Source organism: Eleutherodactylus coqui, chromosome 1 (genome assembly GCF_035609145.1).
Source record: "Eleutherodactylus coqui strain aEleCoq1 chromosome 1, aEleCoq1.hap1, whole genome shotgun sequence".
Lineage (NCBI taxonomy): Eukaryota > Metazoa > Chordata > Amphibia > Anura > Eleutherodactylidae > Eleutherodactylus > Eleutherodactylus coqui.
This window is the reverse complement of record NC_089837.1, coordinates 93,049,850-93,121,938: the sequence shown is the minus strand read 5'-3', so window position 1 is coordinate 93,121,938 and position 72,089 is coordinate 93,049,850. Positions and strand designations below refer to the sequence as shown.

Sequence of the window (72,089 nt, the reverse complement as noted above, 5' to 3'; positions counted from 1 at the left end):
GTATTGTGATCATCACTTCATTTAACAGAGGTTTTCATGATTTTCTTGGAAAAATGCCCACCAACAGATCAACAAAATGAGCAGATGTAGTAAATTGACCTTGATGGACTTTGTTCTGCCTTATTATATAACTGTTTTGCAGAAATGGTATGTATGCCAAGGCAGATTATTGCACATGATGAGCTGGTACTCATCTGTTAGGCCTTGTCTAGCCAAGTTTTAGTTGAAGCTATGACTCGATGCAGAGGTGACCTCCAACCTGTGGCTCTCCAGTTATTGCAAAACTACAACACCCAACATGGCCTGATGTCTAAGTGCTGTCAGGGCATCCGAGGTGTTGTAGCTTTGAAGTGCCTGGAGAGCTGCAGGTTGTAGATCACTGGAATGGGATATACACCTTATGGGTCACTGTACCTACTTTGCTTCAAACATGCCTAACTATTAGAGATGAGCGAGCGTACTCGGAAAAGCACTACTCGCTCGAGTAATGTGCTTTATCCGAGTATCGCTGTGCTCGGGTCTGAAGATTCGGGTGCCGCTGCTGCTGACAGGTGAGTCGCAGCGGGGAGCAGGGGAGAGCGGGCGGGAGAGAGGGAGAGAAAGATCTTACCTCCGTTCCTCCCCGCTCTCCCCTGCAGCTCCCCGCTCCGTGCCGGCACCCGAATCTTCAGACCCGAGCACAGCGATACTCGGATAAAGCAAATTACTCGAGCGAGTAGTGCTTTTCCGAGTACGCTCGCTCATCTCTACTAACTATGCACCATAATTTTAAGAAATCCATAGCTAGGCAGATAACTCATGTACAGTTGGTAACATATTTGCTTATTTTCCTTGGAAGAACTGCATGCCTGCATTTCCAACATGTAAGATCTCTGGGAGAGCTCTACCTAGATATGGTCTACTAAGCTTTATCAAGTCTACAAGAATGAGGAATAGGTCCTTGGCTGACCAGCACAAGACCTCATTCAAACTGCCAAACTCTGGCCACAGCACTTGTCTAATGGCCCAAAATAATGAGATCATAGATCTCCAAGATGCAGTTACTTTGCGTTATTAGACCTGCGATCAGACCGGGACTTCTGGTTGTAACATAGGTGCTAAAACGCTTCTGAATTATGGCTGTCTTAATGAGACTTAAAGAAGTTGTACCAAGATTACAAAGTTATCCCATATTTACTGCTAAAACCCCCACCAATCTCAAAAAACGGGGTCTCATATACTTCTCTGCCTGTGACTGAGTGAGTCACTTCTCTCCCGGCAGTGACATCAGAATGAATGGAGTGTTGACCGAGCATGTGCAGGGGTGCAGTAAGCCCGCAGTGAGCAAGAGGGAGGACACAGAACTCCTGTTATTGAGATCAGCGGGGTCACAGTGATCAGCAAGTTGTAATCTTGGTGTAACTCCTTTAAGAGGAATGTTACAAATACCATCTCTATATGACAAATGTACCTGCAGAGACCAGAACTTCAAAAGAGGATTGTTGTTAGAGTATACCTAATTTTTCAACCATAGTATAAAAACCATTGTTCTCCCGCTCTGGCAATCTTCTTTCCCTCCTATGAATTTATTCTATTCATTGCCTCGTAAAGGAATGTTCATGAGTTACTGGCGTTCTATACTGTAGCTTCAGGCCTCTGCCATGTCACGGCTGACAATTCTGTTAAATTACCTTCAAGGAAGGAACTGTCTTTTCTTAGGAAAGCATTTAACGTTCAGAAACAATAGTAACCAGCAAAGTAAAAATAAACTGCAAGTAGTAACATTTGCCTTGCATACTTAGTGATGCTCAGAGCATAAATGCCGTATGGGTAACAAGACATTGCTATGGTTAGGTATAAAATGCATAAACTCAGGGTGGTTTCACACTTGCACTCAGGATTCTGCTTTCCTGCTCCGTTCGGGATGCAGGAAAGGGGAAACCTGTGTTCGAACAGCTCCATATCACAACGGAACTGAACAGTGCTGAACGGACCCGATTGACTATAATGGAGTCCGTTCAGATGGAAGAAAAGGCGCCGCATGGTTCTCTTTGAAGAAACTCTTTTTGTTTAAAGAATCCCCTAGCAATCAAACCTCCAACATTCAGCTGCAATCTAAGGGGAGCCTGGAAGTGTTCACGTCCCCTGCAGCTCCATCACAGGGGCATGTAAAGCACTACATCATGTCTATTGAAATCACGGACTTATCTGTGTAATGAGAGGATATGATGGGTGCTCCAGAGCGACAGATGCTCTACGTAGCTGCTGTTCACTCTGGATGATAGTTAAGGGATTGTAATTTGGGCAAGCGTCCCAAGTGCTGAGTGCCACGGTTTGCCAACAAACCACTTTGGCTTGTTCAGGTTATTTAGATACAGGCCTAGGGCAGCAAACTGAACCTTTGCCCCAGGTGAACGCCAGCCTTGCTATCAGTCTTTTGTAAGCGATTTCTCATTCAGATTCCTCCTCTATCTATTAACTTCAATTCTATCCGTTCAGTAGAACGGCTGTCGGACTCTTGAATACTCTGTAGGCCGGTCCTCTTCATGCTTCTCTATTTTCTATGGCTGCTTTTAATTGCCTGATGTCTATTCCCATGTCCTTCTTAATGGTGTCCAGCCAATGTGCTTTTTGTCTTCTCTGTTTCCTTTTACCACTGACCATTTCAAGTAGCATCTCTTTTTCCAGCGAATTCGCTCTCATCACGTGTCCAAAGTCATTCTCTGTCTCATGATCTTGCCTTCCAGGGACACCTCTGTGTTGATACAGTCCAGGACAGCTTTGTTGGTGATTTTAGCTGTCCTGGGGATTCGCAAAAGTTTTTTCCAACACCACAGCTCGAAAGTGTCAATTTTTTCTGTCTGCTATCCTCAATGTCCATGTCTCATGGCCATATGTTGAAATCGGGAAGATGGTGGCTGTGATTAACCTTCGTTTGATTATCCTTGCACTTCCATAGTGGGTCCATGCTCACCCTAGCCGTACGCCCCAGTGGCAATCGACGCTTTATCTCACCAACCAAGCTGCCACTATGATTGATGAGGGACCCAAGGAATACGAAACTATTAACCACTTCGATTTCCTCATTGCTGACCTTTAGTTGGATTTCCTTGTTGGCAGTGGTCATGATCCTTATCTTCTTGATGTACAGGTGAAGTCTTATCTTTCTATTAAATCAGAATGCCCTAGTAGGGTATTTGCAAATAAATAAGACAACCTCATTAAGGGTGAATTCACACATTGCAGATTTGCTGAGGAATTTTGGCTGCAGATTTCATACTGAAATTCTACATCATCTGTACCATGTAAGTGAATGAGGTTTTAATAAACTCCATTCACTTACAGTGGAAAAGTGCACTGCAGAAGAAAGTCATGTTGTGGATTTTCAAATCCACAGCATGCTCAATTTGTTATGCAAATGGCTTAGATTTTTACTGCAATGCAGTAAGTGCATTCCATGGTCAAAATATGCACCAAAATCCCTGTGCGGAATTTCTCTGTGATGTGTACACATACTCTTTTACTCCCCCATATTCAACCTATTTTGTTGTGATAACAGTTTAAGAGAAAAGGAAATCAGAGCTCACATTGTACTCTCCCTGGGTGGCTGCATATAGGTCTGCAGTGGACAGTTTAGCTCCTCTGGTTTATAGTCTGGCTTGCTGCATATTGGTAGGTTCTATGGCCATTGTGCCGGTCTTATGGCGATTGTGCCTGCTTAGCGGCTATAGTGCCTGCTCTGCATCTTATCAGGTATTGCATTTTTGGCTCTTTTCCAGTGAAATATGTTTTTGTGTTCCCCCTCACCTCTGTGATTTTAATTTACTTTACAGTGAAATAGCGTAGGTTCTGACGGACGTGGTGTGGCCTTGCCATTCGGCCCATCAGCTTATGCATCTTGGCCAAAATGCTAGCTAACACCCGCATTTTATTAGTGTGTATTAATAGTTCCTTTATGCAGTTTGCTATAGACTTCTGGGGGAGCCCAATATGTCATCCAGTGCGGCCCACTGTTGAGATACAGGGCAACCCACTGCCATGTCAGTGTTTGTTTTAATCCTGTATTGTGGGACGCACCCATCTATTGGCTGGCTTCTGTGGTATCTTTCACATTGCAGATTTTGTTGCATGCAGTCGCTCCTCCCCAATCTGGGCTGGGTTGAGTGGGCGGCTGCATATAAGTCTGCAGTGGACAGTTTAGCTCCTCTGGTTTATAGACTGGCTTGATGCATATTGATAGGTTCTACGGCCATTGTGCCGACCCTACAGCCATTGTGCCGGTCTTATGGCGATCGTACCTGTTCTACATCTTATCAGGTATTGCATTTTTGGCTCTTTTCCAGTGAAATATGTTTTTGTGTTTTTCCTCATCGAGAACTTGCTATAACATCATAGATTTTTGTTGGCCATTAAAAGGTATCATATCTACAAGATTACTTGGTTTCTCTTGCTGAGAACAAATGCCAAAAAAGTTCTGGCATGTTCCATCAGATGTCATTTTACTCGTATAGAAAAAAACCTTTGTAACATGGCTCTGTATGGAGGAACTGTATTAGGCAACATTTTCATGGAGTTTGTATGTTCTCCCCGTGTTTTGTAGGTTTCCTACAACACTCTAAAAACATGCTGATAGGTGAATTAAAAGAATGTCAGTTCCAATAATAGTGTTGAGCAAACCAAAACAGTCAAACTTTGTTTCGGCTAAACCTTGCCAAAACGTTGGTTCAGCTCATACCCAAACCTCAGGTGGTTTGTCTTGATGGAATACACTAAAATTCTTCTATTTCCTCATTTTCCTTCTTCTTTTTTTTCTTCATTTTCCTTCTTATTTTCTTCACTTTTATCTTCCTTCACTCCTTTTTCCCTTCTTCTCCTTATTCAATTGTTTCTTCTTCTTTCTCCTTCTTTTTTATCTTTTTTTTGTCTTTTTCCTCATTAACGTTGCCTTAAAAATAACTCAAATGTATGTAGATTTATATCTAGGTGACCTAAGAATGTTATATAGGGCTTGTGTAGCTCTTAGGCCTCCTTCACATGAGTGCTTTACTCACATTAGTCATTGACCAGTCCTCCAAAATATCACCGACTGTCTGTCCGCTGTCTCTAATACCATGTCCTCCCTTTTTCTCAAACTAAACCTCTCTAAAACTGACCTCCTTGTCTTTCCACCTTCTAACCGACCTCCCCTCAACATCTCCATTCCAGTGTCTGGCACCATCATAACCCCCAGACGGCATGCCCGATGCCTTGGGGGTCACACTGGACTCTGACCTCTCATTTGCCCCCCATATCCAATCTCTGGCCCAAACATGCCACATGCACCTCAGAAATATTGCTAAAATACGTCCATTTCTAACCACGGACACGCTAAAGACGCTAGTGGTTGCCCTCATCCACTCCCGGCTTGACTACTGCAACTCGCTACTCATTGGCCTCCCCCCGCACTAGACTCGCTCCACTCCAATCCATACTAAATGCAGCAGCTAGACTCATTTTTCTATCCAGTCGTTATTCAGACGCCTCTGCATTATGCCAGTCGCTGCATTGGCTGCCCATCCACTGCAGAACTAAATTTAAACTCCTCTACTTCACTCACAAAGCTCTGCATGGCGCTGCGCCACCATACATAGCCTCCCTACTGTCAGTACACCACCCAGCCTGCTCACTCCGATCCTGTAACACACTCAGACTAAACACCCCTGTAATACGAACCTCACATGCTCGCCTACAGGACTTCACCAGAGCAGCACCCATCCTCTGGAATGCTCTACCCCAAGGCATCCGGACAATTCCGATGCACGAAATTTCAGACGTGCCTTAAAAACACACCTCTTCAGGGAAGCATACCAAATCTCCTGACCTAGACCCTCGCCCCTCCCTATGGTGCCCCACCCTGTTTGCCTTCTAATAAAGGATCTGTACATGAAATTTCCTATTGCCTGTGTTCCCCACCCCCTGCACCTCCTGTACCACCCTCAACCCATTTGTGTCTAACCCAATGTATCTCACATTGTAATTATTGCAATTGTTCTATTGTTTTGCATTTATCCATGCCTATAAGCGATGCGGAATAAGGGCACCTACCTACTGGCGATTTTTTTTCCTGCGATGTTTCGCGTTTTTTCTCAAGAGCAATTAGTATAGAATGTGTTCTTGTCCATCTGGGTTTTTTTATACGTTTCATGGGGTTTTTTCACACTGTCAGTTGCATATGTCTTCTTATTTTTCTCTTAATGCACCCATGATTGTCAATGGAGGGCTGCAAAAAACGCCGCAAAAAAACGCGCAAAAAAACGCATGAAAACACCACGTTTTTCACGCGCGAAAATCGGCAACGCAAGTGGGTAGGCGCCCTAAGTTGGTGCTATACAAATAAAGATTATTATTATTTTACTGCACACATTTTCACCGCTGGCGAAAATATGCAACATGCTCTATTTTTGCCTGCATTTTGCACACCCAAGGCTTCATAGGAATCTATAGGGGTGCGAAAATCTAATGTGCATGAAATCGCACTTGTAACTGCACGATTTTGTGGTGTTAACTACTAAAGGTCCATTTACATGGAGCAATGATCGCTCAAACGACAGTTTGAGTGATAGCTTTGAGCGATCATTTTCCATAAACTATTAAGTAACTACACAGCTACTTAATAGCTATTTCATGTGCAAATGAAGCCTTTAGCTAAAAGCAGTTAAAAGCTCGAGGGCTCTTATCTGCTTTCAGTCCCTTTGTTCTCCAACGGGAAACAATGCTATCAGCACTACCCGTGGAGAACTGTTGATAAGGCTGAGCGACGATTTTAGGTTGACCTGAATTCGATGATCAGCTAGCAGTGCACGAAAAGTGCACGATAGCAACGCGTTTAGACACAATGATGATTGCTCAAAGAATAGCTTTTCAGTGATTTTTGAGCGATCATCACTTTGTGTAAATGGGCATTAACACCGGATACTAATTAGGCTGGCCAGTCTACTCATGATACTGCTTCGCCTGTAAAAACATGGCACGGTTGTGCCCTGCACCAATGTGAACAGGGCTGGCAGCGCCAAGAAGGATACTTACGTGCACAGGAATGCTCACAAGAAGTAGCGATTGGGCTTCATTACGCTCATGTGAAGGAGGTCTTACACAGTTTTTAGACTAGTTTTAGGGGTAAAAGGTGAAGTTCTGCTTTGGTTCGAACTAATTTGAACCAAACTGAACTTTTCGCCAAAAGTCAGCAAACTGGCCGAGTGGAACTTTTCAAAGGTTTGCTCATCTCTACCCACTGGGGACAGAACCCATAAAATCAAGTGATGTAGAATATGTATGCACTATATAAATAAAGGTGATTATTGTTACAGAACCCTACGGACTCTGGGTACCATCATATTTTGCTGAGTATATGACAACACTCATTCACTTCATGACCATGTGACTAGAATAGTTGACTACTATTGGAGTATTATTGCCATGTGGAATTGTTATATCATACAGCTGGAATTTTTTATGCTTCTTTGTCTAATTACATATCCATTTCTGCAGTTGTTGTGTAGCCTGGGCATAATTTACAAAATACTCAACGTTTTAGTAATGGTGCAATATACACAAGTGTACAATCTAAGGATCCGAGAACAATGCACTAACAGTTGGGGTTCTGACATAAGGCAGGTGAGTGTCAGTGGTCAAGTATGCTTATTCCTGCAACCACTAATGATATTGCATATTACGGCATCTAACGTTGGGTTTAACAGTCAAGTCTTGTTTGTTTGTTATACCTTTTACCTGATGGCGCGATAGTGGCCGAAATTCCAGGAATGTTTAGCTAGTTTGGGGTTTGGTATTTTAATTGCGTTAGCTGTGGAATGTAGACAAACAAGGAGAATAAATACCTGCATAGCTATAAAGATAAAGCCTTCCTTCTTACACCACCTGCTCTGTTTTTGTATGCTCTGTGCCATTTACTACAGTGACAAAATCCCCGTTCTCCTTTTATTATTATATGAAGGTGTGATTAGTGCAGGAAGAATGCAGCGTACAGCGTCCGCCGTTCATTGTGCAACTAAACAATCCACCACTAAAATGCCTTCTTGACCTCAAATACATCCTACTTAATAAGAATCATGTTTAAATAACATGGTACAGCGATTGCTCAACATTGAAACGTTGGTCCCTGAATTATGCTATTCGGCCCAGCAGTTCCATACAGGGAATGTCTAATCACATGCATTTATGAGTATAGCGACATGTTCAGAATGGTGGAGGGGCGCAGGCTGTGGTTCTCCTCTCCCCAGTGATGATCTCTTCAGAGCCTGGACTACTCATACTCGGAGCTCTTAAAGCGACACCATAGTTTCTGGGTAGGAGGTACTATTTCCCAGTAGGGAGTCCTGCCCCGGTTCAGGCCGTACCGGTGCATTGGAGGGTCTGAACCAGAAGTAGGCCCACGGGCGACATGCATCTGCCAAGGAAAGCTCTGAAATCCATCAAACTCCATGATGATACATAGAACTATTTAATAAATGTAGTAACAACTTTGAACAACAACAAGAGCCCATTATTGGGCAGAATGCCAACAGTGTCTTGATTGAACAGTCCCTACCTGTCTTCCCATATATTGGGTACATTTCATGCAAAGTCCAGTACAGAGGCAACAGAACCCGAGGTGCATGTCTGCTCATCTCCACTTACCGCCCCCTCTGCTTATCTTCCAGTTTCTGGTCCATAATTTTCTGTCTGGCACTCCCTGCTTTTCCACCCCCTGCCTTAACAAATCAGCCCGTAACCACAGGTTTGGGGATAATTCGCTGATCAGTAAGGGTGTCAATTCTTAGATCCCCACCAATTTTAAAAGCAGGACTAAGTTATAGTGCCTAAGTTTTAGTGCTTATAGGAGAGGGGCCAAGGAGTCCAGGGGTGTACTTTTTATATGTACTGGGCCACTGTTTCCACACTGTAAGCCCTGGAAGTTGATGCTTAGTCTATCATCTTGACTCTTTTCTCCAGTCAGTGCGTGCACATGCCTATACAAAACAGTGGGAGTGCATGCATATTGACTGAAGAAAAGCATCCCGTTGAGAGACTAGGTACCAAATTCCTAGGGTGATAGCACTGAAACAGGGAGCCCGATGAGTATAAAAAGTATACCCTAGGACTCCTCAGCCCCTTGTTCTATAAGCTTTATTGTAGAACATGACAGGTTCCCCTTAAATCCAGTGACTCACAAGGGATGTCTTGTGTTATTCACTTTTTTCATCTTCTTCATCTGGCCAGGCCCCCATGATGACTTTTTTCAGCCATGACTTGCCTCTGCAGAATTTGCTGCCCAGGCATCTTTGGCTCTATACTTTTCCAGCACATCCTTACCCTCTTCACAAAACCCCATCCTGATCATCCCTTTAATGGCAGCATCCTGCTGTTACTCCTAATAACGTGTCGCATCTGCTACTCAGTGCCCCCCCAAAACTATACTGCCGTAAAAGATAGAGTCTCATAATACAGTACCATACACTTACTGCCCCCCAAACTGCCCTTCTGTAAATGGCACTATACATATACCATGTTTCCCAGAAAATAAGACGCAGTCTTATATTAATTTTTGCCTCAAAAGAGGCGTAGTGTTTTATTTTTGGAGGGGCCTTAAACTCACCTGGTCCGCGGCATCCCGATGGTCCCAGGCGGCGCTGCGGCAAACTTCAGATTCCTCCCTGTCTGCCCTCTCAGCTTTTCCTGAGATGGGGCTTTGAATACCCTGCCTCCAGCAAAGCGAGCACTGTGATTGGTGCATCGAGTGCCAGCAGCCAATCACAGCCGGCGCTCGATGAGCCAATCACAGGCACTCAGTGAATGACATCACTGAGTGGCTGTGATTGGCTCATCGAGCGCTGGATGAGCCAATCACAGCGCTCGCTTTGCTGGAGGAAGGGTATTCAAAGCCCCGTCACCAGCAAAGCTGTGATGGCAGACGGAAGGACTCTGAAGTTTGCCGCAGCACTGCCGGGGACCATCGGTGAGTATTGATTTTTTTTGGGGGGGTGGTCATGTTAGCTAGGTCCTATTTTCAGGGGAGGCATTATATTTCAAGCCTCTCCCGAAACCCAGGTCGGCCTTACTTTCGGAGTAGGACCTACTTTCGGGGAAAGGCTGTAGTAACCCCTATAAAGCTTCTTCAAAAGAGCTTGAACAGCATGCAGTATAGCTATCTTGTGTTTTGTTGCTGTGCTCAGTATTGCCATTGTGTATGATCTGTGAGATGAAACTGTCTTCCACAACCTTTCCTTTTGTAGCAGAGTTTGGCTGCTCCTCACCCAGTTTTAAGTCTCCTACACAGCTCTTTCTGTTTCAGTTAATGACTGTGTTTCAACCTACATATGAAAATGATGATCATTATTACCTCTTTGGTGAAATTAGTTAATCATACACCTTACTATAATCTTACAAAATCCATGATTTTATGCAATTGTACCTAGAAGAATTGATTCTGTTTTAAAAGCAAAGGACGGTCGCACCAAATATTGATTTGATTTAAGCTGCCTGCACACGAACAGGTCGGATTCCAGCTGTAGGATCGCACAGCGGAATCCAACCCTGTGCTCGGCTGGTGACCCCTGCGTACCTGTCAGTTGTATTCGTGTGCAGATAGCCTTCTGTACTGCAGATGTGTCGGCAGTTGCGCGGGAGCACATGCGCAGTACAGATTCTTGCATGCCATTGCTAGGCGATGACGCGGATCCCGCGACTTTTCTGCACTGCTCATTGCGGAAGGGCCGCGGGACGGACGTTTTCCATGCTGCGATTTTCCCCCTGCAAGTGAAAAATTGCAATCGATTTCCACTCAAAAAAGCGCTTTTCCATTGCATGACAGGTATTTGCTGTGGAATCTAGGGGCGGAAATCAACCCCAGATTCTGCAATGCAAATCCGGCTGTGTGCAGGTGGCCTTAGATTTCTCTTTTGTTCTCTCACTTTGCCTCTTGTTAATTAACCAAAAAAAACCATTATGGGTGGTTTCACACCTGCGCCCGGGGTTCCGCTTTTCTTCTGGTATTATGAGCTGGATCTACAGTAGAACCTCCAACCAGAAGTTCCAACGCAGACGTGAAAATGCCCTAACACTTCTATTTTAAAGCATTCTTACTTTGCAGCATTTGTTCCTCACCTACCTAAAACTTTTGCATAGTACTATACTACAGAATAGTATAAAAGGTAGCAAAACCCAAAGTAGCATTGTACAAGGGACAGCAAGACTCATGGCAATTAGAACACAATGAAGAAGCCTGATAGGGATGCATTGGATGCTGATCATATATATATATATATATATATATATATATATATATATATATATATTCATGAGTCTTGCTGTCTCTTGGATATATATATATATAGTCATGAGTCTATGCTTCTTTGGGTTTTGCTACCTTTTATATTATTCTGTAATATATATACGTATATATATTACCGAATAGTATAAATATTCTCTCTCTCTCTCTCTCTCTATATATATACTGTTGTAGGTGACCGTATCAGTAAAGGTACACACTATTTGTAGCGGCATTTACTGTACAATATTTAGTGCACAGCTCTTAGGAGAGTCCCTAGACAGTAATGCTGTTGCCAGCTATGGAGGAGAAACTCTTCCTTAACGATTGTACTGATGGAAGTGTTTCTCGAATACTATGTGGTATGAAAAATTGTTTTGTGTAAATGGTACGTTACAATTAGGGATGAGCGAACGTGTCCGTTACGGACACATCCGCACCCGGACACCGGCTTTGCCGAACACTGCAGTGTTCGCGCGTAAGTGTCCGGGTGCCGCCGGGGGGCGGGGAGATGCGCGGCGGCGCGGGCGGCAGTAGCGGGGAACAGGGGGGAGCCCTCTCTCCCTCTCCCCCCCACTCCCCGCCGCACCCCCCCGCGCTGCCACGGCGGCCCCCGAACTTTTTCGCCCGAACACTGAAGTGTTCGCAAAGTTCGGTGTTCGGGCGAAAAAGGGGCGGAGCCGAACGTGTTCGCTCATCTCTAGTTACAATAATGTTATGTGAGACTACAAGTCCCAGCAGTTAACTTATTAGTTAATTACAAGTGACAAAGTGCCAGTAGAGATGCAAGAGAAGAGTGGCCCTGATGCTAATAGGAGTGTTTCCCTTTTGGGAAGTTGCACATACTTTGCAGGCACCAGACTGAATGCACGTGGAATGTTGGGAGTGAGGACAAGATTGCCATTTGCTTGGTGTTGGGAGAAAAATATGTCAAGAGGGAGCTGCAATGGATATTCCTGGCAGATTCTCCAAAATTTAAGCGTTGGGGGGCCAAGAATTTACAAGGGGCTAAATAATTCATGGTGCACGAAAAAAACCCACATGCCAGTTATACATATACATTCAAGTAAAATGGGCTCTTCTTTTCACTTTCCTTTTCTCGCTGCACCATGGATGATTACTCAATGTCCTCAATAAAAGACATGAACCGTACAACTGTGTATTGTTAGTTTAGCTACATTGTGTCTATCTGTAATTGTAACTTAGATGACAATCAGACCACATTTCATTGGAAATCAATGCTGAAATCCTTGCAAAAACTACATATACTTTTACTTGCAAATATGTACATTCTGTATGTGCAGCGAAAACATGATTGTGCATCGGAGGGTGGCTTTAGTACAGTATTTTATGATCAGTCAAGGAATTACTGAATGTTGATGTCGAGGATTGACGCTTACCAAGGAGTCAGGTGAGCATGACCTCATACGGAAAAATTTGGTTGCTTTGTGGTAAAAGCACTGATTCAGAGCAGAGAAGGTAAGACAAAAATAAAGTGGGAGCTGTAGTAGGGAGGAAGAGAGGCAGACAAGATGGTGAATAAAGACTTGGCAGACGGGGAAGGGCACTGGAACAGGAATGTGTAAACACATCTCGGCATATTTGCTCACTAATAGCTCCTCTGATTATGAAAGATTGGAATTTTTGCTTCGTTTCTTCCATTCAGCTGTTAAAACTAGGAGTGGAGATGTCGTATCACGTTTTTTCTCTCTCCCTAAATAGCGTGCTAGGAATCTTCTTGAGCCGTTAACGTTCAAACATAAAAGTTGAAGCACCCTATTTTTGAATTATGATGTCACATATCGGAAATATTTTGGTATTTTTGTATAAAGTTCATCTGTTGCCTACACACATGTTGTATGCGTATTTTGAGGATGAAGACAGTCAGTTTATTTGAATACAACAAGCTGACTAAAGGCCCATTTATATGAGCTGATGATCGCTAAAAAATCGCTAAAAGGCGATTGTTTTAGCGATAATCGTTGCATCTAAATGTGCGCCAATTATTCACTTTTCAGGCACTGCTAGCTGATCGTTAAATTCAGTCCAACCTAAAAATCGTTGTTCAGCCTTATCAGCAGTTCTCCAGGGGAGTACTGAAAGCATTGTTTCCCATCGGAGAACAAAGGAACTGAAAGCAGATAAGAGCCCTCGGGCTATTAACTGCTTTCAGCTAAGGCTTCATTTGCACACTTAATTACTGAGTAGCTACTTAAAAGTTTATGCAAAATGATCACTCAAAGCTGTCATTCAAACTGTCATTTGAGCGATCTTTGAGCGATCATCGGCTGATGTAAACCAACCTTTAAAGGGGTTGTCCAGTTGTAAACTATTGTTGGCCTCTCTTTAGGATAGGTTATCAATAGTAGATCAGTGGACGCCTGTCGCCCAAGACTCTTGCTCATCAGCTCTCCTCTGAACCTTTGCGCTTATATACTGATCTAATTTCTGCTGGAAGCAGACAGCTCCGTTCCCACTGCAATGGCCAGACTTGCTATTGTAGGCCAAGTTTCCATTGAAATTAATTGGAACTCTGCCGCAATACCAAGTCTGGCCACTGCAGTAGGAATGGAGATGTGTGCTTCCTGCACAAATTAGTTCAGTGCATGAGTGCTTCAGTGTGGCAAACAGCTGATTGGTGGGGGTTCCTAATAACGGATCCCCGCCAAACTATTATAAATGATCTATCCTGAGAATAGGCCATCAATATGTCACAACTGGACAACCCCTTGAAAGTGGTTTTTGGGATGTTCAGTCTCATTTTTAGTGGCTCAGAAATGTATAGAATGAAGAATATTGTAAGAATATGAAAAGTGACAAAAAAATCAAACATGCACACCAATAAATCAAAATCAATCCATTAATTTTTTTAGCACTTAATTTTTATTAAATAACACAACAGAATTTTTCCCAACAACCTCAAACCCTCCCCCATTGTAGGCTGCACCCAAACAATCCATAAATGTATCATATCAAAGGACAATTAAAAAACGCCTAAAAAAAGCTTTATAACTTGAATCCAGAATCGCCAATTAAATAAAAGGCAAAACACCCTGCAGCACAATAATGCTATAAGCAATGATATGCAATGACGTTATATTCCAAAAAGGCTCCTCAATATAAGGGCTTATTTACACAAGCGTGTATCGGCCACTGTTTTCCCGTGTCTGGAAAAAAATGTAGAAAACCATTTTTCTCTGATTTCATACAATCCTTTTAAGGAAAAGCTGACAATCAGCATGATTGTCAATACACTTTCCCCCAGGCTTGTTACCCAGATTTTTCAGAAAAAAGCTTCTGACCCATAAATTTTCTTACTTACATCATAATATAGGAGCAGGGAATGTATCACTGCAAAACTTGGCATATTTGCCATAAAGTTGCAAGTTTGAAGGCACCGCCCAATGGTAAGGGGACAGGGTCACTGACGGGAAAGGAGATACACCAGGGTACATTTTTGTGCTGTAACAAGTCTTTCCTGTAAGCAACAGCATACCACAGGTGTTAAAGAGGTTTTCACCACTTCTAGCTGTTTTATTGCAGGAAGCAGACAGCTCCAAGCATTGTGAAGTAGGCTGTTACTGCAGACTGAGTCCCATTCACTTCAGTAGGACTCAGTCTGCAGTACCAAACAGGAGCACTACAGAATGTATGGAGCCATCTGCTTCCTGCAGCAAAACAACTAGAATTAGGAAGACCCTTTTAAGTCTTTTGGAGACAATAACGATAATTAATTTTGTCAGGCAGTGGTAGACAGTTCACTTAGGCCTAGGCAATAATTTGGTAGCCATCTATCTAGGTGCTTGTAGCTTCAGCTTCCCCCAGACTTCCTTGCCGGCTGGACACTCACAACTTACCATCACAGTTGGCAGTCCACAGGGCAACCATATTGCCCCTGATACTTCTCATTGCATCTCAACACCACTCATTTGTCTCGCAACTCTCCACTTTTTTACAGCTAAAGTAATGAATGAGTCAATAAAGGTGCCCATAGGTGTTCAACAACTATATGTTAAACAATAGAGCTGAGCGAGCACCAAAATGCTCGGGTGCTCGTTACTCGGGACGAAATTATCGCGATGCTCGAGGGTTCGTTTCGAGTAACGAACCCCATTGAAGTCAATGGGCGACCCGAGCATTTTTGTATATCGCCGATGCTCGCTAAGGTTTTCATTTGTCAAAATCTGGGCAATTCAAGAAAGTGATGGGAACGACACAGAAACGGATAGGGCAGGCGAGGGGCTACATGTTGGGCTGCATCTCAAGTTTCCAGGTCCCACTATTAAGCCACAATAGCGGCAAGAGGTGCCCCCCCCCCCTCCCAACAATTTTTACTTCTGAAAAACCCTCATTAGCAATGCATACCTTAGCTAAGCACCACACTAGCTACAACAAAGCACAATCACTGCCTGCATGACACCACGCTGCCACTTCTCCTGAGCCAATCAGAGGCAGGTCTGACTCACACCCCCTTCACACCCACTGCCGGCCGCGCTGAACTTCGTCTGCCGGGACAAGGTAAGTATATATATTTTTTTTATTTTAACACATTTCTGGATGAATTGCAGGGAAGGGCTTTTATATTTAAGCCCTTCCCGACAATTCATCCCGCACACACCGGCAGCCCATTGCTTTCAATGGAGCCGGCTGTATTGCCGGCTCCATTGAATTCAATGGGCAAACATCGTTCTTCTCTGTCACAGCTGTTACAGCTGTGGCAGAGAAGAATGATTTGTCTTCTATATGTTCTCAATGGGGTCGGCGCTGCTGCCGCCGACCCCATTGATCGCATATAGAGAAGAGAACAGGAATCGCAGATCGCAGATAGGTGCGATCTGCAATTTCTGACTATGGCCTAAGGAGGACCGTTGGGGTTCTTGAAGCCTAAAATAACTCCTAACGCTCTCCCTATAGCAGCTCCGGCACCAGCAGCACTGTCCCTGATCTCTGTCAGAATACATCTGTGGCGAGCCGCGGGCGGGCAGATTTTAATACTCGGGTGACACCTGATCTCCCCAGCCACTCACAGCAGGGGGGTGGTATAGGGCTGGAACATCACAGGAGGAAGTTGTAATGCCTTCCCTGTCTTTCTATTGTCCAGAAAAGCGCGCAAATTTCTCAGGGAAGAAAATGACAGTGACTCGAACACCGCGTGGTACTCATCTCGAGTAACGAGCATCTCGAACACCCTAATACTCGAACAAGTATCAAGCTAGGACGAGTACGCTCGCTCATCTCTATTAAACAAGCCTTCAGCCAACAGCAATTTTTCCTGGCTCCCACTACATAAAAATTTTGGCTGAGGTCTATTCAGGAGGTAAGCTACAGCAAGATAGCTCTGGCACCGGCTTCTCATTTGAAGCATTAAAGGACTGGGAATTGAAATTCAACATTCCTAGTGCTTCTTATTATCAGGTTTAGAAGACTAAAGGCCCATTTAACGATTATCGCTCAAAATTTGTTCGAACGGCCGAAAATAAGCGATAATCATTACATGTAAACGCAGGCATCGTGCACTTTTCGTTTGAACAATAATTTTAAGCGGAATTTAAAATCTATCGTTCAGCTAGTGAGAGATAAAGCATCTCTCAATAGACCGCACACTGTTATCTCAACGGGAGACAGCACATAACATTGTAATCTGCCACCAGCCACAAGCTGAATAATGCAACTGTGTGCACAGCTGGGCGTGTGATTAATCACACACTGGGCTCTGCAACCAGCTCCTGGAGGCCCTTTTACATACAAATGAAAATGGTAAAGTGTTAATGGCCATTAACAATAAATGCAAATAGATCGCTAAATCTTTCAATCTTCCAGTCTTTGCGAGTAAATGGGCCTTAAGGCCAAATGCACATGGCTGGTCCGGATTCCAGCTGCAGAATCCTGCACGGAATCTGGCCCTGACCACGGCTGGTGGCCCTGCGTTCCTGTCGTCTTCTTTGCCAGCATTCGCACAGACCTGTCTTCTTTTAGCTTCTCTGTACTGCAGATAGTCCGCACAGCCACTGTCAGAATTTGCTGCTGAATCCAAAGGCGGTTTCGCAATTCAAATCCGCCCTTGTGCATTCGGCCTAAACACTTATGTGTATGGGGTCCTTTAGTTGTACAGATGCTGAATTTTTATAAAATTACTGTTAGTTGAGCCCAGAATCATTCTATTCATGAGTTGCTGGCTAATACTGCTCTTCTGCTGGTCTTTGACATAGATATATATATATGTCTATGACTTTGATATTGTATATAGGGAGAAAGCTGTCAATCAACAGTGAGTGGGTGGGAAAACCAGAAGCTTGTGAATGAGGATTTCAGAGTGCATGCACGTCACTGAGAAACTCTTTAGCAACTAGATTTCACAGTAGCTGATAAACAGTGATTTTATGAAAACCACACAAGTGATTCAGCACCGGTCTGTTCCTGCTATCTGAGGCCAGTGTAAACCTAGTGACAGATTCCCTTTAATTATCCACCTAGGTTTCAGCTTGCTTTGTGAAGTAACAAGTGATAAGATGTCACACAATTTTAATTTTAAAATTTATTTAATTTCATATTTAAAATAACAAAATTCCGGTCTGCAACAGCAGAACCAGACGGCATCCAGGCAGCATACATTAAGCGAATAATATTAAGAAACAACAGCCACGCTTGCATCTTTAAATACTTTCGATAACTTACGTAAACTCACAAAAAATATATATCAGATTCATACATCTTTGGAATAAAACAGACTTTCACAGCGCAGATAGGCAGAAATACCAATACAAAAAATATATTACATTTGTAACCCATTCTGATGTCAGAGGGGTGAAGGAAGGGGTGACAAATTCTAGAAAAATCTTTAGTAAATTGCTTTATGCAATTCTCTTCTGATCTAATTTTGTAAACAATGTACAAGAATCGAAATGAAAAAGATGGCCACTGGCGACCAGCAACAGCAGCCGGAAAAGAAGGAGAAGGGTTGGAGTGAAGAAGGGGAAATATAAAATAAATACATAATATGATCTAGTGGAGATGTCCAAGGAATAGTATTTGGCTTGTACTTGTGTGAACTATTTCTATTTTTTAAGTATCAACTTATGAGTCTCAGCTCATCATGGTAGAACATCCATCAGAGTAGACCATGGAAAGTCTTGGAACAAGACAGAAACAAAGATGTATAAATACAACAGAAGGAGGACTTATAAAAATAAACACATAAGTATTTACATGACAAATGTTCGGGACGAGAGTCAACTTTAAACCACTTCAAACCCCTACATTTTCGTAGGTATTTCTAGCAGCAACAGGGATTGGCCCTTGGCTCTTAAAAGCCAAAAGTAAGACTTTGTTCATCTCCTTCCCCCAGAGTCTGTTCGTATATGAATCAAAGCCTTGTGGTTGAGTTGCAGTTCCAAAATATCAGACATTGTATCACATTAATTGAAGTTGGTAAGTATCTTCAACTTCAGATGGGTGAAAATCTAAGGAGGTCTTTCTCGAATCTTCTTGTCTTCTTAGCAGCCAGTGCTCAAACAACTCTAAAGTCCATCTACATTTTCGGTCGGAGCGTCCAAGCTGAACACATCGTGTTCTGTTCTAAGACTGCCTCATAGTTACAGACTGAACATGGGATTTATTCCCAGTAGACTACAGTTGAACGACCAGTTCTGGTCGTGTAAGACTTTCTCAACAGTCGGGTGTTATTCCCAGGGAGCAGGAAGCTCAGATGAGGATTTCTACCATTTCAGAAATGTTGGAGCTCTTTACAGTAGACACAGTTTCTGAAAAATAAAAATAATTTGGTGATTAATATCTGGAAGCTTTTTAGAAATATTTACAGTCGATCAGTTGAATGAAGCGAACCGTAAATTCCTTTTTGAATACCCCAAATCATAGACCATAAAAAAGTTATCCATTATCAAACTATCCAATGCTAAGCTCTAAGCACAAAAACAAACTGGTCATGATAAAATCATTATCATCATTTAAAGCATGAAGCTCAAATGATAATTACATGCAACATTCACACATTTCATATGCATTGGACACAGTACATTGTAATACTTGAGATGCCGGCACATGAGAAGCAGCAGACTGATAGATATTAATATACATTCACTGGATATCCTGTCAGCATGAAAGCAAATTGTCCATGCATGACTGGATTTTATCCATCTAAGCACTAGCTATGCACCCTAGTGATTCCATTCTCTGATTCACCCTTCACAAAGGCTATTGAATACATAGATGATGAGACAACAATGTGATCCGTCATGTTAATATGTGGCCACATAAAAGATGACTGAATTCCATACAATGAATGGTAAGAAGGAGTGAAGCCGGGATAGTTGGCCTTCCTTGTAGTGTGAAAGGGTTTGTCTGGAATGATATATGCAGCCCTATTGCTTAAGACTGCAAAATGAGTGCATTGGGTCACAATGGCCTATTTTCTTTGGCTGTATCATGAAGTGGTGGGGGGACATTCCAGACATGTCTGTGGCCTTACGTGGTGAGCAGACAAGACTGCAGCTTTATGGTGAGGTTACATTTCTGGTACAGAGTGATGGGAATGTGATAAATATGAGGAAACTTCTAGGTTCTATTGACTAATTGTTCTTAAGAACATAATGACTAATAAAAGCTTTTTAGTGCCACTCAAACTGGGGAAGGAGGGGCATTTCAAGTGATCGGACAACTTTTCTAATCTCGGAACTTGTGGGAACTAGTGGCAAACATTTTTCTAATATATTTTAGATATCATCCTACGCCTTTCATCACATTCGATTGCATAGCACAATCCAGGCAATATATCAATAAAGTGTTCTTTTTCCTACATTAGAGATGTTCCCAACCCTCTTCCCCCCTTCTTCGTTCAATCTTTGGCCTCACACCTGCATTCTGTTCCCAGCTGCATAACTGAGATTCATTGGCATTAGTCATCACCAAGGGAGGCCAAGCCTTGGCAGGGATTGTGAGAGGAGAAAGCTCTTAGCTATGCAAGGCTCGGCACAGGCTCAGCCTGGGGGAGGGGAGCGATCGCAGCTTCTGCCGTTGCGAAACGTCTTCTGAGTAGCAGCGTTGAAAGAATAAACGCATGTTCTAGCAACACAGTGTCCACACTTGCAGTATAATGGTAGAGTAAAATAAAGACTCTTGATGAGCGAATGAACATGTAGTGTTTACGATGGTAGTGTTAATGCTAACGGTATACACTAGGAACACATCCTTTCTGCAAATCCACAGTATTTTGTGGAAATGGGTCTAAAGCTTACAAAGCATCCATTAATAATTCAATATCATTTAACCACCCAACATATCACCTTATCAATGTGGCTGATTAGATCCCCTAACATGAACCCAAGAGACCTACCTAATGAAGATGTATTCTTGTCCAGAAGGGAGTCCGTTAAAGCTGTTAGTCCCGTTGAACCCTCCGTCTGGGTGCTGCCATCTTTACTGCCATGTTTTGAGTGCACAGGTAAGATGCTAGTACTGGCAGGTGGTGAACAGTTTGATTGGTTGACTGGAAAAGAAATATAATACAAAGATAAGCGTAAAGTTCTGATATATTTAGCTGAAACATCAAGTCTTGCTGACTTAAGATGGACAAGCAATATATGTATATAAGTAATCACCTGCTACCCCTTGTGACACGTTGGCTTGTCTTTCTCCAGTTGCCGAGTTTGGAGTGGATACAGATAGTGTGAAAATGGAGGGCACAGACTTAGCTGGTCGTAACGGGCCCTGGTGGGGTTTGCGTTGCTGCATAACTTTGATGACTGCATCTTTCTCTAGTATTTGGGCATGTAGAGCTTTGATTCTAGATAGGAAAAACAACAAGAAAATACTTATTAAAAATGGAAGAAAAAGATAATGTAAAGAATTGCTGAAACTAGTCATATTCTGAGTTATGGTAGTTCTGAATAAGAAATATGGAATAGTCAGCATACCTGTTTTCCATTTCTTGATGCCTATGGTTAACCATCAGGAGATCCTCATTGAAGCTATTGTTTGGCGAGTGGCGGGGCGAGTGGTTAATGATTGTAGTATCTCGTTGAGCAGCAGCAGTGGCAGCGGCATCCATTGCAAATTGGCGCATTGTGCGTTCTTCTAAGTACTTTTGCTCCCACTTGGTCATGTCAGCCTCCAGTGCTAATATCCGTTCCTCTTTTTCCCTCAGTTGCTCGGACAGTACTTGGACAGAAAGTTCAGGTGACTGACCTCCACTCTGTAACATTGGTTGTCTCTGTTGGAAAGCAAGTGATGAGTGTAAGTTTTTCTTGGATTTGGAGTTAGAAAGACGATGAAGTGGATCTAATTAATGGGAAAAACTTTTTAAACTAAAGTTATGCTTACCTGTTGAGCTCTTAAATTTTTCAATTCTTGCTCCAGCCTTGTCCTCAGACGCAGTTCCAGTTGTTCTCTCTTTTCACAGGCAGCTTGAAGTTGGCTTAAAGCTTGCTGTAGCCTCTCTACCTTTTCCACATATGCCCTCTTCTTGCGGAGCTCATCTTCTGTGCGAGCTGCTGTGAATTGGGCATTACTGAGGGCCTTTTCCAACAGCTCCGCTCTCCTCCGCTGGTCTTCATTAGCACTACGCAGGAGGATGATCTCCCTTTCCAGCTTGTCTTTCTCTTGCTGCTGTTCACGACCTATATGGGATAACAATACATCATTAATACCCTGAAGCTGACAGTGATCTCTACATTAGGCAGTTTGAATTAAGTGACTGATGCTGAACCCGATTCTTGGAACAGTTTAAGATGAATTATTCACAATGTGAACGATTCCCAGGTGGAAAGAGCAGTCCAGGAATAAATACATGTGAGGCTTAGCAAAGTAGTGAACTGATTTTGATATAACAGCTGCAAGTAGTCTAGAAGCCAGTAAGGTTCCCTCCGAGCTGGAGATCTCAGCTAGGTTTAGAAGATTTGGCAAACAAAAAGAAGAGACCTGAGAGGTACGATAAGCTCTGTAAACAGCCGAGTGATCCGAACATGTTTACAAGAGCTTTCTCTGTATGTGGAATGACCCAACAAGAATATTCCTAAGTATATGTTAAACTTGACTGCTACTTCACTGTTCCATGAAAAGGTTAAGCAAACATGAGGTTTCCCAGGGCTTCGAGAAGCCAGACACCAGGGACATTACAACTCAAGGATGTATATCCTGGTAAGACCAGTTTTCTCTTGTGTTTTTCCCATCTCTCCAACATTGGGATATGCATTTTTATCCGTTTAATGTGGCTAGATGAAAAGGGTGTAATTTTATATGGGATGATAATCTGCTCTTGGTAGTGAAGGCTGACAAACCATGAGCATGTCGGAGAGTGCTCATTCCTTTTGCATACAAGGGCATATTATCTGTAGTATGGGGACAAATGATCACATGTACAATTGTTTGTCCCCATACAGCCATCTTTGGTTGGTTGCACATATCCGTGTTAACACGGAAGAATGTGGCATCGAGCATTTTTGTGTTCTCACAAAAGACACGATGAGCCGACAAATGGCGTTTGCTCGCTCATTAGCTCAACGTTGGCCATCTTACATGGGTCGATGATCAGGGAAATTAACGTTTGCATAAAAGGGTCTTACGTCTGGGGTAATTAAAATGTATCAAGTACATGTTGACTTCTACCATTCTGTACAGATCAATCCTTAATGTCATTTACTTGTAACATGATCGTATGAAATATTGATCAATTTGTAAGAAGAGTTTCTCTACTCAGAACAATCATCTTTCAGTTTTTCTCTGGATCATGCAAAACTAAACAATAATGCCGAATGATAATTCGTTTATTTACAATGTGTTATTCCCTTTGGGCAGGCATAGAAATCAAATGACGATTGGCTTGTGTAAACAGGTAATCGTTTATCTCTGAACGACTGCTTGTTTATTGTGAATGGAGAATGGCGGAGAGAAGCGATCTCCGGCTCGCTACACCTTCATTCACTGGGCCATCATCGCTCTTGTGTGAAAAAGTCTGACAATCGCCAAGTCTAAAAGGACACGGTATAAAGCACCATCATTTTATCTTCCATTCATGTTGACTTATCACTTCTATACATGGCATTCATTATATTTTTTGAATTTCTAGAGCTGCTGCACTCTTATGAGAGTTTTCGACTAGACATGAGTCTACAAGAGTAGAGATCTTATTCTGGCAACCCCTGTAGTTCAGGCTACTGATGTGATCTGCAGCAGTTTTTTTTTCACCGTTTCCCTCTACTTTTCTAAAGTTAAGAAAGGGGGATGGGAAAACTCAGCGTCTGGAATGCAAAGAATTCAGGTCACTTTGAACTCTGTTTGCTGAAGAAACATGGGCCTTTTCTTCAGAAAGTGAAGAATGGACACACCTCCCCTGTATCCTTAGAAATGCATCGGGCCAGATCACACGTAGGCAGCTACGTTCAGGTTAAGACTCACTTGTTTACAAACTGCTATAAACCCAGTTGTAATATTTGCATAGTGTGTAATAGGGTTGGAATAAGACTCATAACTTCCTAACACTCACTGATCATAACAGGGAGTGAAGAAAGATATGGGATTTATATTTTCCGGAGCAATGGCTTACAATTTAATGGGGATTGTAGTTTTCACTGGAAGTTGCAGTAAAATGAAATATTTTGTGCCGTTTGATTTGCATAAGTACAACTTACACTGAGCAAGCAGCTTGGATATAGTTCCTTGGTTGTCCTCTCGATTCTCCAGACTCCTGGCTGCCATCTGTTTGTTTGCAGATTCCAATCGTTCTAAAGAGAAACCACAAAAATGAGTTTCAGACTTCAGCAATAAAGATTTCCACAATTCCACATTGATGAAGCATGTCACTTATTCTACTGCATCCTCAAATCATCCTTTATTTTTGAGGCCGCCTCTCTAGAGACATGGTCTCCTTTTCAAAAATAACCGTCTTATATCTGTATATAGGACGGCGGCGCTCCTTGCTTCAGAGTCCTGTATTTCACAATACAAAGGCTCCAATTAATACAATGTTGATAGGATATGTAGGCTAATGAGCTTTGTCAGAAGACCTCATTGTTTTCCCTATCCCTCTATTGTCCGAGTTGTCTTTGTACATGGCTTTTCAAGGACTTGATGGTCTTAAGAGACTGAATCCACTCACTTAACACTAACATCCATTGTGAGAGGATAATGATGATTGATAGCACATAACATAGCTTGTGAATGTGGAAAAAAAATGTCTTTCTTTCTTTATTCCTCTCTTCCCTTACCTCTCAGGTCTCGGTTAAAGTCCTGCATGCGTCTCATCTCTCCTTCCATCTTGGTCCTCATGGCCGTCTCGAGTGACTCCCTCTTAGAGGATGCTTTCATGAGGCTATCATAAGCTTCGGAGATTCGCTGAATTTCTGTCTCCAGCTACAAAATAAGAGGGGTTTGTTAATAGGCCGTTATTTTTTTGAGTGTGTCGCGAACACCAAATTACACATACATTATCTGTTAGAACACTATATATTAGAATAGCTTTCACCTTAAGGCTAAAGATCAGTTACATATGAGGACTCTATATATGGGTGACATATAATATTCCTTTTATACAAGAATCCTAAACTGAATCGTTTTTCTAATCTGAAGTCCGGTGCTTTAACCTAAATCTTATAAATCTACAGACCCATCAAATGTTAACTTGACACTTAAAGCGGTAATTACGCAATGGCAACAAACTTTAAATTGACACTTAACGCAACAAGTCAAGTTAAGGTTTGCTGCAACTGTGCATTTAATGCATTAGGTATCAAGTTGGCATTGCTACATCTGCAAACAGGATTCCCGGCAATACCGTAGTGATCTTGTTACATTCCGCTTCGAAATTAAATAGTTTTAAAGGGCCCAGACAGCACCATAGCGCTCCTTATTTAAACACTGATTATGTCTGTAGACTTTATGCCACCTGCCTGTCTGGATTACACATTTGCTAAGGGGCTGGCACCCCCTCCCTGTTCCTTACAGCTGAGGCCTTCCTAACACAGGCACCTTTTCATCGGCACACAATGGCTCATTTATGCCACATCAGGTCAGCTCAAGCAGAACACAAAACCCAAGCAACTGTCAGCGGCCTTCAGCTCTACGTGTGCCTTTAACAAATGGCTCATAGCTGCTTCATTGTGTAAAGAGTCCTCGCAGCTGTTAAAGGGGAGACTTTGGGTAGGGGAGGGGGGAGAGCGGTAGAAAAAGTGAAAGGGTTGACAAAACGAAACTGAGAGGGGTAGACACCCCACCCTCCAAGACCAGCTGGAGAACCTTTACAATAACCTGTTTGTTGATGGGAATCCTATATGGACACTAATGGATTTTCCAAAATGTAGGGCCTGATGCACTAGACAGGAAAGACAGCTGCTAGGTAGCAGTTCATAGATACAACGTGTGCCTACAAAAATAACCCCACTTACAAGATGATACTTATATTGTTTTTACCTTCTGGATTCTCACTGCTTTTTCGCTGTAAGTCTCAAGTTCCCTTCGCAACTTTTCATTCTCTCGTAGCAAAGCGTCCATTCTAGCCATGTGACTACCTGCTGCATTAAAGGACGCCATCTGGCCATATTGTACGTTAGGATCTGGCATTGTCCTGCAAGGAAGAAATGAGAACATTTAAGTGAGATATACCTGCATACATTAATGTAGCAACAGATCTTCACTTGTCTTATGATGTAAATCAGTTCCAAATGCTAATGCTGATTGATAGCGCTTCCTTCCTGTCCCAAAATAACCAAATGACTTCACTTTATATTGGAAACAGATTTTATAACACCATGGAGAGATTAGCATTAACTTGTCCATGGAACCTGTACGGTCTTGTACAACCTACACAAAGCAGCATCTTCCCCAGTGAATCAGGTTCCAAAATTAATGTCTAAAAGTTACCACACTCAAGCTTTAAGATAGAGCTGGCCTTCCCCGTACACCAAGATTATGCTCTACCGATCCAGCTTAGATCCGGAGTATGCCTGCAATTTGCTATGAATGTAATTACCTACTGTATATATTATCGATCTGCCTTATCCTACATCTGTCACCTATGATCAAAATGCCATTCCCCAGCTAGACCGGATGCCAACGTCTGGAAGGAAGGCCGTAGAAGTAGATGCATTACTTAAGCCAGAATAATACATCTTCCTTTTTACTGTTCCTTTACTGGAACTTTAGGAATTCATAATGGCTTTCACAATGGGGATGGTATTTCCCTTAATGAGACTAATCGCCTTGACTGCCAAAGGGGTTACAAGAACTAACAAGGGAGAAAATTCTTTTACTATGAAGCTGAAAATATTCCTTCACTATTATCTGCATCGCTCACATATGGAGCCACTTCCTGTCTTTGCTTATCTCTTCCTGTGTGAACAATGCAGAATTGTCGCAGCCCACCAGTTCAGTGTTTATTGTCAGGGACCTCTTTTAAATGCCAAAGACCAGAGTTTAAAGAGATTTTTATATCCTCCTTTGAAGACCCTTTTAATACAATGTTGGTCTGTCTGTGTTGGTGAATATGTCTATGTACACAGGCACAATTCAGATTATAAACTGTTTGAAGTCAGGTTCTCATAGAGAATGAAGTATTTTTATGGACCATGTTAGACTGTAAAAATAAGAACGGACACTATTTCTCACGTGTTTACCTGACATTGGGCTGATGGTATAATGGGAGATCTCCAGAATATCGCCTTTGTTCGGGAGCATACACACTGATTTGATCAGGTTGGCTATAAGTTGGATACTCAGGTGGAGCATTTCTGTAGTGTACTTCTGCGTCTTGTTGACCTCGAGCTACTGAAAGTTGGTACTGTTTAGTAAGTTGAGGGAAGCTGTGCGAGGAGCTCATGAAATTCTGAGACTTGGCGCCATTGCGTTCAAGAGACATCTGCAGCAACCTCTCGCTCAGAGACCTTACATGGCCATGTTTCAGTTCCAAAAGAGACTGGTCTTGCCTTTGAGGAACATTTTCAACTTTCTGGACATTTTGAGCTGCATAATACTGAGAAAGGGCAGCTTTGGCTTCTTCGTAGGTTGGGAGCTCCTCGCCTTTATGTTGGAACTCATAAGCTTTATACATAGGGTTCTCCAAGTAGAAATGGTCACAATGATACTCCTGCCCTTGAGGTTCCTGCCTTGTGGAAGGGCTGCCCTGCATCTCCTCTTGTTCAAGACTTTCAAGGGATGACCTGGGGCTTCCAGTGCCCCCACCTCCCCTCAAAGCCTGCTGTTGGATGGCCAACAATGTGCGATTTTCACTCAGATTCCCGTATCTCAGTTGCTCCTGAATAAGACGGTGTAGGACCGTTCCAGACGAATCCTCCGCTGTTCTCATTCTTAGTCAAAAGATAAATATAAATCCCAAAAGAGAAAAATCAAATAAGAATACTGGATAATCCTTTCCCCGAATCTTCTGCTGATCTAAGGTACTGGTGATAGCAGCCTGTGAATGGAAAAGCAACATATTACAAACAGATTCTTATTGATGATCTACACTCATCTTGCGTTCTACTCATATGTCATCTCTCCACATGTGTATACCATGTCCTTTGATTCTGTGAAAACTTTTGAACAAAGTACTTGTATGTCAATAAATATCACAGACATTGCTAGAGGCTGAGGAACCTTAATTAATACTGAACATTTAGCAGCACAGGATTGACCTTGATGGTACTTATTGTGGTTAATTGCAAATACCTTTCTACTGCTTGCTGTCTCAAACACCCGGTGTTTCACAGTAACCTGGAGAAGTAAAGACTTTTGACCTGCTTTTTGTTTTAGGCATGGGGGCTGTATTATTGATTGGAATTTCCCCCTCCCTTTTTTTTTCTAAAGAGATAAGGTCCACTATTTCTTTGGTATGCCCCCCTGCAGCTTCTGGTTTGTAGCCTTCCTCTCGAATACCAGATATCCTAGTTGAAGTTGAACAACAAACCAAATAACCCCACATCTGTAGAAGGGTCATACAAGGGTGTGGAAAACTCAAATTCTAAGTTATTTACTCTGAAGGACACATTTCTAAATTAAATGAAGTAATGCCCTATGGTATTGAGGTAGACACAAATCTAGCTAGCATTAGTTCAAAAGCAAGACAGCAGGTTAAATACATTAACTATTCAACGTTCTTCACAACATCCTTAGATGATTAGTTTAATGACCACAGACCTATGGATTTCCTGCTATCTTCATGCCTAAAAGTGTTCTCCATAGCGTAGGAGATACTACCACCTCAAAATATCTATGACGTGACATCACCAGTCCCTTTGTGTTGCAATTGGCATTCTTTGTGGGTTGCAGCCCTGCCACAACTATACAAAAGCTTGTACTCAAAATTAGAACAATAATAAGAAAAATACCCCATGAATTCCTCAGCCATCGCTAGGGGTGACCAAACACCTGCATTTCTTTCCTTCTCTCCCCATGAAAGAATGCGCCATTGTTAACACTTAACAAAGCATACCAGCCACAAGACCCAGAGACTATAAATACTTAACAAGGTAGAAAAAGAACATATTTCCACAGTTCAGCTGCAGTAAACACGTCAATATGATCAAAACACCAGTCCCATGAGCACATAGTCAATGGGACAAACATCTAGAAGACAACACGATCCATATGCCACTTTTGTTTTTTTTACATAAAGTATGCATGTTCACCTTATAACCAATACACAATAAATGTATAGTCACACACATGTCTATATATATAGCAATAAAGGTATTATAACCATATCTTTACATATAGGTGTTAACATATGTTCAATGAAACAATGTGTCTTATAGTTTCCTTATACCATAATAAGTCGTTGCAAAACATGCACATAGTAAAAACACACGGAGTAAAAACAGCAACATTGTAATAAAAAAAGCAACATTTGCAAACTGCCTAAAATGATAATCTTGCTGCAAAATAGTTTATAAAACCGAAAAAAATGTCCATGTGACAGTTCCAATACCAAGAAGAGCTGCATGAAATGACAGTGGGCTCTCACCAGATCATCGCCAATGCTTGCAGCGGTGTGGGTGCCAGCATGTGCCAAGGTCCTTGCTGTAATTGTCTATCCCTCTGTGTTGGGAGCAGGCTGTGCACTGCCTGAGAGCTCAGAACAGACTGACTCTTTTACTAACACACTAGCTGTACTGCCTCAATAGCTGTGCTATGCCAGGAATGTGAGAGTTTCAGGCTCCCCCTGGGATAACAGCTCTAACCACACATAACCTTTCTCCTGCCCCTCCTCTCTCCCTCTCCTGGGACTGTGCTCTCCGCCCTCACTCTCTCCAGGAGCTGCCTATACCCATAAGCTCCACTAGAGGCAGCAGAATACCCAGCTGTAGGCTGAATTGAACAGCACTGGAAAAAGTGAAGAACAAAGAGCAAAATATTGTAAAATTGCAATATCAGCTAATGTTGCATACACAAAAAATACATAATATTAACATATAACATTAAAAGTGTGTGTGAGAATCGTGCAAATAGCTGCAGCCAAGCACTTTATATCTGTAGGCATTGCTTCTCCAGTTATTTAAATGAATACTACTCCTAATATATTTCTTCTTTTTCAATCTGCACTGCTGTGTCTATCAATAATGCATGAAAGAACATCAAGCAAAATGAAAAATACAAATGAGAATGAATGTAAATAGCTGCAGCCTACAATATTGTATGTAATTATTATACAGGGTGTAGTCGAAAAGACTGATCAGGGCTATATATCAGTGCTGGTGTCCTATATTGAAATAACAATAGAGTACTTCAATAGAAAAGCAGGGATCTGTAACACAATGGTATGGCACACGAGTCCCTGTGAGCCCTGGAACGTGGATTTCCAATTGTGGCCGCCTCCTGCTACGATAGGGGCAGATCATCCAGGAAATCATCCACTGTCATCAGCAGGAGACTCGGGTACCGATCTGCATTGCCCCTGGAAGGAATGATGGCTCCATGCATGTACCACAGCAGAAGGAGGCTATCTCAAGTACCCTTTCCTTACTTCAGTTATAGCATAGGTCCCACAAGACTTGGAGAGATGCAGAAAGCATATTTCTGCTTCTCACATTCTACCCTTCAATTTTGCAATTTTGTTTCACTCTCTATCTCTAAGGCTGGGCTCACACGGGCAGATCGGATTCCACATGTGGAGGCCTGCAGCGGATTCCAGCTGTGAGCCTGGCCGGCGACCCCCACATACCTTACTGTCTTGCATTGCAGATGACCGCGGCTCGCCTTCGGTCATGCTCAGTAAAGTTTTGGGTTTTTTGACCGTTTGTCTTTCCCGTGCCGTCGCTTAGCGATGACGCAGGTAACCTCAGCCCATACACAATGCTAATCGGGTGGCCTCCATTGACTTTGGACTCCGCTGCCAAATAGAGCCATGATTTTTCCTCCGCTCACGGAATACGCAATTCGTATCTGCAAGTGTGAGCGAAAAAGCGATTTTGCGTGCTTTTCAATCTCTGCGTTTTGCCATGGATCCTCTACGTGGACACTGATCTCGGATTTCACAATTGGAATCTACCCATGTGAGCACGGCCTTAGGTGGCAACGAAACAAAATTGAAATTCATGTTCTGGGTCCCCCAAGGACCCGTGAGGCATATCATCACATTGCATCCATGCTTTCCTATTCAAGTATGCTATTGTTATTTCCATATAGGATACCAATACTGAGTTATAGCGCTGGATCAGTCTTTTTCACTACACCCTGTACTACACCCTGCTACTCTTACTAATACTACCACCATCACAATTGCTGCTACCATCAACACCACTGCTATTTTTATTCCTAATACTATAGTAGTACTGTAGTTGCCCATACAATTTCAGTCGCTGTTGGCTTAATGCCCATTTGGCCAACAGCTATTCTTCTTGACTCTCAACTGAGCCTGCATGTTTTTTCAATGGAGAGAGTAAAGTGAGCCACCGCCAGAGAGCGCTGGCAATGACTTATCTTATGTTGGAATTAAAGGGGTTGTCTGGTTACTGTTTGAAATTTCAATTTCGGGTGCAGATGTGGTAAAATAACAAATATAAAACATAACTTACATATTCTCAGGCTCTGGCAATCCAGTGCTGCAGCCCCCCCCCCCACCCTCCATCAGTGTTGATAGCGGAAGTCAGGTGACCACTGCCTGCCATTCAGAGGCTGCAGCATCACCAACCTTTCTCCTGGCATCGCCGCTCACATGCTGGGCGCCATGATTCCAGGAGTTCTAAATGGTGGTGTTGTGGTTTCTCAATGGCAGGCAGCGTTCACCTGACTTCTGCACTTCCACTGTCAACAGAGATCGGGTGAATAGTTGGGCTGCAGAGCTGGATTGCTGATGCTGAGGACAGATAAATACTGCTTGATTTATTTTACTACATCTGCACCAGAAATGTTAATTTCAAAAAGCATCCCAACAATCCCTTTAAGGATTAGACATGTTGAAATCCAACATATGCATAGCCTGACATCTGGTAACGGGCAAGAGCCCTATGCATATTCAGCGATCATACTGCCATTGGCAGATTTCTTCTCTCATTCCCAGTCATTTGCTGCTTGGATTGGCTCATTTATATGACCCTGTAAACAGTGGTATAACTAGGTCAGGGCTGAGTGGGTATGTGCCCCAGTTGCTGGGCGCACCCTAAAGTTTCTCTGCCTTGGTCAGGGTATTTAGATACAGTGTTAGATAGGTAGAGAATTTGATTTTTAAACCTGGCGAAGAAAAAACTCTAAAAGCCATGTAGCAGTAAAAAATCACAACCTCTTGTGCATATCATTTAAGGGACTATACCAACGATAAACAGTTATGTTTTAGGCTCTATTTACACCCAAACCAATATCACAGACTTTTACTTGCAGTTTTCGCTTGCGAGTGTAATGCGTTGCAGCGCATACAATTTTCACATACATTTTTCACGTTTTTTCAATGATAAAGAATGCATGAAACTTGAATTTTTTGTTGATTTTCCAACAACATCTGCTATAAGTTTGTTCTACCATCTACTACTGTTTCAGTAAAAATAATATTTCCTGAAGTTGCTTCTGATTTTCCCCCAACTAATCTCAGATTGTCCCCTTGTTCTAGAGTTTAGCTTCCTAATAAATATACTTCCTACCTTATTTATACCGTTAGCATATATAAAAGTTTCGATCATGCCCCCCCCCCCTCACTTCTCTCCTCCAGTCTATACAAATTAAGTTCTTAAAGTCTTTTCTGATAACATCACAATCTATGTGCACATACCGCATCCTGCGGGCCAGACATAACACGTAATACATCTAGATAATATATATATACCACAAGCATTCTACAAATATTTCACATAAAATGTCTACCAGCTGTCCCAGCAAGATTCTTATATATTCTAAAACAAGGAGGCATTTTCTGGAAGAAGGTGCCACATGTATTGTCAGTGTTGTGAAGGATGGCGCGTCTCATGGTAAAGGCTTTAAATATAATAGACTCAGAAAGAACGCATTAATAAGTGGATGGGAGAGGAGACAACTTGGCTGCCAGTCTTCCCATGTCTGTGGCCAGCTATAGAATACTATATCTGCTCACTTACATAAGAATTGGATTATGTTACAGGACCTCTTTATAAGAGTTGCATTAAATATCACCTAAAATGGTAATGCCACTCAATATAAATAAATCATGTAACCCGCAGTTTGATTGGGATCCCATCTATGAGGAAGAATTAGAGAAGCTACAAAGTGTGGCTTCAACTCCAGCAGACCTGGCGTAGAAAGTAGCCATATGCATCTTCCTTTCGATGACATCAGTTGATCACTAAGCTGATTTTATTCTGTAAAGATGTTGGCTATTTGAGACAATTTCTTTAATTTGTTCCAGAGTCACCATGGCTCATGGGTCCGGATGCAAAAGTTTAGCATGGGGGCCTCCCACAACTTTTCTTTGTATTGTTGGGTCTTTTAAGAAGCCCATAGATTCAATACTAGCAGGCAGGGCCACTACTAGAATCTTAAAAGGTTAGGCAGGGGCTAAATGTAGGGGGGCCCAATGCAAAACTTGTACCATGACACCCCCCCCCCCCCAACACCAGTATTTATAATACTGGTGTTTTCTTATATGAAAGAGGGGGCTTTGGGCTCCCTAAGCTTCCGGGGCCGGGTAGCGACTGCTACCTCTGCACCCTCTATAGCTACGTCCCAAGGTGACGAGTGAGAATCTATCTCTCTGTGGACAATTTCTCTGTTTAAAACCATATGTTAACAACCCACCGGAAAGACAATTTCAAGCAACTATTCAAACAATAGTTGTCCCGTGTAAAGCCACCCTAAAGTGAAATATTGTGAAGTAAGACTATACTCTAAAAGTCCTAGTACACTAGCAAATTGTCTGCCAGGAATAAGCGCCAATCAATATTTATGCTCGAAGATTGGTGCACGTTCAGCTCCATTTTCATGGAGTAATCAGTGTTAAGGTACCTTTACCTGGGGCGATTATCACCCAAAATTATCACTGGAAACAGTAAATTTGGGCAATAGTCATCATGTGTTCAAGTAGCTACCAACAGGGCACTAAGCGCAAAATCACTCACTTGTCTGAGTCATTTGTTTTTAGCAGGACTAAAAACCAAGAAACTGTCTGCCCGTGTAAACAGGAGTCGCTCAATCTATGAACAACCCCAATATACAGTAAATAGAGGCGGGTGCCTGGAAGCCATCTCCCACCGCTCCGCCTCATTCATTCTCCTGTGTAAAAGCACAAGACCGATACTTGCTGGGATGGCTTCAAGCACTAATGTGCCCATATATAAGCACCTTAACTATATGTGCCTAAAGCAGTCATTAGTGTGATTGCTCAGGCACATGCATTTCCATTGTTGTTGGCAGCACATCCCTGTTTACACGGGGCAATATGCTGCTGACAACAGATAATTATTGGTGTTGCATAAAATATGAGATCACCCGACAGACGAGCTTTGGCTTTATGCTATGAATAAGAACTTTGTTCAAATATGTAAGCGCAATTTTGGAAGCTCTTTTTAATTCATATTTACATAAAACGCAGTTTCTATGATGGACTCCATAGAAGTGCCAGAGTTTTGTCCCTACAAATTAGTGTTTGCTATTTTGTTGGTTGATCGGGGGCACCTTGACCTGAGTAGGTAATTGGGTAAATGAACAGATTTGTCATCTGCCCATGTAAACGGCCTTTAAGGAAGGGTGTTAATTTTTTCCAACACGATATAGCCATCAGGCACATGATGTCCTATTTAATACTTTTCAAAACAGAAATCACTGATGCTTACTTTCTGCTCTATACTCCACTACAGAACTACATAGTAATATAGTATGCAAGGCTGAAAAAAAGACAAATATCCATCCAGTTCAACTGGTTTTTATCCCCCATTTGGTGGAAAACTTTCTTTCCGACTCCATAATGGCAGTCAGAATAATAATAAATGATAGTTAATATCCCTTAAGGTACAAATGATCCAGTTCAGACTACATGTAAAATGTCTTTAGATATCCCTCTATGCACCTTGTAGCAGGGTGAGAGGAGAAGTCAGGGATGGAAGGTATATGTTGCAGAGGTTGCTCAACTTGGGGATGTAGGCCTCGCATCCTCTCTCCAGTACAGGTTTTCACCTGAGCCAGGGAACCAGGTGGAGCTCAGGTACCTGCTAGATATAAAAGGAGTCAGTCTGCAGGGTGTGTGTGTCTGTGTGTCCGTCCGTCCGTCTGTCCGTCCGTCTGTCTGTCTGTCCGTCCGTCCGTCCGTCCGTGTCTGTCCGTCCGTGTCTGTCTGTCCGTGTCTGTCTGTCCGTGTCTGTCCGTGTCTGTCCGTGTCTGTGTGTGTCAGCTTCAGACATGTGCACTGTGGAAGATTAAAACAGGAGTTTGACTTTCCCGGAGGCTGATGAGATCCCTGTCCCTGCTACTACTGACTAGAGGAAGCCACTCACAAGTCTGCTGAGAGGTTGCTACCAAGGAGGCTCCACTTCAAGCTGGTAAAAGCTGCCTGAAATACCCCTGTTATATTGTTTATTGCTATGGATAAAAAGGACATTCAGATGTTCATACTACTTACTGCATTGAACTTGAAGGACTTTTGATTTCTTCCACTTTTACTGGGATGCCAGCTGTTTATGTTATAACCTCTCATGTGAATAAACAAACACGAACGGACTTTTGTTGTTTGCCTGGTGTTTAAACCCCCTGGAGCGTCACAACCTCCATTACAGTTCCTTCAGTGCACCGCCCACTACTCTACCTCTCCCACCATGCAGGAGACACTTTATGGTCCACTGTACGGTGGAGGTACTAATGCACACTGGCTGTTGGTTCTAGCCAGCATACTCGTGCTTCACTTTTATAACAGTTACATAAAGGCCATTATAATATTAAAATTCTAGTAAGGCAAGTTCATTGTGAGACTCGGAGCCGTATGTAAATTACCTAAAATTAAAGCAGCCCTACAATCCTGACAAACGAAGATGCATGCACCGCTTCTCTAACTACCTGATGCATTGGTAGCCTAAGAGACTACACATTGCTCTGACTGGCTGGTGCTGCTCACATGGGCAACACTGGCCAATCAAAGCAACGTGTAAGGTCTTAGACTAGTAATGCACAGTGTACATAGGAATACTAGAGAAGCAGTGTAGGTATCTATGTTTGTCCAGGACCACCATTGGCCAGGGATTCAGAAAGACACACTGTTTGACAGTGTGTCTTTCTGTATTCCTTCCTGGAGGAGTTTTATCAACCCCCCCCCCCCCCCCCCCCCATTTGCTTTTGCAGTTCTCCTCTGTTTGAGGATGCAATGTGTGTGATGGCTGGCCATTTGAAGAACTCTTAGGCGCTCTCCACGACTTTTTCCTACTTCAATCATTGGCCAGGGATTGACTGTCATTAAAACGGGCAGTCAGCTGATTGGATCAGGAAGCTTATTGGTTGCTCAGCAGTGGATGATTTAATATAGAGATTAAAGCAGGGATTCTACAACTGTAAAAGTACTTCATAGCCCATTTAGTATTGAACACCCAACCAGCCTCGCTTAACAATCCACAAGACATAACCCCACCAGTGACAGTTATATTGCCTATAGCCTGGTCTGTGCTTGTTCTCACATTTACTGTTATTGTTTCTTCAGTGACAGCACTGGTTATGGCAAGTGCTCCTAACACTTCCACCTGTCTCCAGTGAATGCACTTGGGCAACTGTTACTTCCTAAGGTCTGCAAGCAGGTGCCCACATTAGTTTGGTGCAAATATATGACTTCTATTAAGTGAGGTTACAGTTGCCCTACATTGATAAATTGCTTGAAAAAAAGACGTCAAGATGGATTATACTGTGTTTAACCCCTTTCATAAAAAAGTCACAGATGGCCATAAAATTGTCTTGATGTTGTACTTGTGAACATAAAGTGCCACAATTAAATTTGTAGAAAACATGATGATTTGTTGAAATACATTGTACCCCTCTATTGAAGTATCTTTGTTGCAGTGAAGTAAAGGTGCTCACGCACCTTCAATAGCCGCAGGCAGAACGGACAGCTATTCCACCTGATATCTTCATACATATGAACATTTCGCATGTGTCTGTTGGTGCAGGAGGGGTTATGGGGAGGCTTATCTCCATCTGGATCTGCAGTTGCATAAAAGATGGGGTCATGATACTCTGATCCCTGGTCTTTGGAAGCAGGGAAATGAATCCTTCATGCCCCAGCACAGGCCCCAGAAGGTCCGGTACCGGACACTGCTTGGTAACTTTGCAATATGCTTTGGAAGAGGGATCCAGCGAGACTGATGTGGATAGCTTGTATATTGAGACATCAGTATAATGCACAGAACTTTTATTACTGCTTCAAACTCAGCCGGTTCGGCCATAACCAGAATAGCAAACACTTTGGGAAAAGTGAACAAGAGGCAAAGCCGTATCCGACCAAAGCAATGTGTAGCAAAGTAAGTAAAGTCCTTAAAGTCCACAGAAACTATGAGAATTAACTGAAATACAAAACCTGTAACATGCAACTCACCTTTAACCCTTTCCAATCCACTGTCTGACCACTGAAGACATTATGATTTTAAGGCTGTACAGCTCTGATGTTGGAAGACGCCCGCCGGGGTTCTCTTACTGTATATTGCCAGCCTCTCTGCTGTCGGAATCTATCCAACGTGTCACCTCATGTAGTACTGGCTGTAGCCAGCAGATAGCGCCGTTGTATAATGGCAGAAAAAGAGTAAGCCCCCTAGGAAAACCAGGGTACAAATTGGATTGGAAAGGGTTAAAGGGTTAGCAGTTTATCCTTTTCAATATGGTCTAATTGAAAACCCAGAGTTTAAGCTCCCGTTGATGTGTCTCTATTATGTATGGCCGTACCCCTGTATCTCTGTATCAGTCTGTCACAACGAGGAATAGAATTCAGTTGAAGGCTCACACACTGCCCTCTGTATCTTAGCTCAGTCCAAAGCAGCAGCGTGTGTGTGTTCAATAGTATAATCTCCTCAATGCAGTATGCGGTTTCTGCAAGAGGCCTGTTGATTACCTACGGTAATAACATTCTTAATGGTATACACAGCTAGTATGTAGATTGAGGCCAGACTCACTTACAGATCTGTTGTACAGTGGTCACTACTAATACCAACTCAGGCTTGTCCCAAGTCAGTACTACAACTCTACTGTGCTGTTCTCCTCAGTTTCTTGTTGCAATCAGCTGTGCCCCTCCGGATTGTGACTCTAGCACAGCCACGTTCTCCCTCTTTGCAGCGGTCCCTTCTCCTCACAGTCACAGGACTCCGCTGTTGCTCCTCTCTCACTGTCTCATAGGCAGCAGCTCCCTTTGGTCAGCTTCAGCAGCACCTCCAGCTTACTACAGCACACCCCATGCTCTCCTGTTGCGCAGCACAAAATTGTCCATTTTCAATTGGAGGCCTCAGACAATCAATTAGCGTCTTTTAGGCATGCTTAGTTTTGTTGTGCCAAAATATGGTGCAAATTTTGCTGTATGCTGTAATTCTGGTGCAATTTTTGGTGCATCCTACTGTCCATCGCATTAACAACCCTTTAGGGAAGGCCTTTATATATGTTTGTATTATTTGAACATTATATTAAAACCATAAGGGCATTAATAGAAAGTATTGTACAAGGCAACACTCAGCCTAAGGTCGGTCCAGGTAAAGGGCCATGGTGAGTCCCATTCACACTTCAAGCAAGAGTTCATCTTCCGCCTAGGCTGTTAGCTTTGTGGACCAATCAGTGTTTTGTACTAACTATTCGTCGTGCCACAATGTATCACGGTTGCGAATTTTCTCAGTGCCGTCCGTGCATCAACTTGCTAATATTCCCACTATACAATCTGGGCCAGCATATTGTTTAGATCTTGCAGTGGAATTGCGTACTCTGTCCCCCCACTGCCACCAATGTTTCTCAGAAAACCCCTTTAACATACGTCTTTGTACAGTGATCCATACATATGGGCACTAAATCTCTCACCCATGCATGAATCCTTCAGAAGCCTAATACCCAATTTATGGGCTTGTTCAGTTTTAACCGGTCTGCAATAGTATCAATAATGTATTTGTTTCCCGTAATGGATTTAACAGCCTGACATTGCCCTTGCAGATGCTCCTCAATTGGGATAACAGATGTCAGCCTGAACAGTGTCCCATTCATTCTGTTGGGGACTTTCTGTGTCCATATTGCCCTCTACCCATTCATAGTGAGGTGGGTGCAAGAATCTGTCATTGTTTGTGACATGATCTCAAGAGTTTGATTTAAGGACTTGTCTAATTAAAGCAAGAACTGTCACCTGTTTTTCGGAGACAAGAGGGACTTCTATTTTACCAAGGTAAGAGCCCATTCACGTGGCCGTATGTTTGGGCTGTGTACTGCCTGCATAATCCATGGATAATCTGCAGCAAAATCTACATGTCTAAGGCACGGACTTTAGTGTAGATTTGCAGTGGATTACACAGTCAATAGGGCATATGCACATGGCGTCGCCCAACCAGGCTTCTGCACAGGCACTGCATAAGGGACCTTTCACATGAGTGGAATTTGGAAAATTGCACACCAAAATCCACACGACTCTACGCAGATTTTAATGCAGAATTCAAAATGGTTTATTCTGCTGGCAATTCCGTACCCAAATTTGCATGTTGCCATACTGATTTTGGTCTGGAATTCTACAGCGGCAACTTCTGACCCGTGTGCAAGGCCACCTAGGAATTGGTATGTGAATTATTTTTTTCTCCATGACACTAATTTTGAAATACGTGCATGGAAAATTCTGCGCTGTCTGAACTACAGTATGGATTTCCGCAGTTAAAATTGCGCAGATTCTGATGTCGATGTTAGACATTGACAGAAGAAAAAGACCTCCTGCTCCATCTCCTCTGCCCTTATATTATTTAGGGCTTGTTCACATGAGCGTGCTTTTAATGCTTTAATAGCATCGCAAAAAAAAGCATAACGCTCGGGAGAAAATAGCGTGAAGGGGTGATTTCCAGCTATTAAGTCTTGAGCTTAATATGTGAAATTGCCAGTTTACACGATCAGGATGTGCGTGTTTTTGCGTGTTATCCAGCTATCATAAGAGTCTATGGAGACTCCTGCGCAGCTCGCACCAAAGATAAAGAGTTTCCCCCAAAAATAAGACCTTCCCCAATAATAAGCCCTACCAAGATTTTTGGGGAGGGCTTGAAATATAAGCCCTACCCTGAAAATACGCCCTATCTACAGTACATGAAGAAAATTAAAAGCAATACTCACCTAGCAGGTGTCGTCTGGGTCCCTCCTGCTGGCCACCGGCGCTCTGGCAGGCTTCAGTGTAGTCCTCAAAGCCGACAGAGCATCTCTTGCTGGTGATGGGGCTTGAATACCCCGCCTCCAGCAAGCGATTGGTCTGATTGGTTCATGAGCTAATGAGAGCTGGTGCTTGATGAACCAATCACAGCCATTCATTAAATGACATCATTGAAGCCTGCATACACGAAAGCCTACCAGAGCGCCGGAGGCCAGCGTGAGGGACTCCGAATGGTGTCTGCTAGGTGAGTATGACACCCCGAAAATAAGATCCTGTGCCTCTTTTGGAGCAAAAATTAATATAAGACGGGGTCTTATTTTCGGGGAAACATGGTGGGTCAGGTCCTATCTTTTCTTGGAGCACGGACCTTAGATGCTAGCTTTGCACACACATGTTCTATTTTTGTTCGATGCGAATATTTTGAGTGTCTAAAATTCCCTTATGTGAACGCTTTTTTACAAATCCATTGCTTCTATTAGATGTGGGGTTTTTTCATGCGCCTATAATGCACTAAAACTGCGCTCGTGTGAACGAGGCCTTACTTTTATTCTTCTCTTCTGTCAGATATGGGGGGGGGGTGGTACCCAATAGAAACGGCAATCTTCTTCTGGTGAGCGCGTTGTTACTAGTACAGTCTTCTGTTGCTGGGTGAATGTCCCTGGTTGGCACTCTTCTGAGACCATATGCCATCCAACATTGTTGGGGAAGGTTGCAAACGACTCCAGCGGGTTTTTTCAACAAATTGCTACATTTTTTTCGCCTGTTTTGTGATGGCCGATTCATACGAATAATGTGCAGATGTGAAATTTTGCTTCCTTTTCCACTGATCAAGTCACATGCGGTGAGATTGGGTGAATATAGAGGGTGAAACAAGGCTGTCATGCTGTTTTTTTCAGCACACACTGCTAAGCACTCAGCGCTGTGTGGCAGCGGGTGAGCCGTTCTTCCATCATGGCAGCGCACCGCCCGCACAGCATGTTTAAATTCATTAGAATTGATTCTCCAAGCATATAAGCATCTTTCCATCTTCACTTCTTGCATTATCCTACGCATTACTTAGTACTCTCAGGCCGTACAAAGGCTACACTGATGTCATCGGACCGCAGCTTGTCATATATATGAGCCTTTAAGTGCATTAACGGTCTGGAATCTCCTGCCATATGGAGTGTCATTAACAATGGTAGCACTGTGTACAGATCCTACAATTACAGGTGACCCCCCCCCCCCCCCCCTCCTATACCAACTTAACCCACTTGCTAGCGGCATCTGCCACATTAACCCTTTAATGCATTGGACCAAAGAGCCTAAATGCAAAGGGCATTGATTAGCTCTACCTGACATATATTCTCAGCATGCTGTAATCTTCTCACAGCACGCATATATTTAGTCTTTCTTCGATAATCCCATTAAACTAGCTGATTTGGATTGTAACTTCTCTGCATTGGTCATGTTTTCGTGTGATGTTGCTCTGTAGCCTTACAATATACAAATATAAAGAGATCAAGCCGGCCAGCATGCTCTATTTACCTGTGCATTTGCGCACGAAAATAGAACATATTGAACTAATTATCTTAATTATGCATATCATTGAATGGGAGAATGGATGTGTTTTTTTTTTTTTGCACACGCACATAAACATGATTTCTGCGTACAGTAAAAAACGCACTTTCGCGCAACGCCCATTCAGCAAATGCACGCTTAAATACACTTGTGTGAATCTGGCCTTAGTTTGCATTCCTCCTTCATTGATTTCAGTAGGATTGAACAAGTGCCTGCTGGAAGTCTATTTTGTCCATCTGTGAACCTCCAATTCTATATGGCGTCACAGAGTGATTTTTGTTAGAAACACTTGTGATTACTGCATCGGGGCATAACTATAGGGGATGCGGTTGCACCCGGGCCAAGGAGCCTTAGGGGGCCCATAAGGGCTCTCTTCTCCATATAGGGAGCCTAGTACTATGAATAAAGCATATATATAGTTGGGGGCCCTGTTACAAACTTTGCAGTAGTACCCAGTAGCGTTAAGTTACACCCCTACTACATCCCATGTCATATTCTAGAGGTATTTTGGATACTTAATAGTGTGCCTCATAGAGTTATCATACAGATGTTCAGTATGATTCTGTGTGCCACCATAAGGGATCCATACCTGTGGATTTGCACAAAGCTAAATGCAAAAAGAGTATCCAGAAAAGCCCGGTGTGAAAGAGGCTAAAGCGTAAAAAATAAAACCGCTCATTAAGATGTAAGTTATATTTGCAAAGCAGTAACATTAAAAAACAAGTAAACTGTTTTAGGACTTTTTGCCATTGCAGTAATAGGACGAGAAATACTTAAAAGAAAGTCAGCAGAAAACTAGATGGACCACAATGAGTTAACTGCACACAAGCCATAATAATTTAATGAAAGCCCCCAAAACATATCTTGGCTCCGGGGACTTGGCCGCTAAGAATATTTGCCTAATGTGTCCATATTAATGTGTGTTTGTAGCTGGAGGGTATTCCTTCTGTTGGCCAGCTGGCTCTCCGAGTAGAAATCCCCCTTATTTAATCACCGTGAGGAGAGGACCGTCTGCTAAGATGTTTTGTCATTAAGTCCCCACCTGAATCTGCCATCTGCTCCCTGTCTTCTCCACACGTTCCCCCTCCTTATGTATAGGACAAAGCACAGACAAAAGCTTAGTGTATGTACAGATGGATGGCGTGCCGCACTGCGTCTGTGTGTACTATTGCAGATACAGATATATGAACATGTAAAAATGCAAAGGTACGACCGTATTCACATCAGATTTCAGTTTTCCGTTTTTCTGTTCTGCTCCAAGAGCAGAAAAATAGAACAAAGAATTGCATCCTGTAAAATCCCCATTGATTTCAAACTGAATGGAGTTTTCTGGGTCTTATTTTAAGGCCTTATTCACACAAGCGGTTATTTTAGGCGCGTCAAAAAATCGTGAACATCTGAAGCATTGCTTTCCAATGTATTCATTCAGATGAGCGATGTCTAGCCACGTAAAAACAGCACTCTGGGAATAATAGGACATCGGCTACCTAAGACGGCGACTGATTTTATATGGCGCATGTAAAGATAGGTCTTGCCCTATCTTTTGCCGAGATATGCAGGAAGCTCCCATAGATTTCTATGGGAGCTGAAAAAAAGGTAGGGGAGGAAGTTTCGCTGCATCCAACACTGGGCAAAGAAAACAGCTGGCTCTAGTTAAGCATTAGTAGCATTCCGAGGATTTCTGCCAACCGAGAGATTTCCACATTGCAGCGTATATTTTCGCTAATGCTCCGCAGCCGCCCATGTGAATGGACGAGAAAACGCAAATTAAGATCAGGACTTGATGGAAGGTTTTTTCTTTTCATGCATTTTTTGGCTTTGATGCTGCCAGTGTAAAAAAAGGAAACAGTCGTGTGGAGGAGGCCTAACACTTCTGTCAATAGGGGACGGACACAAAGTGTTGTTAGGGATTAAACAGAAGCATAAATGGATACAAATATGTATGTGTTACTGTTTCCACTTAATCGCTTAACAATGTATGATGGATATGTCCATCAGGGGTGGCAAGGGGCTCTATTAAGGGGGCCCGGGAGCTGATTTTGCCTTATATTTGGCTGCTATCATCTGTTTTTGACAGGCGCCAAGAATGGCCACTGTCAGTTAGCTCCAGTAGCGGCTGTTTAACTGCTTAAATGGTGCTGATGAGTTTACATGGCAGCCCAGAGCCCAATGAGGGCTGCCAGCTATGAAAATCATGCACGATTTGTGCACTGTAAGGCGCATAAATCTTGCATGAATATGAACCCAATTCTTTGGAGTGGAGTCATGTACATGAGCAATTTTTTTCCCACATCGCATCGTGGTGCAGGAAAAAATCATGGCGTGTCCTATCTTTGGGCATTCCATTGAAATACATCGTCCATTGTTTTCAATGGAGACGGAAAACACATTGCCCTGCATGCGAGATGCAAGTGAGTGCGATGCAAGGTTTCCTATTGAAAACAAGTGCCGCTCCTCTGGTTCATGCGCAACTACACTCCGCATAAATTCATATGCTGCAATTTAAAATCCGCCTGCAGATTTTTCCTGTAGAACGTGAATGAGATTTTGGTGCAGATTTTTCTGCTGCGGGTAATAAGCGGCAAATCTGCCACATGTAAGTGTACCCTTAGACCCCACTTACACTGAAAGATGATCACTCAAAAATCGCTCAAACAACAGTTTAAGTGACAGTTTTGAGCAATCATCTTTGCATAGTCTATAGTAGCTAATTAGCTACTAAAGAGCTATGTAAGTGGAGCAGGACACAACTGCATTGTTCTCCACGCTTACAGCTCCCATCCTGTTGTGAACTACCAGCAGGACACGAGCTGAAAAAATCTTATCAGCGCTGCCGACTGTAATAACAGCCTGCACCGCTGATAAGAGTTCATCGCTCAATTCTACAAAACTAGAATTGAGTGAGGAACGCATCGTGCTCGAAAACTGCTTGATGTCCATGCATTTAGACACAACGGTTACCCCTGAAAAGACGGCTTCGAGCAAATTTTGAGTGAGAATTGTTGTGACTAAATGGGCCTTTACAGGCTTTTTTGTATCTTTTTTGGGCGACACGTACTGTAGATCTTTTTGTTTGGCTGTCCTGGCTATTTACATCTAATGCTTATAACCAGTTTCACATTTTTTATGATTGGTAGGACATCAGCCACTCTTGATCTCCAACTCACCATTGGTAAATGATTTTTGACTGTTGGAAGTGCCTGATATTGCCATATTCCTAAAGCGTCCTAGATCATCATCCAAGTATCCTGAAAACATTGTTAAGGCCCTTTTAGACACAACAATTATCGCTCAAAATTAGCTCAAAAGCCATCTTTTGAGCGATAATCGTTGTGTCTAACTGCACTGACATTGTGCAGTTTTCGTTAACGAAACGCTGATCATTCTCTTTTAGCATGCTGAAAGAGAACAATCAGCCTTATCAGAAGTTCACAGCGGGATACAGCTGATACTATGCGGTCCAGCTGTGTTCTTTATACTCCGTACGGAGCGCATAGCTGTATTCCAGCTGAGCACTCCGTGAACAGCCTGGGGTATGAAGAACACAGCGGTCCAGCTGTGTTCTGCATACCCCGCTCGGAGTGCTCAGCTGCATAACAGTCGAGTGCTCCGGGCAGAGAACAGCTGGATGCAGAAGACAAGCGGTCCCGCTTGTCTTCTGCATAACTTCTCGGAGCGCTTAGTTGTATAACAGCCGAGCGCTTTGAGCAGAGAACAGCTGGATGCGGAAGACAAGCGTCCCCGCTTGCCTTCTGCATCCTTCGCTCGGATCGCTCAACGCCCTGTAAATGCACACAACAATTATTGCTCAAAAGACATCTTTTGAGCGATAATCGTTGGGTCTAAACCAGGCTTAAAATAGTTTAATTATGGCTTAAAGTTGGGCAAAACCACTGAGCCAGATGCTTTACCTCTTCCAGACAATTATATATTTTTTGTAATGTAATTAAGTAGATATCTCCACTTTGGAGTACTAATGAGGCGGCAGACAGGATGCACTTTGTTTCTCATGCTTCCCCCTCTTCCCCCCAAGGTTTTACACACCTCATTGTACTGCTATCTGTATGTTAATGTCAGGAATGTAGTCATTTCCTAATAATCCCACCACCAGTCTGTCTTGTGAAATGGAACAGAATAGCCCTCAGATAAACATTTAGCTCCGCTGACTATTCCCATACGTGGCACTGTACGTGCAGTCACACTATGCACACTTTACAACTCCATTCATATTTTATTTTTCTGCTATTACCTTTATAATTTTTCTTGATCCAATTTTAGTCAAATAAGACAATCAGCCTAAGGGACCTTTCACGCTGGACTGAATTACGCCACAGGACGAAGCCAAATCCGCAGCTACGGAATTCCACATCAAAATCTGCAGATCTAAATGCGGATTTTCTTGCAGAATTGCAGGCAGGTTTTAAAATTTGCAGGTAGCCTGCGGGTCTTGGTGCATAATTTACCGCAGCTTGCGGTCTCATGCAGCCTATTCCCGTGTGGAAGGTCACAAAGTATTGCGGTATTTACTGGCTGCAGTTGAGTACTTTGGGCTATAAATGGTCCTAAACATTGCTCAGAAATTGTTCTGTTCTTATTGGACCTCATGTAGTCTTCAGGGTAAAAGGTAGGATGGACTCCCATTGGTCAGGGTACCATATTTTAAATCTATCTCTATTAAATAGAAGGCATTCATCAGCATAAGGTAAGAGAAAGCTTAGGTATTATTTTGCTGCCAAGGATCAAGTAAGGAAATCCTTTGGGAGTTTCCGAAAGAGACATCATTCTTTTTTACTTGTCGAGGTGATGCTTTTTGAAAAGGAAGGCACAGTTTCATAATCGGGTTAAAAGAAGATTGGTGTTGGGATGACAATATATTCCATTATTCATGTCCAGTGCTATAATTCGGCTCAGATATGTTCACTGCTTTGTAAAGCATCATAGTGCAGGCTCATATCACTTTGCCAACCGTATTGTAGAAGTGGTAGGTCTTATTATTGCTGTGATCTGTGGAACCCCTGGGCACCCCTGTTGGGAAACACTGGGATAAGTCATCAATGTGTGATTGCTGGTCTGACCCCCCCAAGACCCCTTAGACAGAATGAATAGGGCTCAGCTGCAGAACTAGGCAGAGCCACACAGATGAGCTTCAACACTCACTGGAGTGCCATGGCCCCCCTCATATTGTGGGTAGGGACATCTATCATAAGGACATGTTGAAATCCAACATAGTCGAACCTTCTTTCGCTTGACGCCAGCACTGGGGGATTTTCAAGCTTCTATATATTCATATTAGACCATCATCTGATCATCTAATCACGCCAACATTGCAAGCTTTGGCAAATGATAATCTGAAGTCTGTGATTAGTTATACAGAAATGTCTTAGGTGGGTTTATCCATTTCCTCTACGCATTGAGTGAAAGTTCAAGACTGTAAGTAAAAGTATTTTATTTTGAAGCTCTAAGGGTCTTTTACATGGGACGATTATCGGTCACTCAGTGAATGGATGCGGAGTGGGCTTGAGATTGCTTCCTACCTCCTACCTCCATTCATAGTAAACAGGCAGTCGTTCACAGATGAAGGACTGCCTGTTTACACGGGCCGATTGGCATTTGATTTTTATGCTAACAGAAACTCGACGATAGATGATCAAATTCTAGTTCGTCATTCAGTTGCTGGCAGTGTTTACACTGAACTATTATTGGTCCATTTCACTTGACCCAGCTGTAAACTGAACAATAATCGTTCTGCGTACAGGAGCCCTAATTGAATCATTTTATTTTGTAGGCGGAGTTACTTTCTAAGGGTGGCTTTACACAGGACAACTAACTTCTGAATAGTTGCTCGAAATATTGTAACTTGTTCAATTTTGCAATTGTTGAGCAAAGTGTTGGGAGCAAAATGTCATTCAGCAACTACTTGGGCAGCGTGAGGTTCTTTGACGGGTGTGTATGTGAAACTTAACCCCCTCCCCAACGTACGATTATTGATTCCCGAGTCCACTGAAAGCATATAAATACGTGCAAGCAGTCTTTGAATGACTGCAGCACTGACTGTTCTGTTAAAGGCCAAACCAGTGAGACCACAGCAGTGACTGTACCTTCGAGGACCAAAACTAGTCAGAGACCACTGCAGCAAGTGTCCCCTTGAACACAACCAGGGACTGCTCAGTCACACATTATTTGGACGTATTTGTGTTTTAGGGAACCAATGAGTGTTGAGAGTCAATCATCGTTCATTGGGTGGTGCCCAATGAATTAATGAGCGCACACTCCTGCAAAGTTGTTGGCAAGTCGTTGAAAGACACTGATTACTTGTATACAGCAGATAATATAATCGTTGTGTCTAAATGGGCCTTAGGTAATCAGCGGCACGCTCATATGGGTGGATGATCAGGTGAATGAACATTTGGACAAAGGTTTGTTCACAACCATCTGCTGGTGTAAAAACCCCTTAAATCCAACAAACAGCCAATTTTTAGGGACCATTCATGCAATCTACATGCCAAAGTGATAGAGAAAGGTGCTTCTGCTAAGTATATATATATATATAACAACTAAATATCTGGTATCTATTCCTGCACCTTCAGCTTCAGTAAAGATAATATTTCTGACTATTTTACTAGCAGCTAAGATGTGAAGTAGAAAAATGGCTTATGGCTGGAATGTGGCATTGGGAATGTGCTGCGTTTCAGCAGGAAGTGGTGGGTGCGTTCCAGGAAATGTTACAATGAAAACGTAAATACATTGAAATCTGTCATCTGTGACTCTGGAGCAGAACTCCTGCTTTATTGTGTATACCAGACTTCTCTAAAAGTAGGATCTTTTCTACAAATTGTTTAAAAGAGCGTCAGACTTTGTGGAAGTCGTAGTTTCACCATGACCGCTCTGTCTACAACACATACCAACCGGCACGATATCAACACCGTAGCAGAGAAGTGATTGTGAGACGTTGGGATCTGTAGCCCCAACAGCTTAGCAAATCCAATAACTTCGTGTTCTCCATACTGATATGGGAAGACTTAAAAACCCTTAGAATGATGCAGGTCAGTTTAGGGTGCTTTCATATGGGATGGAATTTTCCGTAATGATAGGAAGCGTTTATGGCCCAATATCACACTCGCCCATGTGTCGGTAGCCTCAGGCCAAGCTCACATGGCTGTAATTTACTGTGTGCCATGTACAAGGTGGCACACAGCAAGTATGTAATGACAATGCATACTTGCTGCATGCTACCAATCACTATGCGCTATCTTGGCGTGTATGCGTGCATAACACTCCTCAAAATAGAACTTGCTGCAATTTCTTTGGCGCGCATATTTCACACACTACGTGTGAGCAGCAACATGGGAGCCTAGGGCACTTGCGTGCAGCGTATTTCGCACGCAAAACCCACATCCATAATACGCTGTGAACATGCATTCATGTGAGCCCTCCTGACATGTTTTATTTCTAAATACTTGCATTGTAATGCAATAACAATTCTGGAGAATCTTTTCCTAGAGCTCTGCATTGTGCTGTTCCTCTGTTACTCCTCATGGAAATGTATTTATAAAATGACGACTACGTATTACCATTCCCTTTGCCAACACAGTCTGACATTGTCATTACAGATTTGATATCGTCAGACTGTGTAGTGACACTCCTCATAGTATTGGATTCGTCAGGCTGTATCTGAGTTATATCCAAAATCACACTATTCGCATTCCTGTAGTTCGGTTAATGGACATATCCTATCATCGATTTATTCTTTCTCCTTAAGTTACCAACCAGATATTGATTGCCCATCCTGACAATAGGCCACCAATCCTTAAAGACTGGATAAAGGCCCATTTAGACACAACGATTATCGCTCAAAGTTCACTCAAAAGCCGTCTTTGACATTGTTTCAGCTGTATCCCGCTCCCTGATAACGGGTTGAGTAGGAGGAACAGAGCGGTCCAGCTCTGTTCTTCATACCTGGCACAGAGCGCTTGGCTGTAAAACAGCCGGGCGCTCCGTGCAGAAAACATCTGGATGCAGAAGACAAGCGAGGACACCCCACTTGTCTTCTGTATCCTTCGCTCCGAGCACTCGGCTGTTTAACAGCTAGCCGCTCGGAGCGGAGGACCAGCTGGATGCAGAAGACAAGCGGGGACACCTGACTTGTCTTCTGCATCTTCCTCTCCAAGCGCCGGGCTGTATAACAGCCGGGGGCTCGGAGCGGAGGAACAGCTGGATGCAATAGACAAGCGGGGATACCCCACTTGTCTTCTGCATCCTCTGCTGGCAGCGCAAGGTGGTCGCTCATCTTAAGCGATCATCTTGCATTGTAAATGACACAACGATGATCGCTCAAATGTCGCTTGAGCGACATCTCGTTGCATCTAAACCAGCCTTAAGCCCTTTAAGCAGAGTGAGCAAATAAATGCAAATTGATATATAGTAAAAGTACAGCCTGTCAGTACAGAGACATTTCTTCTTTCTTGCATACACCTGTTCCAGACTTCTTATGTCTTATCAGAGTAAGATATAGACATCATGGTTCTGCAGACTGGGATGTGGGTTGGACTACTATAGGATAGTCTGCAAGTTTAGGTTGTTAAAAGCCCCAAAACTTTTATTAAAAGTTAGGGTTCCATCACAAGGGCTTTTTTTGTATCAGTGTTTTGCGAGCCAAAACCAGAAGTGCGTCCAAAATATGGAAGAAATGCAAATCTCTCTATTATACTTTCTCTCTGTAAACTCCACTCCTGGTTTTGGCTCACAAAGCACTGATACAAAAAAAGCCAGTGTGAAGGAGCCCTTACAACATAAAAAAAGAGAAAATACATAAAAATCATGATAAAGTGTGGAATAATCAAAGTCAATATGCAGAACATTTGGGCTTGCCACACTAGACTATAAAATAATATATAGAGTAGGGATTAGTAATATGTAAAAAAAAATCTCAATAGTAGTCAAGCTGCTTCTTACGGGAACTTAGTTTTTTTTTTATTTTTGGTGTCTTCTTCAGATATCTTCCCTATTAACAGGGCCTATTTGTATTCTGCTGAGGAGTTTGCCATTAATCTCCTCTACACTATTAGCACCCTTAAAGCCACGAGGTACGCTAATGTATTGAATGATTGATAGAAAGGACACCAAATGCACAGTTGGAGGGAGGAATGCTGGTCAGCGAAGCTTGCAATTCAAGCCAAAGAGTCAATGAGCATTCCATTCTAATTGGGAATCAGCAGTCTGTAACAATCACCTCCTGTTGTACTTAGTCATTTTGCAGCTTTGTTTTGTCTTTTGTTGGGGGGCAAGGGAATGGTGACTGGGCAGTTCCATAATCAGTCTATGTATGAAGATACAATGTTAACAGACCAACACAGGAATCCCACTCACCATCACTCATGTGTGATGCATATTTATATTCTGCAGCAACAGATTATTGCTTTTTACTCTGATTTTTGCTTGGGTCTAATGCACTGAAGTGTTTACTGGATCTGTACTAAAAAGATCATACATCCTGCCCCATAAATTGCTATGGTCTTGCCTTGTACCGCCATGTACCCCCAGTTTTACATAAGGGGGCCCAAAGGCTTACCTCCATGCATGATGTATTACAAAGCTATTATACCCTAGGCATATTGACTCATAGCGGCACCACATGACAGAACACTTTAAAAAGGGTGTAAGGGAAATGTTAAAATTTCAGCCAAAGTATACTAGCCTACCAAAATTAATTAGATACCTAACCAAGAATAAAAAGTTGTATTTATTTCCATATGTTAACACTCAGTGGGGCTCCTTTGGCACTAATGACATCAGATACTTTCCACTAACGTTTGCTATACTTCAGGTGGTATTTCCCTCCATTCATCCTGCAAATGTCAGTGAGTTCTGCAAAAGAAGATAGACACTGTTCATATTTACTGATCCGATGTTCTAGTTCATCTCAATGATGTTCAGTAGGGTTCAGGTCAGACACTGTGCCGGACAGTCCAATTGTGGAACATCCATATCCTCAAACCAATATGAAACCGTGTCGGATTTATGACAAGATGCATTGTCTTGGAAGCATTGCTGACCATTCCCAGAGTATTACCACATTGTCAGCAGTGCATTATTATATATAATGACATGGTACACCTCCGTGTTCATGGTTCTTGTCACTACAACTCACAGACCAAGACCATGTCACGTAAAACATCCCCAGACCATAACTGAGCATCTCTCTGTACTTAACTGTTGGCACAACACACTTAGGCATTCCCCAGGTGTACTCCATACCCAAGTATGGCCATCTGCTTTGAAAATGGAGTAGCATGATTTGTCACTCCACAGAAGATTCTTGCATTGCTTAACTGTCCAATGACGATGCTCCTTGCACCATTGTAGATGGGCCGATGCATATTCCTTGAGAGCAGTTGCAAGTTGTTTGCAGGATGATTGGAGGGAGATACCAGTTGAAGTGCATGAGATGTAGAAAGTATGACACGGAGAGTATGTGATGTCTTATGGCTAAAGGAGGCCTCACTAAGTACTAACATATGTAAATAAATACTACTTGTAGTACTTGAGTGTATTTGAAGAGATGACATAATAGTTTAGCTGGAAAGTGATGCAAATGCTAATGTTTAGTGAAGAGAGCTAATGTACACAAAGGAAAGATATTAAGGTTATGTTTACTGAGAGCAATACTGTTTATTATGCAGAAGTCATATTAGTTATGAGTATTGCAGACAGTAGGTTTATTAGAATGAATGTTGCAGTGATCGCTGGTTATATAAACATATAGAGGCTCGGCATGGAAAATACTATTCATGTTTATTGCAGAACTGCAGAGGTATGTGGGGTATTGTACATGTGTACAATGCAGCTGTTTGACGTTATTGCTGATGTAAGTGCTATAAAGTCGGAAAACTTTTTAAAAGTTGGATACACTAGAGATTTTAGACCGCTGCTTTCTGAATAGTTGCGTTTTGAAGGTTACGGTACTGGCTGACAACATTATAATTTAAAATGACAAATACAGACAACTGGTAGATTGATGCCTTTTTCTCTGTTACCCGGGCTGGACTTCTACTAGTGATGTGAGGAAGGTGTTTTATAGACACTTGTGATCCCTTATTTTAGCTTGTTCCACCATCTCTCACTTCAGCCTTGATGCAGAGGTTGATATCTGTCACCAGGGAGACAGGGGGTCAAGGAACCCTTATCTTCCTTAATGCATGGAAGTCCCAAGGGAGCTTGTGGATATGCCATAAATGTATTTCATGGGGAAATTCCCTTTATTTTGATGTTAGAAAATGCAACATTCAGATACCAGCTGTCAGGGAATAAAGTGACATGATACATTTGGCACAAATCAGTATGTATGTTAGGTTGGCATACTGCAGTAAGCATTGGTACTATGTTGTGTTCATACACCCCAAAGTTAACAATTTATGCCAAAAATGGCACACATATTTCATGCACTTAGCACACTCAAGAAATGGGACCTGCATTAATTAGACATTTATGGCATATCCTGTGGATACTCTATAAATGTATGAGATGAGAATACTCCTTTAAAGGGAACCTGTCACGTCCCGAAAACACCATAAGCTAAGTTATGGTGCTGTTACGGGACATGACAGGGATCCGGGTGCTGTATCTTTTATACTCTCGCACTTCTGCAATCCAGCACTGTCAGCGATACGAAGTCCTATGTGCACACTCTCCTATACAAGTCTATGGGAGACTGCTCGCACAGGACTTTGAAAAGAGCCAGGTTTTGGTGCCACGCGCTGACTTCAGGGGGTGACAATGCTGGATTGCTGGAATGTGTGAGAATAAAAAATACTGCACCCAGCCCCCTAGCACATCCCATAACAGCACTTAGTTTATGGTGCTGTGGGAACATGACAGGTTCCCTTTATTGAAGTGGGACTTGTGATGGAACTAGTGGAGAACTAGCTATCAATAGCATTGTCTTGGACCATAAGGACTTTCATATTAAGGTCTGCATTACATAGTCTCCGATGACATCCAGATTATTATCAAAACATGAATCTGAGGTGGAGATTTTTCTGTAATTGGAACACTTTTTAGAGAGAAAATATTCCCCTTGCATCAAAGTCAAGAATAAACTAGATTCTCCATTATATAGTTGTGTGCTCTGATCACCACTTTTCTAGCTATAATAGTGATCATAGACAATTGAGTGGAACATTTTTTATTGGTGCATGCAATTGAGCGAAGGGAACTGCTCTCTATAATGCCGTATTACAGAATTATTATCTCCAGAAGGAATGTTTTAGAGTAAAAATAGCCTCATAAAACAGTATAAAATGGAATATGCTCATTTTTTTTCAAGATAATTTGAGAGAGAAAAACCTCTATGAAAAAGGATGCAAATGTAAGGGGTTAAATACTTAATATATATATATATATATATATATATATATATATATATATATATATATATATATATATATATATGCCTGTTATTGCTGTACTTTATATACGTTCTTATATACGTTACTAGAACCTTCAGAGAGGTCACATGACAGTTTTTTTTACTCTAACCTTACTGTTGTGGAATATGGAGAAATATAAACCCTGCCCCCAAAAATATGCTCTAGCTAGAGGGGAAAAAAGCATACATCACCTAGAAGCGCTGTCCGGGGTTCCGCTGCAGCTTCTTCCTGGTCCCTAGCACTCTTCTTCTTCATCTCTTATGGCTAGGGATTGGAAAATTCCTGCCTCCTAGAAGCGCTGGCTGTGATTCCCTGATGCTTAGCCAATCAGAGCTAGCGCTCGATGAATGGCTGTGATTGGTTCATCGAGCACTGGCTGTGATTGGCTAAGCGTCAGCCAATCAGAGCAGTGCTTCCAGGAGGCAGAGATTTTTCAATCCCCTGCCAAAAGAGATGAAGAGAAACAGTGTCGGGGATAGGGAAGAAGATGTGGCTGGACTGACAGCACTTCTAAGGTGATGTATACTGTTTTTTTATTTTTTCCTGCAGCTACAGCTTAGTTTAGGGCTTTGACAGTAGGTTTGACAGAGGATGAGTAAAGGGGGTGGGAGTTTAGTAGACACGCTGCTAAGCTCTCTCCCACCTCCCTTCTCCGGCAGCTCCCTTTGGTTCCCATGGGAGTCTATGGGAGCCGCTGCCGTATTCCGGCCATAAGATAATTTTTCAGCTATCTTTACTGGCCTGCATAAAAGCGCCCTTTCGGCCAAGACAGCACATACGGTGCGCATTTCAGCTGGTTGCTTTTACACCGCGGGAATAGGTCCATCTGAACTGATGCATCGTAAACCAATGCATCAGATGGGCAGCGTATATCACCCGGCCGTGAAAACGCGGCCGATATAAGCTTGTGTAAATGAAGCCTCAGATAGAGAGTTCCATAGTCTCCATAAAAAAGTTCAATATAGTGGGAAAAATTCACTCTTCCCAATAATTACAGTTGGGGTAGAAACTCTAAATAAAATGCAATAAGTTCTTATGAGAAATGTCACCTGTCAGAGGTACTATGCACTGTCCTGGAAACCCAAGAGTTCACTCAAGTCTTACATAACAGGAATAGCAATGCAACGTAAAACAGATGAGGTATATCTTCAGCAATATCTCATCCTGTCATTACCTACTTTGTTGCCCTGTAATAATATGCAATGGGATAATATGCACTATGTAAATGTATGTAATCAGCTAATTTGTGCAATCAGAGGGAGACATTAGGAATGCAGTTAATTGGGGTGGGCTGTTAAGTGAATCTGGGGAGATGTAAATGCTAAATATTTAAATTACCGGTCACTAATTGACTTTTCTAATAACGTTTCTGAAGCCTGGATAAAGCTAATCCTATTTTACAAGGAAGATCTGACTGTTAACGCAATCAGTGATCACAGAATACAATATTACAGCTCAGCATTGATAACGAGATTAATGGGAATAGTGGGATTCTATAATTACCTCTAGTGTTGCCCCCAAATTTATAAGGCAGTATGGACCTTCCAGAATGTGAACAAACTTGATCCAGTGATAAGATAGCAGGCACGAAGAGCATGAGGCGATCTGAAGACACCTGCTGGGTACTGTCATACAGCAATCATCAAATCTATGTACAAATCATCATGTGAGCAGAATATGCGGATATCTGTGGTGGGGGCGGAAGAAGACTTAGTATGTGCACAATCTTGAGAATGTTGTTGAGCAACTTGTAATGTAGAGCCCGTTAGAAGGTGTTTGGAGAGTTCTCTAATATTAAGGAAATGTTTGATTTGTAGTAGTGTATAAATCACTGCAACCTCGATACAATAGTTGGGAATACCATCTATACAGTATGGAAATCTATATGTAAGGAAAGTTATAAAGAAGGTGAAGTATTGGTGACCGACATTGAAAATCCTTTTGAGAGCTCTACTAATCATGAAAGGGAGGAGACACAGATTAGATATTAGACAGTGAGGGTGATGAATGAGTGGAACAGGTTGCCACAGGACGTGGTGAGTTCTCCTTCAATGGAAGTGTTTAAACAAAGGCTGGACAAATATCTGTCTGGGATGATTTAGTGATTCTGCATGGAGTAGGGGATTGGACCCAATGACCCTGTTTTTTATGTTAACAGGATAAAATATCATTTTATTCTATTTGTATCTATTTATTATGTGGAATATATAAGCTGCATCTGGGTACCTCCTTTATGCGTGTCTACAACGTATCAGATAATGTATCTTTCCTGGTAGCTGGCTGCCTGTATCTATACCCTAGGGCCGGCTTTACGCAACTGGGACGGATCCTGCATGCAGGATTCCACAGTGGATTCCCGCTGTGAAGCCAGCTGGTGACCCTGCTTACCTATGGTTTCTGCATTGCATATGACCATGGCGGCTCGCTGTCATTCAGGCGCAGTATAGATTTTTTTTGGTGTTTCCTGCACTGTCACTTAGCGATGACGCGGTACCCATGGCCCATATGCAATATTAATTGCGTATGGGCTGCGGGTCGGATGGTCGCCATTGACTTTAATGGAAGTTGTCCGCGCGGAGACCAAAATAGAGCCTGCTGCAATTTTTCCTCTGCTCACGGAATTTGCAATTTGTATCTATCAGTGTAAGCGAAAAACTGAAAGTACATGCCTTTCAATGCGTGCAATTTGCTGTGGATCCTCTGCGCGGATGCAGATTGCGCAATAGGAATCCATCATGTTAAGCCGGCCTAACTGAAATTGCCAATGTTTATATATTTACAGTATTGTAATTGTTGCGTGGGTGGGTGTTTTTAATATTCTCAATAAAATTTTAGTTATTAAGGGATTCAGTAGGTTAGGCCATCCCTTCTGTTAAGAAAGGTGACTGCAGAATTGGAAAAGTAAATTACACATCCGCCAATGTGTTTCTGTATATGGATACAATAGCTAAAAATGCTTTATTCAAGGTCCTGAAATTTAGTACCCATAAATTGCCATTACCATGATGCTCAGAAAACACACTCAAGGGTCGGACACATTACCTTTAGGACTCTTTTTCTCTCTGCCTTAATTTTGGGTATTGGACTTAAGTTTGAGGAGGAGTAGGTCATAAAAATCAATAAGTGAGTGGTTTTTGACAGCAACTAAATCCGTAGTCATCTTGGCGAGTCAGAGCAAATCCATTGAGAACAGTGACACAGAACAAAGCAAACATAGAATTGAAAAAAATCCTAATTTAGAGCAGAGAAGGACAATAGAAACAGCAGTGCAAATATAGTTAAACTAGCCTAGATCAGGGGTGGAGAAGATCAGTATTACAGAGAGGTCCCAGACTTTAGAGTAGACAAAACTCTCTGTGTGCACTTCATATACTGCTATTAGTGGCACTATCATGATGCCAGATTCACTGTACTCTGACTGTTCATGGGGTAATGAATTGCACATGCACTGCCTGGCATCCCAGCTTTTCCTCTACAGAGAAATAGCAGTGAACCTACTGATATTGCCTCAACACAGTTGTTAGGTACAGCAGAGAGGTCTGCTGCTCTGCCCTTTCTGTTTTCTGAGTTCGTATTTATTTTACTCTCGCATCTGCGGAATTAACGGTTCCTGACTCCTCCACCCAGCTGGAGGCTGTTTTCCAATCACTCCACTATATAGCTTCCCCAGAGCTGCTATCCAGTGCTTCCAGGTTGTTGTTGTACTTCTATGATGGCTCGGCTCATGGCTGCTGCTCCTGCAGTATCTCTATGACTACTGATCTCAAGTCTGCTATAGCTGTAAGCTACTTGTGCTTTACCCAGAACTCCTGTTCCTGCTCACTTCCTGTTTCTGCTGGGTACGTCCTGTTCCGGTTAGGGCCATGACAGGGTTATACAGGGCTGAGGTTCCAGCTCGGGGCCGTCCTTGTTGGGACGATCACTCCGCTCTATTAGGCAGGGATTTCACTACCCCTCACCAGCTCAGGACTAGCTCAGTTCCCATCTCTGCCTCGTACCAAGCTTCCCACCAAGGAGTGAGCATCCGGTCTCTGGGTCGGCTGTCAGTCCTGCCGGGTGGTTTCCCTGGTCTGAGGAACAACACAGTGGTTCCACACCCGAATACGTAACAACAGTGACATAAGTTTATAAAAAAAAAATTTTTAAACTGTCTGAGGAAAAGAAAGCACTCTAATAATCAAAAATAAATGCCTCCTCCAGCAACTTTACAAAAGGCACTGGTTCTCTTTGCAGAGATACAACTAGTAAAGTGACAGCTGCTGGAAATACCCTCACTTTACACCTGATCTGGATTTTTACCCAGCTCATTACTAAAGGCACTTTTACATGGAACGAATATAGTTAAAACAATCATGCAAACGATAGAAAATTAACAATATGTAAATGCAGCCAACAATCGAACAATGCATGCTAAATAGTTTGCTTATCGTTTATTGTTCATTTTATGAAAACATAAAATTCAACGTTGGCTCATTCACTATAATCATTCGGTTTAAATACGGATCGTTCAGTCGTTCTCATTCACTTATACAGCGGTTGTGAATGACTTGTGAACAAGCCAACAATGTATCTGCCTGTATAAACAGCGAACTGCGCAAGCGAACTCTGACATAGTTCGCCGTTCAAACGATAAATCAGCAGGTCTAAATGGAGCCTCGAGGTACAAGATTTGATGTGATGGTGCGTTCTGCTATTAGTGCAACCACGTGCATATGGCCTAAATGGGAGATCCCTAAAGTTCTAAATGTATACAGTAGTTGTAGCATCAATAAACTTTTTTGTACATCACTGTTCATCTAATGGCATCTTGACAAGCTACGTCAGGACCATGAACTGTTTAATTTTGCAATATTAATCTTTTGAATTCACGTCTTTCTTCTTCAGTACCACACCTGGCAATAAAATAATGGTTTTAAGGACAGACTATGCAGATTACAGGTGGAATAATTTGCCATCTTTAATTCCACCTGCAGTAATGACAGACACACCTGCCATTTAAAGAATTCCTGGGGGAATACAGTAAGCTGGGAGTTCTCATGCTTCATTATACAGTAAGCGTTGCCTAAATCATAGTTACTTACGACAGAACAAAGTCAGCCTTGCAATTATCTTTTGTTACAGATGCAGCACATCATATTGGAACTCATTGGACCCTCAAGCTCTCTTTCCAATCAAGCCTCAAGTCACTGTCTTTCCACTTGGTCGTAAACCAATGTCTGACCTGGATCTTAGCATACATATTTATTAACATTAGAAGAGGGCATAGGCGACTGCCAAAAACCTCCAGCTCCATTTACCTCTGGGGAAACAAAAAATAGAGCATGTTAAAATACAACATAGCTCATCCTTATTTCCTGAAATAAGGAAATAGTTGGGCTGCACCATATACCATATATAAGACTTTGCCATCACCGGAGAAATCTCCTACAACTATGGAGTCGTATTTTCATCATATAAGATAATAGGGAAATCATATAAGAAAATAGGGATCTGTATTAAAGTATTTCAATCGCTGTTGCCTTATATACAAGAAATAATGGCTCTGTCATAGGAAATTGGTTTATTGGTGAAACTCCAGTGAAAACATTTAAAATATTTCACTCATCACTTTTAGTCACACATTATATGGCATTGTTACCCCATAGCATAAGTTACACCATAGGTTCAAGTGAGCAGCGCCACAGATCCACATCCTGAGAAAGCAGGTCGCCAGCAGCACAAATTGTATATCCCTCCAAGGGCTGGGCATAGGCCAACATGGCCGAAACGTTGCCTGTTTTTGTGTGATGGGGGAATAAAACTTTGGATATCAATTTGCACCCTGGATGCTGCCGAAGTCTTTTTTCATTGCTACAGATTCACATCCTCGTGTTGTCACGGTGGCTGAGGCTATCTGGATGAAGTTCCCCATCAATCATGGTGTCTGAAGCCATTGTTCCCCAGCAGCCAAGGAAATGGAAAAGAAAGTGAAAAGAAAGGAGAATGAGAAGAAAAAGAAGTTTATAAAGGAGGAGGAGAAAGGGAAGCAAGAGATGAAGGAGAATAATAAGATCTTCTTGGTACTGTTGTATCTTGTCTCCACCAGAGTAATGGGTGGAGAACTGCTTTGGCAGTGCTGAGTTGAAGGACATGCCCCCAGCGGCTGATTGGCTGTTGCAGACGTGCCCCCCTGAGCTGGACCTTCTGCCTCATCCTCCCAGGCCCCACACAGACATATGCCGCTGGAAGCGGGGCTGGCCCTGAAGCAGGGAGAATGGGGAGAGCAGCAGTGTTGCCGCCGATGAGCCAGACAGCAGGGCCCTGAACAGCGCTGTTCAGAGGCAGCTCAGCGCGGACGGCATGGGACCATGTGAGATGGCGTGGGGGGGTCCTGGCTTCAGTGTGGATGGAGGAAGCCATGGGAGACCTCCACAAATGTGTCAGGGAGCTGGTGAGCGGAGATGCCACCCCGCCACTGGTGGCAGGACACTAACAGGGTCAGCAGGAGCCATCAGTTGTAAAAGTCTGAGACCGCCGTTTAGGGGAGAGTCACAGGGTCGCAAGCAGCTGACATGGCATGCCGCAGATGCCAGCTGTGAAACAGCTACTAGGAAGCATAAATTACAGAGGGGCATGTACAGCTGTCAGCCTGGCCCTTTCCTACTGCTGTCCCCGGCCAACCCATGTCTACACCCCTACTTCCGGTGTAGACAAGATACAACAGTACTGATCTTCTTCCCTTCTTCTCTTAATTTTCTTCCTCCTTCAGAGAAGAAGCTTGGTGGCTCATTGGCTAGCACTGTTGCTGGGATTCTAGGTTCCAATCTGACTGTAGAAAACATCTGCATGGAGTTTGTATGTTCTTTGTGTTTATTATTATTATGCTTCTCAATCTTCTCCTCCTATAGAGAAGTCGGAAGAATGAAGTGTGGTTAGCATTGCTGGCTTGTGGTGCTGGAGTTGTAGCCTCCAATAAGTCCAAGCAATTGATAGACAAGGATCCAGCATTACCACAAGTTTGATTAAAACATCCATCTTTATTCCAAATGTGTGAAAAAAACATGCATGTGTTAAAAAAATTAACAGTATCAGGAGACAAATAAGATACGTGTTTTGGAAAAAAATATCCTTCACAGCTTCAAATCCAATTGCGAAACCACCCACCTGCACCCCACACCCCAATGCAACGAACCTTTCAGTTGTTTCTAATCTTTTTATACGTTGTAACATTTCTGCTTTTGGCTTTCAGGGTATTGAGAGGGTTAATAGACCACGAAGGGGGGCAACTACAAAGAATTGCTACTCAGCAGAGAGTAATAATAATCTTCATTTGTATAGTGCCAACCTATTTAGCAGCACTTTCAAAGCATGGGAGAAACACAGACAATACAACAATTACATGTAATATTCAGTTATTAGGAAACAATCAGGGAGGGGTGATAATAAGGTGATATGAAGCCATGTGGATCTTTTTACTGCATACTAGGACTTCACATGGCTTACTATACTTCAAGATTTGCTATATTAATACGACTGATTATGTTAATTTGTAGTAGTAGTAATAAGGAGTTCAGCTGTCATAATTATGTGCAATAGGTATGTGACCATTAGTGATTGGCTATTTGTGATTGGCTGTTTTAATTATGTGACCTTGGAGAGAGTGCTATTTAAATAAGGTAATTGTGTGCGGTTTGACGCTATGATGGATAAGAAGGATATTTTTTTGCAAAACACATATCTTATTTGTCTCCTGGTACTCTTTTTTTTTTTTTTTTCTGCGTCCATGTTTTTTTTTTTTTTACACATTTGGAATATAGATGGATGTTTTAATCAAGCTCTTGGTGATGCTCGATCCTTGTGTGTCAAATGCTGAGCATTGAGTCTACGTTCGGATTGCCACCTGTGAATGCCTCTGGCTTTGGGGTGTGGAGTGCAAGTGACCAACTTAGCGTTTGGATTTCAAATAGGTCCATGGGCAACATCTGGATTTATTTTAACATTCTAGTTAAGCTTTCCCTCTATTTGCCTTTTTAAAAGTGAATCAATAAAAGTTGTCTTGATATGAATGACACATCACTCTTTCTGTGAATGACCGTCTGATGATAATTTTGATAATTCAGGGGTCTAACCTTCCTTGAAGTTCTGTAAAATACTGATTGTTATCTAAGTCACAACTATATACAAACACAATCTAAGTTAATAACACACAAACTGTATTACCATTCATATCTTTTATTGATTACATTGAGTAAACATTTACTATGCAGGGAGAAAAAGTAAGTGAAACCATGAATTTAATAACCTATAGTTTCCTCTTTGGCAGCAATCACCTCCACCAACTGCTTCCTGTTTTTACAGATAAGATTTGAGAAGGAATTTTAGACAATTCCTCCCCGCAAATCTATTCCAGCTCATTGATATTTCTGGGATGCCTTGCGTGCATAGCCCTCCTCAGGTCAGCCAAAACATCTCAATACCATTAGGGTTCAAATAGACAAATGTGTTTTAGGCGAGGGGGAGCAGAGAGGAGAGTCAGAGAGATCCCTCTCTCTCTCTCCCTCCGGATCCCCGCTGCATTCCCCCGCTCACCCCCGCCCCCCCCCCTCCGAATCTTCAGGGACGAGCCAGCAGGTACTCGGAAAAAGGCGATGCTTTCTTGAGTATATCGCCTTACCGAGTATGCTCGCTGATCTCTATTAGCTATGTGTTCCCTCACCATCTCTCTGCTTATAGATAGCCTGCATTCTTTTATTCCCCCAAAAGCTAAGGGAAGATTAGTTGATGTTATATTGACTTTCTGAGAGAAAACAGATAATAGGAATATTAGAGATAAGCATATTTTTCTTGCTTTTTAAAATGTGTACAAGTTCTGTGTCCATTCATCCTGGTCTGTTTAAATGCTTCCCATTCCTTCTTTTAGGGATTGTTAACGATTGTGCTTTGAGAATCTCATTTCGCAATATTTCCTAACCTTCTTGGACATTTCTGTCCTTAAGAACATCCAGCCATTGGATTCTTTCTACCCTCTTTCTGAGTTCATTAAAATCTGCCTTTCTGAAATCCAACCTTGAGGTCTGAGTTTTCTCAGGTCTTCCTCCCCTTTTAATCCAAAATTCAAGGATAGCATGATCACTGCCTCCTAAGGTCCCAGCCACTCTTAAGGCCCATTTACACGGAGCGATGATCGCTCAAAAATCACTCCAATGACAGTTTGAGTGACAGCTTTGAGCGATCATTTTGCATAAACTAATTAGTAGCTACTCAGATACTTAAAGGGGTTGTCCCGCGCCGAAACGGGTTTTTTTTTTTCAACCCCCCCCGTTCGGCGCAAGACAACCCCGATGCAGGGACCTAAAGAAAAATCCGCACAGCGCTTACCTGAATCCCCGCGCTCCGGTGACTTCTTACTTACCGGCTGAAGATGGCCGCCGGCATCTTCTCCCTCCGTGGACCGCAGGGCTTCTGTGCGGTCCATTGCCGATTCCAGCCTCCTGATTGGCTGGAATCGGCACGTGACGGGGCGGAGCTACACGGAGCCCCATTGAGAACAGAAGAAGACCCGGACTGCGCCATTAGACGGCCATTAGACGGCGAAAATTAGTCGGCTCCATGGGAACGAGGACGCTAGCAACGGAGCAGGTAAGTAAAAAACTTTTTATAACTTCTGTATGGCTCATAATTAATGCACAATGTACATTACAAAGTGCATTAATATGGCCATACAGAAGTGTATAGACCCACTTGCTGCCGTGGGACAACCCCTTTAATAGCTTATTAGTGTGCAAATGAAGCCTTTAGCTGAATACAGTTAATAGCCAGAGGGCTCTTATCTGCATTCAGCTCCTTTGTTCTCCAACGGGTTAAATAGCTGAAACAATGCTATCAGCACTACCCGCGGATAACTCAGCGTGTGGTCCTGATAAGACCGCACAATGATTTTTAGACTGGCTTGAATTTAATGATCAACTAGCAGTGCACGAAAAGTGCATGATGGCCGCACATTTAGATGCAACGATTATCACTCAAAGGATTGCTTTTTAATGATTTTTGAGCGATTATCGCTCTGTGTAAATGGGCTTTTACTTCCTCAAGCATTCCCTCCCTGTGGGTAAGAATTAGGTCTAAGATAGCAGATCCCCTTGTTTTCTGTTCTACCTTTTGGAAGATAAAGTTGTCAGGAAGAGCGGATAAGAATTTGTTGGATCTATTACTTTTACCTGAGAGAGATTCCCAACAAATGTCTGAATAGGTAAAATCTCCCATAATCACTATGTGATGCTTTTTGGAGAGCTTGCCCTTCTGATGTAGAAAGAGTTCATCAATATCTTCTGTTTGTCCAGGTGGCCTATAGTAAATGCCCACAATGGTGTCCTTTCTGTTGTTCTCTCCTTGTATTCTTACCCAAACAGTTTCTACAGAACTACCATGCTCTGAAGCTTGAATCTCTGTGGAGATTAATGTTTTCCTTAACATACAACACAACACCTCCTCCCCCTTTTTTTAGGCCTGTTCCTTATAAATAAGTTGTACCCTTAAAGCCTTGTATTCCAATCATGTGTATTATTCCACCAAGTTTCCGTGATGCCTGTGACATCATATTTATTTTCCTGTGTTAGAAGCTCCAATTCTCCTTGTTTGTTTCCCATGCTTTGTACATTTGTATAAAAACATTTTAGTTTGTGATCGGTGTCTCTTGCTCCTCTACTTTCCTTCTAAATTTTTTGTCTTTGTTCTCTTTCCACTTCTAATAACAATGTTCTCAAATGTATTAATTAGCTGTATATTTTTACCTGGCCTTTCACTTCCATATTGTTTTCGTGTTGGTGCACCGTGTTCTTTCTCCTCTAAACATAGCATTCTCTTTTGTCTCATCTGTCCCTTTATTTTTGCCTAAGAATTATGGAACATCCAGATGGTCTCTGGATAGTAGAAAGCCTTCATCATGGTACTTTTCCCTGAACACCATTCTTGTTCTGTAATTTTCTAATAGTAGACACATAAATAGAGATTTTGCAGTTTGTGGATTCTGTAGATCTTTTGTTGCTAAGTGCCAGTTATATAGGAAAATACAAAGAAGCTATGCATGGTATATTTAATTCTAAGAATGCAGATGCACTACTAAATCTGTATTTTCAGCCTACAAAGCTCAAAAAGATGAGTTGGCCATCAATTTTATTGGTATAATATACAATTGCATGAAAGGTCTGTGTCTATTATATGTATCAGATGAATGATTTTATATATATATATATTTTTTTTTTTCATCTGATCGACACTCTCTCAAACAATAAATACTTGACATATGAGTAAGCATCGGTTACGACTCCAGGCAACCTAACGGCCAAACAGCATCTGCTACTTTGGTGCCTCCAAACTACAATTTGTTTTTTACTCATACCTTACAGTGTTTTAACACTCAATATCCCATAGCCTAGAGGAAGAATAGAGGTGGGTGGAAGTGAAGAAGGGGTCATGTGCTATGTCATACCAAGCCTTATGTTGTTTATGTCATTCCTGGAGCAGATGTACAATTCATGGCACTTGATCCATTCTTGTTCTTTCCTGTGTTTTAAAGACTGTGGTTAAATGTAAACCCCTTCATTGATTTTCATTTTATTTAGTGCTAGATTGACACAAAAATGGGGTTAACCAAGGAGCTTGTATTGTAGAGCCAAACCGTGTTATTCTACACCAGAAGTGTTTATGCCAACACTTTAAAATAATTTATAAAGACACATAACCACTGAGGTTCTGCATTTCAGCCTATCATACCTTATCAGCATATTTATTGAGACCACATTTTATACAGCGTTCTAAGTAAATATTGCGCTGGTTGAAAATGTGTCAAATAGAAACACAAGCCTTTTAATATATTCGGAACATCTTCAGAGCAACCATGCATCAAATATGAAATCTACACCAGTTATGAGACAGCATAAATTTCAGCTATAATTTACCCCAGTTTTGGGTGGAAATTATAGTATATATAGCCGGTGTTTAAAGCCACACCTCCTTTTTTTTGTTAATCCCGCACACTTTCAGAAAAGTGGCATACGAAAGAACCCAAAAGTCACAAATTATGCTGCAAATATAGTGTACACTGTAATATGAGACTTTTGTATGCATGAATGAATACCCAAGCACTGCCTGTAATTGGCTGAGCGCTCAGTCAATCAGCACAGCCCTTTCAGGAGGCGGGAATTTTTAAATCCCCGCCTGCTGAAAGTGCATACAGCAGTATCGGGGAGCCAGCCAGAGGACGTGTCTGAGCGGCGGAGAGGTGAGTAAATTTTTTAAAAATTTTTTTACCACTTAATGATGATTTTCAGGGAAGGGCTTATATTTCAAGCCCTTCCCCGAAAATCATACTGCAGGGTTTGCCACAAACCACTGCTTTCAATGGGACCGGCAGCAGCGTCGATCCCATTGAAAGCAATGGGATAGCATGCTGCACTTCTGCTACAGCAGAAGTCCGCGGTATTCTCCCTATCTTTTCAATGGGGCTAGCGCTGCTGCCGCTGGCCCCATTGAAAAGACTGGGGATATCCCGGCCTCATCCCGGCGTCTTTCTTGCACTGCGAGGCGAGTGTTTTCACTTGCTCTCGCAGCGCAAGAGAGAATAAAATGCCAGTGGGTGTTCAGGCTTAGTGAGACCCAACCTTTGTCACCCTTGCAGATCCGTGGAATGAAGATGCTGTGGAGCTTCAACAAGTGCTGCATCCTCTCCATTGTTTAGGCAGGCACATCGCCATATAAACTATTATACCCATGTATTGCACTGCAGCTAAGTCACTTTCATTTGAACTAACATGAATGGGACTGGGACTGAGCTGCAGTTCCAAGCACAACCATATGTTTGGTGCTTTGTCAGTGGAAGAGATCTATGCCCTCTTTCATTGACCTGATCAGTGGGGCTGTTGGGCATCAGACATCCACCGATCAACTATTGATGGCCTATACTAGGGATAGGTCATATAGTAACATGGTATGGAAGACCAAAAAAAGACATGTGTCCATCCAGTTCAGTCTATTACCCCCAAATGTTTATCCGGAGGAAGGCAAAATAAAACCTAATAAGGTAGAAGCCAATTTTCCCTATTTAAGGAGAAAAAGATCCTAACTGACTCTAATCTGGCAATTGGAATAATCCCTGTATCAACAACCCTTCTGAAGATATTAATAATTATAATTACAGATGAGCGAATGTACTCGTTTCGAGTAATTACTCGATCGAGCACCGCGATTTTCGAGTACTTCAGTACTTGGGTGAAAAGATTCGGGGGGCGCCGGGAGGCGTGGCGGCGCGGGGGTAGCAGCGGGGAACAGGGGGGAGCCCTCTCTCTCTCCCTCTCCCCCCCCCACTCCCCGCTGCAACCCCCCACTCACCCACGGTGCCCCACGAATCTTTTCGCCCGAGTACGGAAGTACTTGAAAATCGTGGTACTCGGGCGAAAAAGGGGCGTGGCCGAGTACGTTCGCTCGTCTCTAATTATAATATATAAAATTGTATCACTCAAGAAAAGTGTCCAGGCCCCCGTTTTATCGAATTTTCCATGTATATTTATACATCGTTATTAGGTCACCCCTCAGCTGTGTTTTTCTAAACTAAATAATCCCAATTTTGATAACCTCTCTGGGTATTGTAGTCCGCCTATTCTATTTATTACTTTAGTTGCCTGCCTTTGAACCCGCTCAAGTTCTGATATGTCCTTCTTGAGTACCGCTGCCCAAAACCGTACACAGTATTCCATGTGTGCTCTGACCAGTGACTTGTAAAGAGGAAGAACAATGTTCTTGTCATGTGTCCCTAGACCTCTCTTGATGCACCCCATGATCCTATTTGCCTTGGCAGCAGCTGCCTGATACTTGTTACTTCAGTTAAGCTTACAGATAGCTAAAATCCTAAAGTTCTTTTCTCTTTAGTGTATATTGGTGACATGTATTTCCACTGCCCATGTTCATAACCCTACATTTATCAGTATTAAACCTCATTTGACACTTTTCTACCTAAGCCACCAATTTATGCAGATCCTCTTGCAGTCTCCTTGTGTGTGTCTTATCTTGTATTAAGTTCTTTACATAGTTTTGTGTCATCTGCAAATATTGATATTTTACTGCACAATCCTTCTACTAGGTTATTAATAAATATATTAAAAAGACTAGGGCCCAAATACTGCCCCCTGTGGTGTCCCACTAGTAATGGTGACCCAATCAGAGTATGTACCATTTATAACCACCCTCTGCTTTCTATCACTGAGCCAGTTACTTATCCACTTACATACATTGTCGCCAAGACCAAGTATTCTCATTTTATATACCGACCTTTTATGAGGCACAGTATCATACGCTTTGGAAAAGTCCAGATACACGAGATCCAATGACTCTCCATGGTCCAGTCTAGAACTTACCTCCTCGTAGAAGCGGATCAGGTTGGTTTCACAGGAGTGTTCTCTCATAAATCCATGCTGTTACGGAGTTATACAGCTTATTTCCTTGATGTACTCCAGTATAGCATCTCTTAGAAAACCTTCAAAGACTTTCCTCACAATAGAAGTAAGACTTACTTGTCTGTAATTTCCAGGTTAGGTTTTTGACCGCTTTTGAATATCAGCACCACATTGGCTATAGGCCAATTCAGTGGAACAGACCATGTCACTATAGAGTCCTAAAATATAAGAAACCAGGGTCTGTGTATCACATTATTCAATTCCCTTTGAACCTGGGGTGTATGCCATAGAGACATGGTAAATTGTCTATTTGAATCTTTTTAAAACGGCTCTGCACTTCTTCCTGGGTAAAGGTGCATTTACACTGAAAGATGATCGCTCAAAAATCACTCAAATGACAGTTTGGGTGACAGTTTTGAGCGATCACCTTTGCATATCCCTTAAGTAGCTAATTAGCTACTTAAAGAGTTAAATGCAGTCGGAGCAGGACACGGCTGATAACTCTAAGAAAAGCAGCTGTTTTGTTCAAAGACGACTTTTGAGCATATTTTGAGTGATAATCGTTGTGTCTAAATGGGCCTTTAGACTGGTGCTATTTTGTGGAGAGTTTACATTATCACTCTGCATCTCATCTGACATTTCATTTTCCTTTGTGGATACACTGGAGAAAAGGGTATTTAATAGATTTGCTTCCTCGTCATCGCCTTCTACAATTTGTCCTACATTAGTTATTAAAAGGCCAACACTTTCAGTATTAATCTTTTTTTACTATTTATACAGTTAAAGAACAATTTAGGGGCCTTCACACTTGCAATAAAATTGTGCGATGTTCGTAGCTTCCCTATAAAACTCTCTCTTGAAAGACAAGTTGAAATGTATTATATCATGGTCATTATTTCCCTGGTGCCCGCCAACCTGCATCCCTGTTATTCTGTCACGTCTGTTGGTTAATATTAGGTCCAAAATGGCCGTCCTTCTAGTAGATTCTTGTACAAGTTAGGTAAGGTAATTATCTTTAGTAATCACCAAAAATGTGTTACCTCCATGAGATGAGCAGGTTTAATCAATATTAAAGTCCCGGAAAACAACTTTAATTTCATCCTATGAAATTCTAAACTGAAATAAGACCGAGAGAAAAAATGTCTAACATACAGTATAGTGTTGGCGTATGAAGCAGTAGTATATTGTGGTGTACATTACTATTTCTAGTATCGGATCCTTAGTACTTCTTTCTTGGGTATGACACCTCAGTGCCAGCCAGGAATATGCAAGGTGTGGAATTTAAAGCAGCCAGTTCATCTATCACTGTATCGTGTGACCCATTCATTATGCTATGGTTACAAAGGATTTCGAGACACCTAAGGACCCCAGCTGGCGGTTTAGAAAGCAGATGGTAAGATTGGAAGAAAGGGGGAGGATTGAATGAAAGAACAAAAAAGAGGAATTAACAGGAGGCAGGTGTGCAGGAAACTGAAAGGGTAGATATACAACCTTCAGAATATGTGGTGAAGACTTATTGATCAAAACCCATTTACTCTCAATGCAAATACAGCTATGCATTATGTAGTGGCTGCTATGGTGATTTATAGCAATGAAGCTGTTGCCGGTAGAGTAAATGTAAATAATTAGGAATCACAATTAGGTTAATTCACAATTTTATGGTAACTTTTCTGTATTAATGATTATAAATCTAGATACTCATGGACATGATGTCTGGGTGACGTGCAAGCCTAGAATTAGACTCACATCCTAACATTGGTCAACTGGTAATATCTTTAGGTCTGGGGCATGTCAACATGTATTCTTCATCAGTGCTTGGTTACTCTGATCACCCAGTACTGATATCCTCCTTTGGTGGCTTAGCTATACATCGATTGATTGCCTATTTCTGAAACTGAGGGTATGGTCCCCTGTAGTGGTAGCTGTACAGTTGGGTTTCAGCAGTGAAGAACCCTGCTGGTGATGCAGGTTTTAGGTCAACCAGATGGCCATTAATAAGCCAGTGAACACTTAATTCATAGGCAAGTCACATGGACCTGCATCACCAGCATGGTTATCGACTGTTATGTGGAACTGCACCCTTAAAAGGAAACTTCACATTTATTTTAAAAGGCAAATTAAGTAGGTGATATAATAATATATCCAAGAAATAATGGTCATGCAATATGTATTATTAGTCTACAGCCATATTCCCACAGAGACTAATGAATTCACAGGTATAGGTTCACAGATACATAGTTCAAATCTTCCACATTTAGTATCTCTGAATAAATGGAACTATAAGAACATCAAGTATCAGCAACGGTAGACATCAGACAAAAGTTCAGGGAAGGTGAGAGTTCATTGGTAGGCAACACACCGATTTATCCAAGTAAGCATAAAAGGCAGAAGCAAAGAACAATTTTTGTTAGAAGATTTTTCAGACAAGTCCATTGCAGAATACACATGGTAAATCTGCAGCAAAAGCTCCACAATGCATGTGAATGGGATTTTCAAAAGTGTGAGTCGGTGTATTACAGGACGCAATATAGATTTTGTATGGAATCCAGGAATCCAGGGAAATTCCATCTATTTCAACTGAATGAAAGGTGTCTATTCCACTGGAATAGACCATCACTGTATGACAAAGCCATTGTGTGTGTGTGTGTGTGTATGTATGTATGTATGTATGTGTATGTATATATATATATATATATATATATATATATATATATATATATATATTCAAGAGAGAAGATAAGTACGACCTCTTTAAATGCTATGGATTTAGATTTGGTTTTTAGAAAGTTTGAAAATTAGGTAAATACAACCTCAGAGGAATAGCTTGTGAAGCCACATTTAGGGCTTATTCACACAAGCGTATATCGGCTGCCGTTTTTACGGCCATCCGATATACGCTACCATCTGATGCATTGGATTCCAATGCATCAGATCACACAGGCGTATTCCCACGGCATAAAAGCCCCCGGCTGGGCGCTTTTACGCCAGGCAGGAAAGATAGTCCTGGAACTAACCTCCTGGCCAGACTACGGCCAATGCCATAGACTCCTATGGGAACCAATGACAGCGGCCAGAGATGGGAGGAGGGAGGGAGTTTATCAGCTAAGCTCCGACACACCCCCTCCCATTGCAAACAGCGGCAAGGAGCGGAGAGGGGCGGGAACTCAGCACACTAGCTCCCACCCTCTCCCGCCTCCTCACCTTGCAGAGAGCCAGCAAGGGGGAGAGAAGGAGGAGACAGCTTAGCAGAGCTAAGCTGTCCCCCCACCCCCACCTGACGGCATATAAGCTGAGCCTGTGCATCAGATGGTAGCGTATATCAGACAGCCATGAAAACTCCGGCCGGTATATGCTCGTTTGAATAAGCCCTTAGGAGCTATAGCCTGCAGTAATAATTTTTTTTATGCCTTTATCAGTCATGTTTCACTGGGAAACTTTGGGTCCTGGCATTTATGTGGATGTTCCTTTGACACAAATTGTTTAGGAAGGGTTTGAGGAATATGAGTGTGTTGACTCCAATTGAGCATCTGTGGGATGTGCTGTAAAAACAAGTTTGAGGCATGAAGACATCACGTTCACAACTTAAAGTACTTCAAGGATTTGCCAAGAATATCTTAGTACTAGACATTACAGGACACCTTCAAAAGTCTTCTGGGGTCCAT

The 72,089-nt window shown here is 42.4% G+C and overlaps 1 protein-coding gene across 1 annotated transcript; it reads right to left on the bottom strand.

Annotated features, from left to right (window-relative positions):
• Positions 1-17,801: 17,801 nt before the first annotated feature.
• Positions 17,802-29,411, bottom strand: AMOTL2 (angiomotin like 2). The gene is made up of 10 exons (XM_066598097.1): positions 29,247-29,411; positions 26,902-27,698; positions 25,700-25,853; positions 24,499-24,643; positions 23,923-24,015; positions 21,617-21,912; positions 21,211-21,506; positions 20,896-21,080; positions 20,631-20,783; positions 17,802-19,041 (listed from the first exon to the last, which is right to left on the bottom strand). Exons 2-10 carry the CDS (start codon positions 27,588-27,590, stop codon positions 18,983-18,985), a joined length of 2,070 nt encoding a protein of 689 aa, XP_066454194.1. The 5' UTR covers positions 27,591-27,698; positions 29,247-29,411; the 3' UTR covers positions 17,802-18,982.
• Positions 29,412-72,089: the final 42,678 nt, after the last annotated feature.

What these genes read in the sequence shown, in the direction of transcription:
- AMOTL2 (XM_066598097.1), bottom strand. Translation starts at nt 27,590, where the DNA reads ATGAGAACAGCGGAGGATTCGTCTGGAACGGTCCTACACCGTCTTATT. An exon ending in ATCCAAGCTGCTTGCTCAGT is followed by an intron (nt 21,913 to 23,922) that starts GTAAGTTGTACT and finishes TATCCCATATAG; the next exon opens with GTCGTGAACAGCAGCAAGAG. An exon ending in CAAGAATACATCTTCATTAG is followed by an intron (nt 19,042 to 20,630) that starts GTAGGTCTCTTG and finishes TTTATTTTTCAG; the next exon opens with AAACTGTGTCTACTGTAAAG.